Below are 68,989 nucleotides of genomic sequence, written 5' to 3'. Positions count from 1 at the left end.
TTTGCAACATTACATTTTAAAGTTATATTTAAAACTTTAAAAAAATATCATTTAATAAATAAACGCTTAACTAGTTTTTGGAATATTTTTAAATTTTAAACTCTTTTAATAAAAAAAAAAGAAGTTTAAAATAATAACTTCTTAATAACAATTATTTTTATGTAGTCAATTCGAAAGAACTTTCCTTTTGTTGAACGGGGTTGGAAAAGTCCGTTTCCTGCCTTTTATCTTCATTTCTTTTATATGCATAGATTAGTTGATATGATATTTTCTTTTGTTTCATTTGAGAGGTTTAATTTTTTTTTTAATTAAAAGAATTGAGCATATAATAAAGATTATTCATGGTGGATAATTAACTATTTAACAAACAAAAACTTTCTTAAACATAATTTAGTTGACTTTTTTCTCAAAACAATTAAAAAAAATACATAATTTTTTAGATACCAATTCCTCTAAACTCTTCAATATTTTGAGTACAATTATAAAGAGAGATTTAAATTACAAGTTGTTTAATTTATTAATATGTTGAATTTTTCATCCAAAAGTTTATTATCACTTTCACAAAGATAAAAAGAAAATCTAACTCCTTTTAATGGTACATTCAAACTATCATTTGTTTAAATATTGGATTGACTTGAAAGTAAATTTCTCGAAATCTTATGTAATCTTATCGTAAGTATTTTTTTTTTCAAATGTTCTAAAACTAATCCAAATTACAATTTAATTTTTCATTTGATTCAATTTACACTTAGACATTATCCAATTTTTCTATTTGAGAGACCATAAACTTATGAACACCACAAAAACACTCAAATATTTATACGGTGTAAAACGGTATCGAGAGATCCATAATCTCTTGTAGTGCAATCTCATAAATCAATAAAATTAAAATCTAATTATTAACGTAATTTAAAAGGATCCTTCAAAGTTAAATGAGTATTTAAATTAAATAAGGATATTAAATATGTAATCTTTGATTTTTGTTTTAATATGTAGCAATAGTAATAATAAAAAATATATATTGTAGTTTGAAGATTATCAAAATTGGAATGGGATGAGATCTTTTGTTAATAATAAGTATTTAGGGAGTATCATTAGAAAACTTATATGTATAAAGTTTTGAGTTTAAATCATCCTCAACTAGTTTATATAAAGTATAAAATTAAACATTAAATTGATTTTAATTGATAATCTAAATTTGAGAGTAGTTTTAAACATACTAAACTTTAAAAAGAGAAAATTTGTAAAAATTTAAGAATCAAATACATCGACGACACGTGCACATAAAATTTTACATGAACCTATAATAAATATGAACGGCTTGGTTTATAAGTTAAAGAATAAAATTAACAATCACCCAAACAAAAACTCAAACAGTCTTCAACAATAATATTAAGATCTAATTATACGTTACTCCTCACATTAACACCATGTACGGTTGAAAAGTAATCCATCAACATCAACAACAACAACAGTTAATTACTTTTGTTATTATTAGTGTTTGCATTGAAATTTATAATTAAATCTTGTAATCTAACTGAAGAAGAGAAAAAATGTTATCGACTATCTTTACTGCTATATTTAGTGTTACCGACTAGTGTTATAAATATTGTTAGCATCATGAATTTGTCACATTATGGGTATTGTTATTATTACGAAAGAATAGTAAAGGTTTAAAATTTATAAGAATGCATGGAATTAAAAGGCGTATTAAAATGGGAAAATTGAGGAAGAGAAAGGCGTTTGTGTTCAACAGAGGAAATGTAAAAGAATATAATAAGAGAAAAAGAGGAAGGTAGGAAGTTGTAAATATGGAAAAAGGGAATGAAATATAAAAGGCATTGTTTTTGGAGGTTAAAAAAAGGGAAAGAGAAAAGAAATTTAGGAATTACCAAAGAAGTACGGAGAAGGCAATAAATGAAAGGCAAAATAATTAGAAACAATAATAATAGTAATAGTAATAAAAGGGAACAGAAATAATTACCATAATAATAATAATAATAATGTCAATAAATGTAGAGGGAAATGGGCATTGGAAACAGTTGCCGGTGGAAAGCGTAGCTGTAAGAAATCTACCAATAACCCTTCAATGGGGATCACCCTATAACTGACACGTGTATCTCACCATCCCTCAAATTATTTCTTTACTATTAATCATTTATACACCTAAATTACCAAATTAGTCTCTTCGGTGGTTAATTTTCAAAAACTAAATCATTATTTATATATATATATATACGGGTTGGATTGAGGTTAAAAGTTTCAGTCCAATCTAACTCAATCCTATTTTTAAAATGTTTCAATTTTTTTACGTGTATTTATTAACACGACAGGTACAACAATTTTAAAACTTTACAAATACTAGAAATGGAAAAAAGAACAATACAACCCTACAGTCACTCATATATTTAATGGTTGAATTGAGAATATAATTCGTGTTAAACTAACTAACTAAAAATATGGATAAAATTGAAAACGTTCCTAACCTATTTACACCCCTAACATCAATGAGGTTTGAAATTTGAGTTTTACCTTAAGTTTCAAGATTTATTGTTTTTTAGATCATAAGAGCTAAATTTAAAGTATGATATTAAATTTGAGTTCAATGTAGTGTGACAATTTTTATACTTAAATGTCGTAAGGATAGAAGAATTGTTATTGTATGAGATTAGTGTATGCATGTATAAATTGATCGGAAGACTTATGTATATAAAAAACATTAGAGGACTAAATTTGTAATTTAACGAAGGTGTGGCGGACTTGAAGTGGAGTATTAAAAGGAGTTTAGTGGGGGAAGGTGGCGTCCGGAGGGGTAGGCTAAGAAAGGAGAATGGGAAAGCGGTGGTTTCTCCTCTTCCCTACTAAACTCATAATATTGTTCCATCAAAGTCGTTTTATGCATTTTTCTTGAGGATTCTCTTGTCGTTTTGAAGGGGACTAAACACGTCTATTTGTCTTTCTATTATATATATATATATATATATATATTGTAATTTTAGTTTTCAATTAAATGATTAGACTCTTTTTAGTTTAAATGATTTAATTGAAATTAACAAAATTCAAACTATATTCATTTCTTTCAATGAGTAATAGATTTCTTTTTTGTCTTTTTCAAAAATTGAATAATTGACATTCTATATTTAAACATTGTAGAAATAAATTAAATTTAGGAAAAAGTGAGAAAAACTAAATCCAAGCAATGACACTTGCTACTGCCCAATTAATACTTTGACTAATCAAATTTAGTCTTGCATGCTTGAAGAATATGAAAAACTTATAATTCTAGGATAACTCCATTCTCTCACCCATACAAAAGTTTATAGGATAAATTTACCCTTAAGTTATATACCATCGACCTAACTAAAATCAAGCTCAGATTTTTTATTTTGTAAGTCACGTTCTTCTTCTCTCCAACAAATTCACTACTGATATCATGTAAAAATGAAGTGGGTCTACTTCCAAAAGTAACATTTAACATTAACAAACATTGTTTAATTTACTTTTCATATATTTAAATGATATGTTATGGATGAAGAGATAAAAGTATTGTCTCATCTCAAATTCATTTTTTTAACTAAGAAAAAGAAAAAACTCAATTTTACCAATTTAAAGAACATTTATATAAAGACTTGGTTAAAAGTTTCTATTAGGACGATTTGTTTGAACTTTGTAAAAAAAAAAAATTTCTCATCACCGACACATAAAGGAAAGGTTTTTTCTATATGTAAACAATATTAATTTTCCTTCCGAGTTACTCCAACGTACGTCAAACTGTGTGCAGAAGGATTTCTGAAAACTTCAAAAATCAAAAGTATTAAAATATCAAATTCAATTTTGTTTTTTAAAAAAACCAACAAAATTATATTTCAATATCAACATTGCTAGATGTTCGTCACTTCATCACATCTATGATTGTGTTCTTTGTTCCTAAATATTTTGATTTAGAAATGGGATGCAAGTCAAATTGTAATATATTTGGTGTAGAACAGGTGTTAAATGGAGAGGAAATACGTTGGGTTGATGAGGTGGGACGGCGAGAAGTTCATGGAATGTTGAATTAAATAATACATAATTAAGAATATAAGATCATGGAATTAAAGAAGGAGGAAAATAGTTTAATGTTGGAGTCAAAGCTAATCAATTTTTAAATGTTATTTATTTAATAACATGAAGTGTAGACATGGTAACAAAATCAATTAAATCCAATTATTGACATGACTCACAAGCTTTAATCTATTAGCCATAAATAACCATATGGTTTTGATTAATTATTGTTGTTAATGTAGAACATAGGATTTGATTGGGATCATTTCCATCATACTTTATAATTAATTACCTACCCAGTTCACATCTTATTTATTTATTTATTCTTTTAATTGATGGACACAATAAACATATTTTAATTTCGACTAGAATAATAGATGTTGTGTATGTGTCATCCACCTAATTAATTAATTAATAAATAAAAGGAACTATTTTGGAACCCATCACTTTTGCTTTTAAATAAGCTATAAACAAAATATAAAAAACAAAAACAAAAAATTTGAAAAGCTCACCTAACGAACCTAAATTATATTTAATAAATAAGTTAAATTATAGGATTTTGAATATATTAACCAAAAAAAAAATGAAAATTAGAAGATCAATTAGCACAAAATTAAAAATTGGAAAATCTTTTTAACACATACTTATTTAAAAGTTTAAATACTATCCGTATAACTCCATTAGTATTAATAATGCGATGTACTACAATACGTTTAGAAAATATCGACATTATTTTAAGAGTATAATTTAATTTAATATCATTAACTAAAAGTAATATACACGTAAAGAGAAAAATATCAAATAATAATCGTATAAACATAATTTTAGGGCATATATTATATCCCACGAAGTTCCAAAAGTTTTAAATTATTAAATTTAGCACTTAGATAATAAATGTATGAAAAGTAATATGGGATATGATTGATGGGAAAGATGATCCATATATATCATATTCTTGAGATGATCATAGGGTTTATGCACTCTTGGCTTTTTGTCACATATTCAATTACTATCATATCATAGCAGCTTTCATTCTATAATAATCTCCTTCGATTTGTTTGCTCATATTTTTGCTTTGCATGTGACATGTCCATTATTTTTCATAACTAGGGCCTTGTAGTGTTGTTATCAACAATTGATTAATTTAAAAGTATTTGTTTCATAATATAATAATAGAAGTTTCATTTTCCAAAAATTATTGTAAGTAAACCTTTCTTGTTACATAAAATGTAGATTTTTCAAGAGAGAGAGAAAAAGGGCTCCAAAAACCCACATCTTAGATCTCTAAAATTGAACCTATATATTAGGAAGAATGTTTCACAATACCAAAATTAAAAAAGAAAAAGGATATCAATCAAATCCAAACAAAATTGATAGATTAGGATAAATAACATCACTGTTGAAAATATTTTATAAAAAATTTAAGATTTTATTTCAAATAACAATTCATAGCTACTAATATAGTTTGATAAGTGTTTATCAATAATGCTCTAATCTTTCCATCTATTTATGTTTTCATTGTGTTGAAGTTAGAAGATAGAAGAGAAGAATTAATTATATATCCTTAAATCTCGTTTGGTTCTTGAGATAACGTAAGATATAAGTAATTATGACAATTAAATTCTTGGTTTAATCTTCCCAGACGACTTTTGTCAAACTCAATTACTATATCAAAACAATATAGCATGAAAAACTCTTTTTTTTTTTCACAGTATACTTGTAGATTTGCATAGTATAAAATTTACACAACAAGATCAATAAATTAACTAGTACTCTAACATTTTATAAACTATGAAAAAATAATCATGCCACACAGTAAAGATTAATACATCTCAGGGGGATAGAATTTCTCATAATATATATGAATGGAATCATCAGAATGTACATTAAAAATCATATTGATATATTCAAAATCACTTGCAAACATACTTTTATTTTTTATTTATGCTAATTCAATCAATTTAATATTTAGTATCACAATTAAATACGATTCATGAACAACGACTGAAAAATCAACGGTAGTCTTTTTCCACTAGAAAAAAGTGTTTTTAACTATTTTAAGAAACAAACTCAAATGTGTTCTCAACAGAAGCTAGGCAGGAAGAGATAAAGAGGTTGGAGAATGAAAAAGAAATAAAAGAAAAGCATGAGAATGTGTGTAATGTCTACTACTTCTTTAAGAGCAAAGGACCAACGTTATCTCCAGTTGCTTTGTTGTGCTTAACATGGCTTCCATCACAAAGAGGAAATGTCCCTGACCTCCAACATCTGCACCCAAACCACATCTCATATATCTTTTAAAGAGGTTCCATTTCAGTCGTTATAGCAATCATGTTTAAAATACTAACAAATATAATACAATGCAGGTGATCAAAATTTATAATTCCTCCCATTTTGCAAAATTAAGCATGTGAGAATGAGGAATAAAAGGAAAAGAATGAGATCAAAAGAACCTGCAATAAGGAGTGAGAGGCTTGGAAAGTTCAGGAACGAGCACAGAGTCCACCACTTTGTCTTCACTCTTTCTGATTGCAGGGTTTATATGTTCGCCGCTGCTGCCACCTTCAGCTCTTACGACAACAGTACGACGTCGTCCATTGTCGTTGAAATTACGAGAGAGAAGATGGGGTCTTGTTGATAGGGAAGAAGAAGGTGAAGAAATGGGTAGAATGGATGCCATAGTATGCAAATAGTAAACTCAGATATGTGGTGAAGTATCGAAATGGAGGGAGGGGGTGATGAACGTGTGGAGACCATACGCTTTTAAACTACAATTGAAACCACATCCTAATTGGTGGATCTTCATTTGACACGTCTCCTTCCCTAAATTTCCTTCACAACACAACCCTATCCCTATTTTTTCTTTTACTATCATTTCTTTTCACACATGTGACTAAGAAATCCAACTTCCCACTTCCAAACTTGATAAAATAAACAAATAAATCAGTCTAGGGTTTAGGGTTTTGAGATTATCATCATCTTCCCCTTTCGCTCCAAGTCTCCATAAATAAGTGTCTAAAATAGATTTGGGATCCTTTGAATACATACTCATATCTTAGTTGTCAAAATTTTCAAAAAAGATTATCTTTGTAGTTTCACAATTTTTCATATATATACATGAGTTGGCTGTCGTGAGTCTTAAAAATGTATTTTTTTAGTCCTTAGGATTTAGTTAATAAGAATAACTCTTTTTTAGTTAATAAGAATATTGGGAAATAATTGATAAGTAATAGTAATTTGAAACAAATCAAAATATTTGAATATAGCAGTGCCCTTTATTGGACTTCATTACATATGCTTGGCCCAAAAGGCTTATAAATCCAAGGTTGGGCCCAAAAGACTTCAACGTCTTCCTATTGGATTTAATTGCTATAACATTAACTCAAAATTCATTTCAAAGTATAAGTATTGTATCAACGTAAAATCACTACAACTTAATACTTCCTTAAATTCTCATCCATGTGAACTAAATCATTATAAGTTGATAGTAATGTACTACAAAAACAATACTTTAAAAGAAATGAACGACGAATATATATTACATGCATTTGTTCACCCGTGAATTTGATATATGAATGATAAATTTCATATATTAGACGTTACTAAAATAAATGCTAAAATAAAAAAGTGGAATAAAAAGCAACAACATATGTACATATACGTACTAGATTAGATTTGCATATTTTAGATTTTCTTTCGGGTTTTTTTTGAAAGAACAAAAAGATTATTTACATTCCAATAATATTTTGTAAATTTTTCTATTTTTATAAATTCTTCTTTTATTCTTTTCTCATCTTAAAAATTGGCCATAAATTAAAATATAAAAACAATATACTTATTATATATATATAGATGACAATACCTTTAGCTCCAAGTAATTTAATTTAAGCAAAATAAAATATAAAAATTTCCCACTAAATTCACATGTGAATTGTAATTAATATTCCTATTATTTTTTTGTCCTTTATTATTAATAATTATTTAATTAAGTACTTATCTCAATAATTGATAATTGACAAGTATGAACCAAAATGTCTTTCACATTTTAAAAATATAATTTTTAGGTCCCATGATAATCATTTGTATTGAACATCGAAAAAAAAATTGAGAGGGAAAAGATTTATTAATTAAAAACTAAAAGGAAAGGTAAAAAAACTAGAAATCCAAATTCTTATCACTAACATAAAAAGTAACTATGGAAAATAAAGATCATAAAAAAAAGTTCTTGCAACGAATTTTCATGAATTTTTTTTATAATAAATAAAGTGTAATGGTTTAAAACGACGAAAGTATTTTAAACATAATAAAATATTTATTATCTATGAATTGATAGATATTGACAAACTATTGTTATCTACGAGTGTTTGTCAATATTTACTACTTTCTATTAAAACATGTAGATAATGACATTTTATTATATTTCTAAACGAGTTTCATATTGTTATGTTTGAAAACGATTCATGAAATAAATAGCTAAAAATATAATTTTAAAAAACGAGTAATTCCTAGTGGTTGAAATTCATTGCGAGAGCGTATCCCTACCAAAGTATATGAATTCGATCAATTAGGATTGGAATTTTTAAAAAATCAACTAATTTCGACCCAAATTAGTTCGATTGTAGTTGGATGGAATAAGATCATTTTTCTTTTTTTCCATTTTTAAAAAGATAATTTTATTAGATAACATTTATAGAAAAACTAATTAAATGTATAATAATTTTTTAAAAGAATTACAAATATATATAACATAATTTATATGTGATATACTTTTACTCATGACATAGTCTATCACTTGATATCTACTATTGATGTGTTCTATTACTGACACGAACTTCAAGAGAATTGAATCTAAATTTTATCATATTTACAAATTCGTTTATGTTGTATCGTATTGATCTAAGATATCTTAGATCAAATTGCTAATATTTCCTCAAAGTTTGTATAATAAAGGGCATTTTCGTACTTTTCAGCTCTCAATTTTTTCTTTTTATATTTTTCGAAGGGAAAACACGTTTTAGCCTTTTTTTTTTTTTTTTTAATCAATTATCCAATAATCATCATTATTATCAAATAATAAAAAATGTTCATATTAAATAATATATATAAAGAGGATTGTTCCCATAATCACATGTTTGATAAAGTTTTAAATTAAAAAGAAAAGTGTGAATCAATATAATATTCTATAGTTTTAGTTCCAAATGAATAACTCATGGATTTGACTATGGTTGCCTTTGCACTCAAAAAATACTTTTATGTGGCAAAATTGTTTTATTTTATTTCAAACAAACCTCCAAAAAAGTAGCTTTCTTTTATATATTTTCTATTCTATTATTTATTTATTTATTATTATTATTTGAAAAAAAAATAACATTTTCTATTTATGTTGGCAATTCTTAGATGTTCAAATTCAAAGTGTGTTGGTTCAATTGATTGATTGCATATTCATTCAATAGGGCAACCAAAAAACATGAAAGTAATTAATTGATTAGCATAGTTGAAAAGTTTATCTCAAAATCAATTCAATTTTTACTTTTACACTTTTTAATATATTTATCAAACTTTATTTGAAGTAAGAGAACATATTTTTAAAGCAATTTTAAAACACAGTGACAAATTTGTTTTCTAATTAGATCGAGGGTAAGTTTATAAAGTCTTAATTTAAGAAAAATGTGTGTTAGAGAGGGTTGGATTAAGAAATGTTTGTGAAATATTTAGTTTATTATACTTTTTTAAAATGGATGTTTCTTTCATAATTAGTATTAGCATGCACATATATGTATTACACAAACCTAAAAAAAATTGATTTGTTTTTACAACACTATAGTCAATCAAATCAAGATAAAGAGAGAGATATATACATTATATTATACTTCGAAACAACGAGGTTAAGAAAGTAAAAAAACTTCTCTATTCTCATCTTACGTTAATTACATTATGTTAAATTATTTTTAATTTAAATATATGGATGATCATGATAGTTCGAAAAATTGAACTATCCAACCAAAATCGACTGAAATCAAAGGTGATTGGTGAGAGATAAAGAGAGATTGAGTGAGTATCGATTTGGAAAAATTCAAATTGATAATCTTTTTATAAATTTTTTAAATTGCAAATCGACTTATTGATTAACCAACGAACGGTTCATACTCTTTACGTGGTTGTGATGAGTTGAAGATAGGTTAAAGTTAAGTGTGTATTTATAAGAAAGAAAGAAAGAGTTAATGAGTAAGAAATTAACGGAATGCATGCATGTCATAAATTTGTTAATTGATCGGAAAAGTTGAAAGTTTGAAGTAAAGAGAGACGTCAGCATGAGGAAATGGTAACGAAAGCAAAGAAAGAGTGACGCAATTCCCACGTGAGAAACATTTATTGATAAATAGTTTCTATGAAGAAAGAAAGAAAAGGACAAAATTAAAAGAAGGATTGGGGGCTTGGGGGTATTTTTCCAAAATGAAATCATGAAAATGAGAAGAGAGAGAGAGAGAGAGAGGTTCACTCCCACCTCCACTACTTCCCTTTGCTTTCCATTTGGTTGACTCAAATTTCTATACAAATTCATATATACAATTTGGATAGAGTTCTTTTTTTCTTTCTTTTTAACCTAAATCATATTAGTTTTATGTATTTAATGCTTTATCGAAGTGTTTAGATAGGTTAAAAGAGTAATAGATCAATACCTTTTGGAGTTTTTGAGTACAATATTAAAGTGGAAGATCAATTAGCAAGCAAAATAGCAAAAATGGAGCTGACTTGAAGAGATAGATGCAAGCACCACGATGCTCACCCTCAGTATGCTCTGCTTGACACCTTTTCGGCCAAAAGCATACATCAAGGTGAAACATGCAGTGCTCCTACATTATTATATTTCCATCCTGACACACAGTGCTGCTAGACGCACCGCTATGTTTCGACAAAATGCCAACTATTTTCTATAAAAATATCCTTCGTTTTTAGGGTTTAAGAGGATAATGGAATTTTGAGTTGGGAGTTGCTTCAGCTTACCCTTAGCATGCAGTTGGGGAAAGCATGTTTCGTTCTAATTCAACTTGGCATGTTTAGCTAATTAGGTCGTAAGAACCATTAGTCGTGGTTCCGATCTCAATTGAGCAAGGCATAAGAGCATTAGTCATTTAAGAGACTTCCGTGAGTATCATGGAATGAGCACTTTCCCGTAGTTCGACTCATACTTGCCCTCTTGTACTATTAATTAGTATATATAGGTTGTCAATTCGAGTGATAGTTACAAATATAACAATTAAATTCAAAGTACATATAAGCGACATTTTAGAAAATTATAAATATAACAAAATTTGTCATAATCTATCAGTGAAAGAAATAGTAAGTATATTGGTATATCATTGATCGATTTTACTATATTTTTATAATTTTTTTTAAATATTGTTATATATTATAAATCCTCAATTTTCCAAAAATGATTGGTTCAATAGTTATGTTTTTACCTCATGTCAGCCATATAGTTTCAAACATTAAAAAAGTAACTTTTTTTTTTATAAAATTAATTAAGAATTTAAAGAAAAAGTAAAAGGAAATACCAAATAATTTCAAAGAAAATAGATTGAATGAAATATAATATTTATTTTAAAAGCTTTTTCAACCAATTCATTAATATTTGATTTGTTTGGTATATTCATTTAATGTTTGAATTTATTTAATCATTTTAGGTCACATCACATATATTATTGTTTCAAACTTAGCAAATTAATCAGTAAACTTCTTATTGACTAAGCCATCGAAAAGAAATTCTTTTAAATTTTTCTTAATCAACTTTCATGTTCTCGTAATCTATCGAAAGAAAGAAAAGAAGAAGAGAGAATAGAAGGAGGGAGCGGGAGAAAGGGAGAAGGAAATGAAATCATAGTCTTTCAATGAATGAAATATAAGAAAGCGACCTCTTAGGCTCTTAGAAGAGTAGCCTTTGCGTGACCTTATTCCCATCCCTATTTTGTGACTCTCTCTTTTTTTCACTTTCTTTTTCTTTTTCTTTTTTTAAGACTCAAATTTATAATTATATATTTATAAATAAATAAATACATTAAATATTTACAAATATACCAAAATTATTTCACTACAATAATAATCTTTGTATTTAAAAATACAAAAAATATGAGATTTGTTTGTATTTATAAATATATATATATATATATAGGAAAAATAAATATTTTTATTAAATGTGTAACAAAAATTAGTTAGGGTTTGAGGAATAGGACAAAGCTACCATATTTTTTTTTCAAACTAACTGCATATTCTATGTGGAGTTTTTCTTTTTCCTATCAAACTACACAAACCTCCCTTATATTAATTGAGTGAATCAATTTTGTTTTTTCTCGCTTTAATGTGATAGAACTAAAAAAATTTATACATATGACTATGTTTATAGATATACAAGTTTAATCGATTACTTTTTTTTCTTTAAATAAGAAAATTTTTATAGATTTATAAAATATTGAGTTAAGTTAACAATTCAAAACTCAAAACAAAATTAACGTGAAAGTAATATTATTAGTAGGTAGGTAAGAGTACTTGTCTTCATCTAACAAAGGAAAAAAAGAGAAGAGATATAAACTTTTTAAAGGTTAAGTTACCATTAACCCTTCATTTTCCCAACTAATTAAAATTTACTTTTTTGATGTAAGAAGGAAATTAAGGGAGGTTGAGTTATTTAGGGTTCTTTTTGTTGTCTCTCTCACACACATGTATAGCACATGCCACAAAGACCAGGGTGGGGGGGTATATGAGAAAGTAAATCACTCCACTTTAGAGGTATATAAAGGTGGGTGAAGTGGGTGCTTTTTGGGGTCACACTTAGAACTTGAGAGAGTTTTTCAACTTAAGGCTCTCTCTATATACTTTTGGAGTTTGTAAAAGTGATGGGAAGGCAACCTTGTTGTGACAAACTTGGTGTCAAGAAAGGCCCATGGACTGCTGAAGAAGACAAGAAGCTTGTCACTTTCATCCTCACCTATGGCCATTGTTGTTGGAGGGCTGTTCCCAAGCTCGCCGGCCTCCGACGTTGTGGCAAAAGTTGTCGTCTTCGATGGACTAACTATCTTCGTCCTGACTTGAAACGTGGCCTCCTTGATGAAACTGAAGAACAACTCGTCATTGATCTCCATGCTCATCTTGGTAACAGGTAATTCTCCTATGGTTTAATTTGCTAGGTGTGTGGGCTTTTGTTGTGGGATCTTGGAGAGGAGAGGAAGGATAGAGTGTTTAGAAATATAGAGCGAGACACTAGTTAGTATAATAAGCTTTAGTTCTCGAAGAGATTGCATGTTTCTCGATATAATTACTCTCGAACCAACACTGCACTTCTTTGCTTAAATATCAAATAATTTCATTTATGTTCACAGTTTACTATCTTGTTCGTTTATTCGTTTCGTTTCTAAGGACTGTTTTTGTTGTTTTAGGTGGTCAAAGATTGCGGCGAGATTACCAGGAAGAACCGACAACGAAATAAAGAATCACTGGAACACCCACATCAAGAAGAAGCTAATAAAGATGGGGATAGATCCAGCAACACACCAACCTCTGAAAAAGCAACAAACAGAGAGCAGCAGCCAAGGAAGCTCAACTGATTCCTCAGTAGCCATAACTACTCCATTATCAGAAGCAAATAGCACTACAAAAGAACAGCCATTAAGCAGCCATATTTGGATGGAAGCTCTTGAAGATGAATCATGGTGGAATTTCCCAACATGGGGAAGTGAAATCTACAGTGATTTTGGATTATATTCTTCAGAGGATAGCTTGAATCGGTTGTTGGATTACTACAAAGAGCTTGGAGATGAGGATTTTGAGTTGAGTTCTTTGGGGGACTTTAACAAACATTTGGTGAGCATTGCAGAAAAAAACTGATGAAAATATTTCAACATTTCACTTGATCAGTTCATACTCATCTAATTAATCTAATTAAATCATAAAGATTATTGGGAAATTAAGAGATTGTTATTTGTTTAGAAAATGTTTAAGAACTTATTTAATTTCTTCTTCTTTTTCTTTTTTCTGAGATTTGGATTGATGTTAACAATATGGTTGGATATGTGTAAATGTAAATAGAAGAATCCTTCAATGAAATTAATGAATAATACAAAGGGCATTGATAATAATAGTGAAAAAAAAAAATGAAGAGTCAATTCAAATTTGATAAGACTATTCATTCAATAAATTAGGTGGTTTTTTCTTGTTTCTTGTTTTTCAATTCTTTATTTGATTTGATTTTGATGTTTAAATTTGTTTGGTATAACTTTCAACTTTACTATTTAATATGTCGTAGAACTTTAACGTTCGTGTTAGTGTGTTCTTAAATTTTTCTACGTTCAATTTTGTATCTAACATTTTTAATTATTTTTAATTTTTGAAAATTTTGATTAGATACAAAATTATAGTCAAAGAAATGAGAATTTAGAAGCATATTAGTTAGATATAAAGAAAGATTTCTAATTTATTTTCAATTTTAATTTTTGTGTATCAAAGTCTTATTCAACATTTTCAGTTTAAAAATCAGTGGTGGAATAATATTTAGTATATACAAAAATCAATATTATTTTTAGGAAAAAATACTCATTTCATTTATTAGTGTAAATCTTGTTTAATGGTATTTACATCACTTTCATTTAGAGAGTTTGATAGCAATTTTGTTTAGAAAAATTGCATTAGATGACAAAAAAATAGTTTATAACACTTATTTTTTGCATATTGTAAATTTGACAAATCAGATAGTAATCTGCTTTTAAATTTGCTATTTTTGCATTTTTTAAAATGTAAGTGACATAGGCTCTATTATCATAAATTATTTTACTATTTTTGCAGACTTTTCTAGATAAGTTTTTTATTTTAAAAACAATTAAAAAAAGAAATTGTGGTAGATTGAAAAAAATAAATAAATTATTTACAAAGTATAGCAAAAAAAATTAAAATGAGTGGTAGAAAAGTTATATGGATTTTGCTATATTATATAAATACTTTTAATATTTTGTTATTTTTCCAAATCTCTCCTCAAAATAACTTTTTAAATTATTTTTTAATAAAAAAATAGTATCATGTCGGCTTGAAATATGACACAATTAAACAAAAGAAAAATAGGAAAAACAAATGGTGTTACAAAACCATCTAAACTTAAACGTGAACCCTAAAATCAAACCTGTATTGAGAAGGTAAAATGGGGAGTGTGACATGAGTTGATGAGGGTGTACAGCGAGGTTATGAAATCTTAAATCCGTGTTATAATAGTTTGTGCCCCAAACAATAAGTGAGTTTAGATAACACTACAACCCATTATAAATCGGGCTCAAACAGCAAAAGAAAAATATTTATTTTTAATAATATATTAAAGACAAAATTATAAATTTAAATTCGGTCAAGTTATAAATCATCACATATTTTTGTTTAAAGATAGGTTAAATGCAAAATGAAAAGTAAAACAACTTTGAAACTTTTTAAAGTTGTAATTATGTTAACCCTACATCGACATTTTTATTCACCAATTATTATTATTATTATTTATGGAAGAGGTTGAGGGTTCACAAATTATATACTTTTGCTCGGGACATAATTTCCCCTAAATTGACAAGTTTGATTATATGTCAATTTCGTAAAGATGGAAAGAAGAAAGACTGAGAGAGTTGAACACATTGCATTATTTCAACCATGATGTGTGTGTGTGCTGTGTGTGTATATAAATAAACATACCTAAATTTACGTCATTGATTTGTTTAATTAAAAAATAAAATATGAAAGATAAAAAAATAAATAAAACAAAGAAATTGTTGAGTCTTTTGAAAAGACTGAATTTACCAAAGAAGCAAAATAAATATTTTTTCCATCGCTCTTTTTTTCTCCTACTTTGAGGTATCTTTAGATGTGGAATTAATTCATGAAATCTCAATCTTCGCAAGAGACTGAAACCAATAAAGACATATATATATATATATATATATATATATATATATATATATATATATATATATATTTATATATTTTGTGATACTTAATCCCAGAAATTGATTATCAACTGTCCATTGGATACAAAACAAAAATGTACCTAGTTCAATTTACTAACTGCTTCAAGAAAAATACACATGAAAACCACATGCCTCTCCAATTTAAACTAAGAAATATCAAATATATATCTACATTTACACAATTCTGAAAATGGAATAAGATCATTTTAATTTACATTCTTACAAAAGAGAGAGAGAGAGAGAGAGAGAGAGAAAGGAAAAACTATATAAATGTGTGGGCTCATGACAATAATAGTATAAAAAAAAGGGTTAAAAGCCTCACTAGAGCTGAGCTATATGCAATAAAACAAAATAAGTTAAAAAGTTTGTGGGAAGTTTTTCTTCGGTTCTTACCAATTGTTGGTTTGATGAAAATATAGCTTCAAGGAACGGATGGTTTTGATACATCTGGCGAATTTTGACTGCTCTTCACAACCAAATCGTAATTGATGGAAGCCAGTTGTGATAAATTCTACAAAACAATGAAGTTGCTGCATCATAAACATACACACACACATATATAATCAAATCATAGAATTAATTTTAATTTATACCCAAATTTCTTTTGGCTTTTGGTCCATTTTCAAGTTAGTACCTTTCAACTAACAAGACCTTATAAAAGTTTGTCATTTAGTTTGAGATATATAAAAAGGTAATGTGAAAATACAACGAATGATCAGTTTCTTGCTGCCTCAAAAGAAAGTTAACTTACAAAAGTAAATCAATATGTGAGAGCATAACTTAAAAAATGATAAATAGTTAAAAGAAAAAGAACTTGAAAGTCAAAACTAAAACTATAGTAAAGGAAAATTATTGAAACACAAAATTAAATTAAGCAGTCAAAGACAAGAGAAGCGAAGCATGTAAACGTTTAAAGGAATTCAAAGAAAGGTTTACGTGAAATTAAACAACTAGAATCACATAATATGCGAGGGGAAAAAAACCAAAGGGTTCACTACAGCAACTTGATGCACTTGGGTCTTTGACCCTTTTTTTTAATTGAAAAAAATATTGATTAAAAAAAAAAAAGCCTACAAAAACAATCGTCCAAATGGAGCCAAACAGGGACTAACCAAACAAACAAGAACCTATTGGATAAAAGAGGAAAATCATGAATTCAACAAACAAATAATTGGAAAGTGGAATTTTTATGGACGTGGAGTAAAAGAGAAATGAACTATTACAACAACTGAATTTCTGAAAAAACATTTGGATTCATTTGATTATTATTCTCTGCTATTTCTGGGCATTCTAAAAGATTTATTTATTCATCGTTTGTTTGTTTTTTTTAACAAAACATTCTAAAAGTTTATATTACCTTGTGAAGTGCACTTCCAATATTAGTGAGAATGTTGGTTTTTTTTTACAAAAACACAATTCTTCTCTTCACTAGTTTGAATGAAATATACCGTGCAAATATCTTTCATGTAAAAAAGAGAAGTTCTAGTCCAAGCACGCCTTACCTTGAAAGAGAAATTGCTGAACGAGTACTTCACAGAAAGGGCTGATGTACAGAAGTCAGTCAAACTACCACACTCGTCTCCCTGTATCACAATGACATTCCAATCAATCAAAATGACGGATATAATAATCTCAGGGTCCTAAGGGCTTTACATAGATTTAAAAGAGAAGAAAAAAAAGAGTGTGCATCCACTTTCAATTTAAATATTGCAATGCGTCGTAGATTTAAAGCTATTTGTCAGTACTTTGAGCATGCTATTGCAACACTTGATCAGACTAAAAGCTATAGTCACGTCATACAACAGACAGTATATCTTCCACCTTGAACATCCGCTTTTGTTTCAGTACCGATAGGGTAGTTCTAATTTGTGTTTACTTTAAATCAAATAGGACTGATGGAAAGAGGGAGAGAAGTATGATTAAGAGATTCATACGGCCATGAAATGTGTATCTTCTAATTTTTAACTGTTGATCCAGGGATTTCAAGTGGGCAAGTATCATTGGTCAAACATGACATTTTCACATCCATGCATATTTATTACACGATCCTGGTTTCTGCCGAACAAAGATGGGGATTTTTATCTTAGAACATGAGATCTATTGGTGATAGATAGCCTAAGCCATGCTATTACTCATATGCTTTATTGAGACGTTGTAGTAATTCTTATCTATGGTTCTTCCAATAGATAAATACTAGATAGAGGGCAACAGAAATTATTTCGTTTGTTGAGAGCATATATTCAGGGCAGGCAAACTATTATATGCAAACTTACGTCTTCATCTTGTAGGTTACTAAATGAACTACTGCTGCAAGTATCAGTCAAATCATGATCATCAAAATCACTTCCACCATTAAAATCCTCATCTTCTGGATTCCATATATAACGGCTCATGAAATAACTTGTATCCTGTGGCTCTGCTGATGGTATAAACATGGCCTGTAGTAAAAAATAAGAACTTCCTTTCAGGTTCATAAATTTAACAACCACTTGTTTGGTGCAAAAATGATGAATACCTTCTGCCTTTCAAGGGTTTCCCAGTTAACATCTTTGAAGAAAGGATGCTCTTTCACCTGACAGAAGAAAACGGTTCCAATCTGTCATTTCATTTCATAGATCATAATTATGTAGCAAAACAACTGTTTTTTTTCAAGAAATTGCACATTACCTCCCTGGCTCCAGTAGCTCCCAGTCTTTGAACTGCATTGTCAGTCAGCAATCTGAAAGATAGTGCATGAGCATTCATAGACAACATAATCTAGGCACTCTAATCGTTCTTGAAAACACACTTTCTTTCATCAATTTACAGAAAATGGTAGATAGATTGTGGTACTTGGTTCAAATAGAAGTTGATACTCTATGTTAATCACCTAAATCTTAATTAACAGCTACAATCAATCCCAAATTCAGGCTTGACACTACCATAACTGATTGTCCAATGTCAAAGACCTTGGATAAAAAAAACATGGTAAAAACCTCAGCTAAGTAATCCTAGGTCAATTCTGATATGATCCGTTGAGTCAAATCCACCTCATTAGCTAATAGTACAAAAACAATATGATGTAAGAAGTTTATGTACATATACATATATATTAGGGGATGAAATCGTATTGTGCCTGATTCAGGACCAAATCTTACTTGAACTTTGACTAGGGGTAAATCAGTTGAGTTTACTACATCTTGGCTCATATCTACTCCAACATGTCGACAAAAAAATAAATATTAACAAAAAAATAATTCATTGATTTTATTTAGTACAAAAGGGGTCCATAAATACGACTCAAATTAGTTTTGATATGAAATAAATAAATTGCATTTTATATCATGGTCAAAGGAGCAAGTTCAACCATTTTCTTGGAGGATCCTAAGATTTATTTGATCTAGTAAACTATCCTATGTCTGAATATGTGTAAAATCAAACCTCCTTAGATGGGATTATCTCCCTCAGGTTGTCCTTTTGTGCATGCTGAAGATCAGGTTCATGTTTTACTTACTTCACTGTCCACATTCATATCATTGCAGGAGAACCTTTTTCAATCAATTTAATATGAGCTGGGTTTTCGGTGAGGTTTAAAAGCCAATTATTCACCATCTCCTTTGTGGTGTGTCTCTTACCAGGAAAAGAAAGGTTGAATTAAGACTTCCAAAGAAATTCCTTCCGTATTTGGTTGGAAAGAAATCAAAAAATATTTTAAGATAAATTCCTAGATTGGGTTAGATATTTTTAATTCAACAAGATCAAAGCTTCCCGTTACCATTCCTTAAGTTTTTTATAACTACCATCAGAATGATATTTGTAATAATCGCCGGGATAACTCTTAATCTCTATCTTTAGCTTTCCCTCCTTTCTACACTTCGAAGACTTTGAATTCTGGAACTCTCTCTTAGGTTTTCATTCATTGATGAAAGTTTTTGTTTCTTGTTATAAAAATAAAAGCGCCAAAATCAAACAACCATTTGAGACGGCAAGGAAACTCGAAGTGGTAAATGTTGCTAAGTTTCTACGAATCTTACTTGTCAATCAAATCGTGGGCTTCATAACTCATCTCGTCAGGCACCCTGGGCCATGGTATGTCTCTGTTAATGATATTATCAAAAATTTGCTGCAATCAAATAATAACTCATTTGGTCAATCAAAGGTTGGGCAGTTATCCAATGTAAACCAATGAAACAAAAGCTACAAAGCCCTGTATTAAATTTTCACAACCCAATCGCACCGCGCATATATGCTATCAAATAGAGCACTTAATATTTTGTGTATTATTTCTGCTTCTCTTAGAAGCCCTGATTTAAATAGAAAAAAATATATATTAACTCAGAAAATAAATTACGCATTCAAAAAGATGATCAGCCTCATACAATGCATGCGCCGATCATTACATAGTTAAGAATACTAGTAGCAGATTCAACCTGTGGATTCTCTTCATTGAACGGCGGTATTCCTACAAGCATCTCAAAAAGAATTACTCCAACAGACCACCAATCCGCAGTTACACCTGCAGGAGACAAGTTGAAAAAATAATAACATAATAAGGCTTCGTTTAGAATAATTGACAATAGTTCTTGTAAGAAGGATACTACGCCCCTATTAGTTACAGACCATGTCCCATGCCCAGAAGTATCTCAGGAGCCAAATAATCTGGAGTACCGACTACTGACTGCTTTTGTCTGTGTTCTCTTTTTGGCAAAGATGCTGGTCCATTGTCTCCAAGTGAGTCAGGTCCACTGATTGATGGACCTGAGAAATCATCTGTACTATTGATAAGACCAATCTTGGAGAGCCCAAAGTCTGTCAACTGTAACAAAAAAGGAGAAGAGGTTTCTAAGAGGTAACAAGCAAAAACAATTGCTATGTTTCTCAAGAAGTTTAAAAGGAGTAAACGAATTTTTACAAAAATGCATGTACATGGAGGAGGGAGGTGAGGCATTCCAAAATGAACGCTTGAAAAGAGAATTTACTCAATATGTCACATCAAAACCAGTTTAAGTATCAGGCATTTCCTACCTTGACTACCAAACAAAAGAATTTATTCAAACATTCCACTTCCACATATGCCTGAAGATAATTGTTATGGCAGTGTTGTTCTTACTGCACACCCGTACATTACAGAAATAATATCCTTTTTCCTTTTTAGTTAATTTTCATCTACAATAGACTCCTGATCTTTCTCATTCCTTCACAATCTACAAAACCTATAGTAACATAACAAAAAAATTGTACATATAATACAAACACAAACCCAACAATATATTCCCAGAAACCAAAAAAATAAGGAAAAAAAAGAAGGAAAGTATTATAAAGAAGTATGAAATTAGACATTCTGTTTACTGTCAAATTTTTATCTACGCAGGCGATACTTCAGACCAACTTTTTTTGTTTTAATACTAAAAGTATATTAATTGGAGGAGTAGAATTAGAAAAGAAAGAGGGAGAAATGAGACCTTAACGCATCCAAAACCTGTAGGAGCTTACACAAAAAGTTAAGCTAATATCTTTAATAGAAAAAGGATAAATACGATACTACCAAGCGGAAGCCAAAAATAAAAATACTCCCACATATCGTCAAAGCTTCAATTGATCATTGTAAAAAATCCTACAATCCCTCTCATTCCACGGCACTCATATCTTTTGCCATTTTCTTAAAACATTCCTTCAGCTTAATTGAAGGACACATAGAGAAAATTTTGCAGCAGCTACAAGCTAGATTGCAGTTGAAAAACAGATGATTTTAATTCTCACGCCTTGATTATTTCTACAAAATGCACCACTTTGAAAGCACAGGTCTAGGGGAATCTTCTAAGTGACGTATCTACCGACATTCTAAGGACCAAAGACCTCTGTAACCTCGTCTTCAAAATGGCTGTAGCGAGAGATCTATTGGGAAGGTAACATAGGTTCTAGAGGAAATAATAAGAACAAACGAATGAAATGAAGCAAATAAGATATAATATTATTGATAACTGACCTAAGTGACCATTAAATAATTAACACTGCCATCTAAGAGGATCTTGTTATCCCTATGGACAGCTCCCCCAACGATTCATGTTGCCCACAAGGACAAACAGCAGATATAAATGTCAGAAATCGTGGCCTTGGCCTAAGGATTTACCCTAATTTCCTTTCCTTTCTTATCACAAGCTTTGTCTATTTATTGTCCCTTTTGTATCTTTTGTTCATATGAGAAATCAATAAGAAAGTCACACCGTGGTTTTTCTCTTGGTACTTAGGTTTCCTCAGTTTACGAATTGCCATCGTTTCACGCATTGCTGCCCTTTGATTCTTTACTAGAGCCGCACATTTGTGGTACCAGATCGATAAACTCCATAATAAATCAGGGTTTGAAGTTGGAAAATCTTCGGCACAATCCAAACCAACCGACTTGCCGATGTATTCCAAGAACTCGGTAACTTCACTCCCTACTTTGTCCTCAAATTATATAACTAGTTCTTTAGCACCATCTACAGGTGTATATCCAGGGGAGACGCTGAATGGAAATAACTACTTTTCTTAGTCTCAATCGGTAAAAATGTTTCTTGAGGGACGTCACACCAATTCAGTTTTCTGACAGGGGAGACTCTTCGGCCCCCACCCGGTGATGTCCAAGAACATCTCTAGAGAGAGGAGGACTCTTTTATTTGGTCCTTGTTGATTAATAGTATGAAACCACAAATTGGCAAGTCTGGCTTTATCACAACTGCGAAGAATCTATGGGACACTACTCAGAAACTCTATTTGAAGGGTCAGAACACCTCTATTTGAAGCAAGGAACTTTGCATGTAACCTCCTACTTCAATAAACTCGATCTACTCCAACAAGAGATAGACCTGTGCAGAGAGACAGTATGGGATACTCCGAATGATGGCATATAGTATGCAAAGGTACTAGGTCCTGCACAAAACACCCCATTTGTAACTAAGTTTCCTATGATTCTCCACAGTTTAGACCTTCATAGCCAACCTTGACTCTACCGTCATACCTAAAAATACCTAAAATTTGGAGAGGATAATTTTAAAACTATAACATAAACACAATTACTTGCCTAAGATTCAACTTCAATATATAAGAATTTAACTGCTGCTAGCCCTTCACACTCTTGCCATAAAAACTAAGAGCAGGGAAATAATGAAGTTACATAATATTAAAAGAGAAATTAAAACTAAAGCCTTCACACCTTAATGTGACCATCTTGACCGATCAATAAGTTATCTGGCTTTAAGTCTCTGTGAATCACATTTAAGGAGTGCAAATACTCCAAAGCTAGAACCTGAAAAGTATCAAGACATGCATTAACTAGTCGGTTTTCTGATGACGACGATAATCATGATGAGTAGTAGTAATGAATTTATTTTTAAAAAACTCGTTTCTCTACAAGCATGATATGACAGATTTCTAGTGTAGGAAAATGAAGGGGAGAAGAAAAAGTAGCAGCATTTTCTTACAATTTCAGCGATATAAATACGAGCCATATCTTCGTCTAAGCACCCTAGGTTTCTCAGTAAGGAATAAATATCACCACCATTTAAGTACTCCATGACCAGATACAGATTTTCCCTACATGTGAAAGAGTAGAAAAAGCGGACCTGTTCATGATCACATTCACAAAAATGAGAAATTAACATTCACATACAATTCTTCCTAAGAAAGAAATTAATTGTTGAACCAACTAACCACAAAAGGGTTGCGAACTGAGATAAGAATGTTGCGTTCAGCCAAAATACTTTCAACTGCATTCTTGCGAATCATATCAGCCTTCTTTAAAACCTGATTTATCATACAGACAGATTATTTACGTTAAAAGTACAACAAAAATAAGACCCTACATTTAATAAATTTGATATAGTTTTAACTGTGATTCTAAATCATTCTCCATTGACTTTAACTGCATAGTTACTTGGTTCAATATCTATTTCAACATGTGCAAAGAGACAAAAGAAACAAAAGAAAAAATGTATATGCTATCAGGTCGGATGTATGATCAAACATCAATACAATGTCTTAAAAGAAAAAAAAAAGGGTGATAGCATAGATAATTTCGTTACTGACTAGTATGGAAGCTGATCTTAAAAATATAACAGTTTATCTGTAGATAAGAAACATAATATATATATATATATATATATATTTATTTATATAACAGTTTGTAGACTCAAATAAATCATTTAACAAGATGATAACTTGAAACAATTACAAGTAGGTACAACAAAGTAGATACTGCAGTAAGAAATATCACGACTCCTTTGAGTTTACAGTTAACTATTTTCTAAGAAACAAATTATACGAGCGTACTGTATGTTTAACTTGTCACATATAAAATGCAAGTGAAGTCACGATAAGTAAAAATAGAACATGTTGAGCAGATTAAAAGAAACATCAGAAAAGCAATTTCAATGTCTATGAAAACCAATATTAAAAAACACAACTAAACAGACAGCTCAAACTATGCTCATAATAGCCTAGTCTGGCATTGTATGGAAACCATTATAGCACTAATATCAGCATGTAAATCATCACGTTAGCCATGTAAGTGTGATATTTGTGATATTTATTACAGAATTTTTGAATGAAGTTGTGTATATTCCTTTCTTCATTTGTGATCCATCTAAAAGTTGTTAGAACACTGACCTTTATTGCAAACAAGTCTCCAGTTGCTCTTTTTCTGGCAAGAAAAACTCGGCCATATGCCCCTCTACTAATTGGCTTAATTATTTCAAAATCTGCAATAGATGTACGATCTTTTGAGCATTTGTTGACAGGACTTGCACGCAAACTACGGACAGTATCATCTTCCACTGGACTCTCTTCATCAACCATGCCATGTGAAGATTCTAATTTATCATCTTCAATTTGCCCACAAAGATGTACATATTTTTCCCTGTAAATACAGAAATATCAGGATGTGGCCAGAGAAATAGATGTGAGTAATATTGATTACTAAAGGTAAAAAAATAAAAAATGCAGAGCAGTTCATACTAATGCAAGAATAAGATAAACAAGCCTACTGACAGATTTGTATTTTTCCACAAATAATGTCTTGTACAGCAATTGAAATTTAAAATAAGTAAGTCAACTCACTGCAATAGCTTCTCTATGCGCCTTCCAAAAGTCTCCACAACAAGGGCATCCACCTTCCTATCCTGGATTGCATATTTAAGGTCCTCTAATCGATCAAGCATAGACTCCAATGCACCATAACCAGAGTCGTTAACATTTGCAATGGAACGAACAATATCCAATAATTTGAAAATCTGTTATTTCATGTAGATGTTATTTGAGACATTTAACAGGAATGGGTTCTTGGAAAATTTACAAACTAAGAAAGACTAAAAGTAGTTCTGCATATTTCATGCAAAATTCCACATCAGTAAGGTGGAAGGATAATGAGGTAATGATAAGAAGTGGCATTCACTATGTATGCCAAACCACAGAACGTAATTTATAGCACAATCTTTGTATAGAGGTTAGAGATATACCATGCATTTATGGATTTTCAACATCCAATTAAACAAGTGATAGAAATCCCTCAACAGTACCTTGAAAGCTCAACAGAGTCAATGGACAAATAGGATATAGGGAAAACACTACCTGCTGATAATTTTCAAGTTCAGATATTGCTTTTCGCCCATGCAACAACAATTCAATCTGGCTGGATCTGGGGGTTAAAAGAGGTGATCTTGGTGTAAGAGTTCCAGCTGAAGTTGATTTCGTACTGTAATCTGGTGTGAAAATAAATTGCCGATTGAATGATGAATCAGGAAAAATATCCTGACTTTCTATAAAGGAGTTGCTGCCAGTAACAGGAAGGGAATCAAGCAGATCTTCAGAGTTTCGACATGACGAATTTACTCCTCTGGATGACAGCTCAACAAAAACCTCTTCTTGCATACTTGATGTAGAAACCTTAATGGTATCAAAATTTCCGCAGGAAGTATCACTACTTCTTGGTGTACTTTTAGGCGTCCAAGACTCTAGTATCTTTTCAAGAGCTGTAGCAACCCGGTCGAGGCGCTCATTCACTGTTAAACCTTTCAAATCACACCTATCAGCAATTGTACATATTCGAGAATGTTCCTCAACATGAATGGTCGGAATCTCAACCTCACAAATCCGACAAATCATTAAATTTTCAAAAGTGGCATTTTGATGATAACCCCATATTCCCCAAGATAGTTTTTGTTCTTTAGGAGGTGCTTCCAAATGCGCAACATGATTAGATGGGGTATCTAATTGGTTGTTGCTCCCAGTTTTAGCTTCATTTTCATGCAACAGTTCAAGTTTATCCCTGGAAGGTGTTCCAGTAGAGTCAGCGTCTTTCCGGTTCTTCTCAGCAGCTGACGGTAGCTTTTTCCAGGATGCCATCCTCATACTTGTAGATGAATCAACACTTAAAGCAGAGCCCAGCTCAACATTTCCAGCACTATTGATAAAATTTTGACCTAAATCTTGCTTCACAATGTGACTGGCTTGATCCTTAGCAACCAAATTTAGCTGCTGCCGAATTTCTTCTTTCACAATCAATGGATCACCAAAGTTAAGTTGTTCGAGCTGCCTAATTTTCTCTGGATAAATTCCTAGATCACTGAGTTGATGAAAACCCAGAATGTGGTCATCTTCATAACCACTCTCCTTTCGGAACTGAATCAGCCGAGTACATCGTGTCAGGATGAAGAGTATACGGGTGTGGGCTTGCTTAAGAACCCCTAATGACAGCTCCTGCCGCCGGTCATCTAGACTTTGGACAATCCCTTCTCCTTCCGCCCAGAAATCTGCAGGTGATATTGTTGCACATTTCCGGGACATCACCAGTAAGTCCTCTAAACCCTTTCTTAGTTCAGGCTGAGAGTGGTCTGTCTTGTCAAGTAAATCTACGAGATCTCCAGCAAAAATGCCCAGTTCGTTATTAACATCATCCTTCAATCTGTCAAATTTTTCTCTGATAGCCACCATGATTTCCTGAAAATTAAAGCAAGCAAGAAGTAAGCTCATTCAACATAGCTGGAGAGACAGAACAGCCATTAGCACAAAGGAGAACTAGAAGGAAGAACATACTTCCAAATGTCCAAGTGCTCGAGGTTTCCAAAGTGGAAAAGGGCGAACTCCCTTGGAATTGAGCTCGTGAGAGAAGCTTTTGATATCCGGGGTTCTCTTCCTTCTTCCACTAGTAACACGCAATATGGCACGAAACCGTGGAGACTGAATTTCCTTTCCAAAGGCTACATGATTACCCTACACAATAACAGCCATTGATGAAGTACAAGTTCCGTTCCTAATCTATTTCATGATTCGTACGGATTTTATGACGCCCAAAATCACATACAGATACAATAAGAGAGAAACAGAACCAAACGTATATCGTTACCTCAAAATCATGATTCACAGATGGCGGATGTCTGAACGATTTCGATTGACTCCACAGAACTCTTTTCCCTAACGAAATAATAATAAATTTCACAAAACAAATAGTCATCCACGGATTAAACAATCGCAGTCCTCAAACTTACATATCCACGCACCAAAACAGAGCCTAAAGAAGAAACAAAACATACATATATTAATCAACCTACATTCTACATTCGACATACCTAGTTCAGTGGAGGAAACTTTTGGCTCAGAATTGGTCCCCTCGGTGACATTATTTCTGGAATTATCTCCCAAATTGGAAGGCGTGCCAACAGCAGAGGTCCGTAGCGGCAAAGGAGCAGACCTCGTCCGAATGTGATTCAATCCAAGAGATGATGCCATAATGATGCAGGAATCGTCAGGTTGAAGAGGAAATTCCTCGGTAAGGTCATGTTCAAGATCGGAATCGGAATCGGCATCGGAATCGGAATCGGAGTCTCCAGCGTTGGATTTGGAATCGCGGCGAACAGGGATGGGAGGGATCTTGCGGAGCTTTCCGGCGGAGGGAGAGGGATCATGATCGGAGGGAAATGATTCGGACATAGAGGAGGAGAGAATGGGGGAGTTTTCCGGTGACGGTTTGTTGAGGATTGAGAAAATAGGGAAATGGGAGAGGAGAGTGATCGAGTGTGTGTGAGAGAGAGAGGAAATTTCGCGGGAAGGAGAAGGCGTGGGATTGTGACACGTGGAATAGTATAAAGCAATTCGGTTAAGATTTTGTGACCTTTTTTCTATTGTTATTATTAGTTTTTTTAAATAAAAAAAAAAAAACAGAAATTGATTTTCAGTTTAAACGTGCTTCCCGCTAAGTGACGGAAACCCGCGTGTGGTTGTATTCTTTGTTGCCTTCCTTTCTTCACCCATTTATCCAAAATAAAACCCAATAGGATCAAATATTATACAAATCCAAATATAATTATTCTATAACTTTAGTGTTTATTTTATGGTATATATTAGATCTGATGCACACAACCAATTCAAATCCATCCAATTATTTGTTTTGATTATTCGGTATAAAATTGAATTATCGATTTTCATTTAAAAAAACTTTTGCTCGGATCGGTTTTTATTAAAAAAAAACCAACCAAAACTAAACCCAATCGGATATAAGTACACCTTTATGAATAAACTCTAAGATCTTGCTATTTTATTTTAGAAAATACTAAATATATATATATCAAATTTTAATGGAAGATGTTAAAAAATGGTAAAATATTAAAAATATTTATAAAATATACTAGAGCTAAAATTTGGCTACATTCTTTTGTTCTGTGTTATTTATAAAAAATAAATTTATAAAGAAATAAACCTAATTTTAATTTTAAAATAGCCAAAAGAGTCCACTCAAAATAAAAGTATAAATAACAGTAAAATTTTAGAAGGAAAAAAAAGTATCAAAGAGGGTCTATCAATTATAGGATACTAATAATTATAAAATTTGGTTGTATTAATAAATATTTTTAACGGTTTTACTATTTAAAATAAAATTGTTTGTTTATCAATTTAACAAAGAATTAAGTTTTTGTTTTTATAATTACATATATTTTGCCACATGGCATCATTAAATCGTACCACGTGGCTGGCTGGAAAAGCACCAGATTTGTTCGTAAGAAAAAAGAATGAATCCGCGCCACAATTTTCAACGGAAAAATCCCAACAAGCCTTCACCTTCCTTCCACAAACACTCGCACAATCCGCATCTTCTTCTTCTCCATTTCCATGTCCATCTTCAATTTTTCCCCTTCTTGTTTTTCCTGCTTCTCTCCTCCACCTCCTCCCCGTCGTCGTTCTTCTCATTTTCCTGTCACAACTCATTCTTCTCCAAACCCCATCACCGGACCCCTCGCTGTTCTTTGGTTCAAACATGACCTTAGAATCCACGATCACCCTGCGCTCCATGCCGCCTCCTCCCAATTCTCCTCTCTTATCCCTCTTTACATCTTCGATTCCCGCATTCTTTCACGTAACCTCTCTCTCTAACTATGGATTTATTAAATAGCAATGTAGATACTGTTTGAATGTCTTGAATCTGTTGCGGCCTAGAGATGTCATTGTTTTGTATTGTGTAACATTCTCTCTAATAGAAGTGTTTAGTGTGACTTCTAGCTATTGTACCACGTAAATTGTGCTGATTCTCTCTTCTTCTTTTTTTTTTTTTATGTATGACAAATTCGTATCAGATACAAATGTCATCACATGATGAGTCAAGTTTAATGTATATGTAGGGTTTTCTGATCAAATGCTTGAGATTCTTCTTCTTGCATTGGAATCCCTCAGGCATTCTCTCAGGGATCGGGGTTTGGATTTGTTGATCAAGTTTGGAGATGCGGAATCTATACTTCGTGAGCTTGTTGTTCAGGTGAGATGACGGTCCATTTTTCTAGGGTTCATAATCGTGATTTGGGGCTTAATTTAAGGATGATTTCTCAAGAACCATTTGTGTAATTTGTGTTTTTATTTTTTGAATTCAATTTCAAGGTTTTGAACAGGTTAAAGCTACCCATGTTTTTGCTGAGGAAGAAGTTGAGCATGAGTTGTGTTTGTTGATGGATGATGTATCTCAGACCTTGTCCACTTTGATTCGGAGTCCTGATCTAACAATTTGGAGGACGCCATTTTATGATATAAAGGTCTTTCCATTTTTCTCCAATCATCTCCTTTGCTGCTTTTCACTTGTTGATCTTTATCCATTAGTGCTGTATTTATCAGAGCGTTGAGTCTTTGCCTGAATCATACGATGAGTTTAGGAAGCTTCAACTTCCTGTAACTTGTCCACTTTCTTCTCCAACATTACCTTGCTTGGAAATGGAATTGGACTGGGGTACGTTTTTTTTATTTATTTTGGAGAACGAGAATAGCATTCATGATAAAGAATCTTTCATTTGTATGATAAGTTGTTATAAAATCATTAGGTACCATGCCCACATTTGATGCCTTGAAGGAATTTATGAATAGTACTCGATTGAATGAACCGAGTGATGAATGGTATTCAATCAAGAATACAACAGCTGAAACTATGGTTCGGGCAAAATTTTCGAAGAGAGGAAACAATGAAAACAATCCCAGTTCGAGAGAATCCAGGACAGAGAGAATGGGGAATTCAATTTTTTCTACACAAAGAGGAAAGAACTTCATGATGGGAGGTACAGAAGGTGTGTTGAATGCTTTAGCTGCGTACATAAGATACAACGAGGGAACGTCTCGAGATGATTGGCAAGCGTAGGTGTTCGTATTTCTCTCTTTTTCCTATCCACTATCTATCTAGGAAAGAAGGTTGAAAAAAGAAGACAGAGAAATTAAGCTCAGATTCTTATCTAAGTGCTAAGGGATTTGCAACCATTTTATTTCTTTCCTTTCTCTTATTGATATCTTTTGTTGGCCCATCTTTCCACGACAATTGATTCAAATCTGTAAATTTGCAAACCTTATTTATCACAGCTGAGAACTAAAGCACAGAGCATTCTTGTTCTTGTTCTGTTCTCATTTCCATTTTATAATGAAAAAGAAAATCTTGAAGCATCCATGTTTATTTTAACTAAATAGCCCACTGAGATCTACGTTTTATGCAGATTACATGAAATGGTACGCAATTCTGAAAGTCGAGATGGAGCTTCCTTTATCAAACTCTTTGGTCCTGCCATTCATCTGGGAATAATTTCTAAAAGGAAAGCGCATTATGAGGCCATCAAGTATGAAAAGGAAAGAAATGCTGGGTTTCTATCTCCTTTTGGATACTCTGCACGCAGTGTTGCTGCAGCAGTTGATGCTGTTCTTTCCTCAGAGGTACCTCATTTTGTTCAAAATTTCTATATGTACTTCTGTTTGATTGGTTGGTTCTAAAAATTGGCCTAACCGAATGAAGTTTTACATCTATAGATGAATTAGAATATAAAAGTATCGTTAGTTTCTCATTTGATTTTCACAACACAGTGGTATTGGCTTATGGGTCTGAAGAGCAAAGGAAGACGATTGGGAAGTTATTCTTATCGGAATTGGAGATGGAATGGCTTTCTTGTTCAGGTTGGTTTCATGAAATGAGAAAAGAAGATAAAAGCTTTTGAGAATTCAGTATCTTTGTTATCCTTTGAACTTTTGATTGCTTGCGACTTTGTGCTTGTCAATGGTTCTTAAAGAAAAAAAAAGTTGTTTGGTTGGTCTATTCTCTGCAAAGCTCTGACGATATATGCAATGTCCACATCCCTCAAGAAAGGCCCCTTTTTCAGTATACAGTTGTTGGATGTGACGGCCCTGCCACTCTTTTGGTCCATGGTTTTGGTGCTTTTTTGGAACATTACCGAGACAATATACATGGCATTGCTGAAGGTGGAAAGCAAGTTTGGGCTGTAACAATGTTGGGATTTGGGAGGTCAGAAAAGCCAAACATAGTGTATAGTGAAGAAATGTGGGCTGAATTTGTTAGAGATTTTATTGTTGAAGTTGTGGGAAGACCAGTGCATCTTGTTGGAAATTCAATTGGTGGTATGTATAAACCTACTGGATTTGTTTTTCAAACTCTCAAAACTTCTTTCTTATAACACTATCGAGGAAGTTTGCTTGCTTGCTTTTCAGGTTATATTGTTGCCATTGTCGCTTGTCTTTGGCCCGCTTTGGTCAAATCCATTGTCCTCATCAATAGTGCTGGCAGTGTAATTCCAGGATATCTTTATTTGCCATTGAAAAAGGTGTTTTTTTAATATTACTATTTTCATTTTTGCCAATTAACATTCACTAGTTATGTGCATTAGTATGTTAATGCGATTGTGTATCAAGGCCACATAGGCAGGTGAGTGGATATTACAACATAAATTGGAGCCTTATTGCTCGATTTTTCTTACAAGAAACATAAATTATTCTTTACAGAGTTCTGAAGCCCATTTTTCTTGTTAGGTAGAATCATCTTTAATTAATATATTAGAAACCTAGACTTTGATTTGAAGTCGTCTCAATTTGAAATATTTCAAACTTAGCTATGCTAGCTCTAGCTTTATTCTCATTTTATATTTTCTAGTTTGAGAGTAGAAGATAGAGTTTGAATGGTACAAAATCTTTGAAAGAATGTTCTTGTACGCAATTGGAATCAGAGAGAAAATTGTGTAATTGTAATAATTTTTACTTTTAATTTCATGGACCATAGTTTTTTTTTCTCCCGTCTTGGAGCTTTCCACATAAATTCCTATGCATTCATAGTTTTGCTGTTTTCTTTTAATTTCTCAGTTTTTTTTATTCCATGATGACGTTGGGGGCTTTTCCAACAGAATTAATAATTGCAATGAGTTAATTAGTTATTTCTTAGAACAATAGGTTCTAAAATAGGCATTTTGAAAGTTGTAAATGAAAATAAAAGAAAAGGTGTCAACAATAGCAAAGGTAACCTAAATAATAGCAGATAAAGCTCTAGTCTAAATAATAGTAAAATTTTCCCATAAAGAAGTATGTTGCAGCATGAACTAGATCTACTGGAATAAGCTTGTATGTATTATCAATCTCGAATTCATATATTTGATTCTCACTCCTAAAAAAAATCATGATGCATATTATATTTACTAAGTTACATATTTGTCAAACCCGATTCCTAACTTTCACTTATTGTTGTATTGAAATATAGGATAGACAGGTTTCTATTGCTGCATGGTTGGGCGCTCGACTCCTTCTATCTTATTTAAGAGTGAAAACCAAGGACATACTGAAGAATTGCTATCCTACTGTATGTGAACTCATTCTCCAATCTTTTACTATTTCCTTGTATTTTATTATATATATATATTAAATCATCGATTCACCCAAAAGCTTAAGCTGATGGTTGAAAGCAAATTTAATTATATATTACCAACAATATATATGTTATAGAACTTAAAGAAGTTTCCAACATTACTTTGCTGTGCAGAGAACGGATAGAGCTGACGATTGGCTTATCAATGAGATGCTAAGAGCTGTATCCTTTTCGCTAAGTTTTTGTTTTTATGTATAGAAATTATATCAGTTTTACTTTTCATTACATGTTATATAAGTTTTGGCATCAAATATCACCTTAACAGATTATAAAAAGTCCAAGGATCCTGGTGGCCTGGTGCTTCTAGAAAGTATTTTCAGCTTTGATCTTACGGTTCCACTGAATTATCTGTTGGAAGGATTGGAGGGAAGGGTTCTTATTATCCAGGTAAGACAATGGCTTTTACCCTATTACTTTTGCAATTTTTCTTACAAATTTAAAAATAACTATATTCAGTTCCAAAATAGAAAACAATTCAATAGAGAAGGAAAACCCTACCCATAAAATTTGTAATTTGTATTTCACAGGGAATGAAAGATCCTATCTACAACTCCAAGTCTCTACTGGGGATGCTTAAAGATCATTGTGTTCGGGTTACAATCAAGGAATTGGATGCTGGTATGTGGAGAAAATCAGTTTGATGAATAGAGACGAAGAATATATGTTTTAATATTCACGTTTTCCCCATTCCAACTTTGATTTCTTATATATTATCACCTTTTTCAGGGCATTGCCCACATGATGAGCTACCAGAAGAAGTGAACTCTATACTGTGTGAATGGATAGTGGGAATAGAAAGTACATAGGAGGACTATAGGAGTCATGGAAGTTCTTTCCCCTTTTTTCGAGCGGTTTTTTTACTTATATTAATGTTCTCTCATGACATGTAATTTATTTGTAGTTTGCTAGACATAAATTATGTAATAGAAGAATTCGAGATTTGTTTCAAATTCATTTAGTTATTTTGTAAATGTCAAAGTCAAAATTAAAGTAAATCTTGACAACTAATAAAACATAAGAGTGTGGTGAGTGAGGGCATGTGCACAAGATCAATCAAAGTAAAATCTAGAACTAGTCATTATATTGATCAAAACCTTAAATTATATAGTAAATCAATTTAAGCCATAAGTTGGAATTTCATTTTAAAATCAAAATATATTTCCAATAAAATGTCTTCAAAAACAAAAACGACTGAAAATGGCAAAATGATAACATTCGATGGAAATAGAATAAAAGAAGAGCAAAATGGCAAAATGCGTAATACAAATCGAAGCATTGGCTATCAAAATAAATCTAACTATTAAAGTAATAATCTAAGCCAACACATTAAACCAAATGGATATGAAAAGACCATCCACATTAAACATAAGGGATATAAAAGCAGAATACAGATCATCGAATTATATTCTAACTTTTCATCTAAGTAAAAAAAAACTCCAAAACGAAATGACAGGAGACAAAAATTTTGCTCTCGAAATTAGTTATGAACTTCAAAATTATGACAAAAATGGATAACGCATTAACCTTAACATTTGAGATTGAAACAGGGCAGGCACACAGAGTACATAGAACTCTAGATAACTACGAAGTGGATTTAAGAACTTCAGAAATATGGGACACATCAATCGGCAATTGTGACTTCAACCTCAACACCAGGTTCGATGGTGATCGAGGTGATCTGCTTAACAACGTCAGCAGAGCTAAAGAGGTCGATGACTCGCTTGTGGACACGAAGTTCAAATCTGTCCCATGTGTTGGTACCTGGAACATAAAGTAATAAGATCCTTAACCAATTTTCTGATGAATATTAATGTGAATATGAATAATAAACTAAAAATTCTGTAGGGAAACTCGTCACAGTACGAATCCAAAGACAATTTTCTATACTTGAAGAGTCAAACAATGATTCAGTTTTGACCCTACTTTGATAATAAAGACGAATTCATGGAGCAGAATCACCAAAGCTACCCATCCAAAGTTAAGTATGAATAGCAATGAACCGGTCTAAGAGTTGTACACACGGAGGAGGGATACGAAGATAACAGGATTAAAAACACTAAGACACTAGGTGTGAAGATCAACATATCATCAATGATATTTGACATGATGCATGATGCATGAATATTTGACTAGAAACACCAATGATATTCGCAGATGCCTGCAAATATATAAATACAAATGGATGATGGGGAAAGAGAGATATGGGGGAAAAATCAGTTGAGGGATTGATCCAGGGTAGCAATTACTAACAATCAGATGGAGGATTCCATAACCAGGTTTGCAGTTAATCTTAAAATAAGGCATTGATTCAAAAGTACCTTCACCGCAGGGAGATTTCCTTGTGGTGATGTTCAGGACTTTAGTTGGCATCCTCACAGGTCCTTTGACCCTCAGTCTCTTATCTTTGGCACCCCGAACCAAATCAGCACAAACTGTTGGTTTAAAAAACAAAGTAAACCATAAGAATTGAACTGAAGGCACCAACAAATAAATGTTCAATTATTTGTAGAAACACAGAAATTAAGGGCAAGAAAAATTGTTGTTGTGTAAAGTCAAAGCCCCCCATGGATGCTCTAAGTTCATTTCAGCAATAACTAACAAGTTAAAAATCGAGAAGAACATGAACAGTGAAAAAGCCAACGATTTACAAACGACAACAGCAGTCACAAAGCAAGTGAGGAAGAATCAATACATTTCAGAAACAATTTACAAAAGAAAAAAGCAAAACCAAGAGACAAACAACATATGAGTTCAAATGCAATATTAGCTCTAAAAAAATCCAATTTGCTTCAAAAGAGAGATATAAGGAGATACCCTTTTCAAGGTTCTTCACATTCTTGGAGGAAAGAGTGATCCTAATCTTGTGGATCTGCTCTTGTGCGTCCTCCAAACCAGGCTTCGTAGGCTTCATTGCTGCATACGCCATGTTTGCTTACTTACTACCTGAAAACAAAAAATCCAACACTAAGAGAATCAGATGCAAGAAGAATACGGGAAACACCACACCATGAAAAGGGGGAAGGAAGTGGTGGAGAAGATTACCGGAGCGAAGGGCGGCTACGGCTGAGCAGCTAGGTTTTTATGGAAGATTATAAGAGGAGGGTAGGGTTTTTGTATTAATATTGGACTTAGAGGCCCGAATGCTAAATCGGGCCAAAATCCCTTTGTATTTTTCTCTCTTTTTTTTTTCTTTCTTGTGTATGAAAATTAAATTAGAAGGGATTTTTCTTTTTCCTTTCTGTGAAAAATAAATAACATTACTTTATATTAAATATCCCTCTTAAAAATATTTTCTTTGTTAAATTAACACGTCTCAATTTTAATTTTATTATTATATATCAATATCCAATTTTCAATTTTACTTGTTAATTCATATTTCCTATTTCATTTATATTATTTTCTTATTAACAATTTTATATATATAGTATATATAAAATCTTAGAAACTTTTTCCTTTTTTTTTTTTGTTTTAGGTTAAATTCGTCTTTAATTTTTTTTTGTAATATAATAATTATGGAAGACTTATTTTATTCCCACTTATGCAAATTGTGAAAAGTTGGAGTAAATGTTTTTTCATTTACATTTTATAAATTAATTAAAAGTTAAATATCTTCCATTAATTCTAATTAACGATACAATTTTAATAAGGAAAAGTTGAAAAGTTTTGTTAACATTTTTAGAAAGGGCTTCATTTATTTATTTTTTTCTACCAACATTATTTTTTATTAGTATATTGTTGAAATTAGTTTTTATTTCCTCACAGTTTTTTTTTCAAAAGTTGAGTATTTAGTATGTGAATATGAAAACTCCTTTGAAAAATACTGAATATACATAATTAAAGTGACAGTAAATATGCAAATATACAGTTAATTCATTGACACCCCTAACTCGGCTAGCTAGCTATGCATACTAAGGAAAAATAAACCCTTATTTATTACTTATTTTATTCTTGATTTTAAATAACGTAGGAAATAGAAGATGATGGAGAAGCTAACATTTTTAATTTTTATGAATATATATTTCTTTTTCAATTTAATACATTTTTTTTTCTAATTTCATTATAAGGTTTTTCATTCATATTTTGATGGAAATTTTGTTATTTAAATACAAAAAACAATGTAACTAATTGCTAAATTAAATTAATTGTTTTTAGTTGTATTAAAATAATGGTTAAATCCTATGATACTCTACATTTTACTTTTATAATGTTTAATTAATTTATTTATTATTCTCTTCCCATCTAAAAAAACTCACTTTATTAATTAATTCTCTTATTAAAACTTATATTTTTCTTATTCATTTTTTTCATCTTTCTCTAAACCTTTTATCTCACAAATATTCACATTCCTTCTCTCTATCTCTCAACCTTTCAATTTCTTCCCCTTTAAAATCTTTTAATATAAGTCACAAAAAAAAAAAAAAAAAAAAAAAAAACTAACATGTGAGAAAAAAATCAAACGATCATTCTTATATTTTTTTTTTTTGTTGTATTTATTTATTTATATATATAAATATATTTGCATTGGTGTGTATATTCCTTCCTAGATGTTTAAGTCATATAATCTTAACAGTTTTTCTTCCATATGCTAATGATCTAAAACTTGAAATCGCAAAAACTTTTAAACGACGTATTAATGATTTTTGTCCTCCAAAAAGCATTTTTTTATCTTATTTTAAGTTTAATAGTATTATTTAATATTTATATGATAGAAGTTAATAGTTTTGTTATTTTGTAATTTATTTTAAAATGTTGTTATATGGTTGATAGATAATTTGGATTGGTTGGGTTAGGAGTATATAATTACTATATGATTACACAAATTTGAATAAGGAATGTAAAGATGATCTAAGTTCTAACCATTTCCTTTTAATTGAGTGAAAAAGAGAAAAGGTTGGATAATCCAAAGGGACATTGAAAGAAAGAGTGTTAGGGTTTTAAACACAGAGGTAGTGAAGAAGAAGAATTAAGGAATTAGGGTTTTAGACAGAATGACAATGGGACTAAGGCCTTACACCCAGAGAACTGGCAATGGCTTGGGATCGCCTTCTTTCGACGTTGATCAAGGCGAGGTTCTCATGCACGTATTGCCGGCTGTCGGCATCGTATTCGATAATCGGCCTCCCGAGTTCCCCGGCACTCTCTACATCTCCTCCAGGTATCTTCCGCTTCATTTCGTTCCATACTCTCTGTTTTAGTGTAAGAAAATTTCGAGAATTAGGACCCCTTTTGTGTGGGGAGCTTCTATTTTATTGTTTTTTTTTTTAAATAAAAAAGAAGTTGATATTTTGTTAAGCGAGTGGAGAGGGTGTGTTGTGCTCTTCTTTTATAAACGAAGGCCGTTTCTGAATCTTTGGATGAATAGTGTGCTGAATTTGGTAATGAAATGATCGATTGTGGGAATTTGGTGCGAGTATGAGAAAGAAAATGGTTGTGGGTTGAGTTAAGAGGATTGGGAGTACTCTTGAGCTAAAGGAGATTAAGACAAAGGGGGAAATTAAGAATGAACACTGAAAAATTCCTAGAAGGGAAAATGCCGTGGGAAGTGTTGATTGCAGTCGAAACAGGGGGGAAAGAGGTACATTCCTTTGATGTCATTGTTTTTTAAGGCTCAAAAAAGTACGATTTCTTATCTATCTTGTTTGATGTGTTTCCATTCTCGGTGAGAGGTCTTCATTTTCTACATGTGCCTTTTCCTGAACAGTCGACATGATAGTGTCTTCTTTTTCAATGATTTGTTGGTTATCTCTTTAGATTTAATGTTAGAGTTTGCAGGTGGTTACTGTGTAGGCTTGCAATTGGGAAATTAGGATAGAAAGGACATCTGCAAATGTAGAGTGTGCCGGGACTTCTAAGTTCTCTTTAAGCTCTTTTGTAGTCACGATATACCTTTTTTAAGTTAATGCCAATTAAATGGATTTTTTGTCATAATACTTAATTGTAGGTGTGGGAGGTTATTAGGTTTAATGTATCTTTTGTGTTTCCCTTCCTTCGTTAGCTTTTGTAACCATCAGCTCCGCGTTGTCTAATTCTTTTATGGTTGTAAGCCCTTCTTGATGTTAGTTTTGGGATTCGCTTTCTGGGATTGTTTGAGTTTGGTCTAATTCTTTTTGGGTTAGAGTCCCATATTAACGCTAGTTTTGAGATTCTTTGTTTGGGTTGTTTTTTGTATGTTCTTGGACGTACTTCATTTTCGTCAGTATGAAAGCTCAGTTTCTAACTATATATATGTATTAATTGTCTATTTTTTAATTGAACACGTCCTACAAAAAAAGAAAAAAAAAACTAATTGACCAACTTGCTGACTCATTGAGAACCTGATCATGTTTGTAGGCAAGTGGTTTGGTTGAGTGATGTGATCATGGCAAAAGGTTATGCAGTTGATTTTCTGTCCATGTCATTGCATGCAGTTTCAACAGACCCAGAGGCCTATACATCTCCTTGTTTGTATGTTCAGGTATTTACTTGTGCAGTTTTACATTATTCTCATTAATGTTGTATCGTTAAACAGATTCATTAGCAAAAAAGAGTAAGGATTGAGAGATGTGAATTCAAATTACTTGCTGTCTTATCCATAAAAAAGTTCCAGACATAGTAGAGGTAGGGTTGATGAGGAACAGTTGTAGATATCAAGGAGATAAGTTTCACGAGGGTGATGTGACCATGAAGATGCAAGATCCAAACTCGAATTTGAATCAGTATAATCAGCTTTTACAATCCAGTTGTTGAGGCAGATAGGGGTTTCTTCATTTTGCTGTATTAATGGAAACCAATGAGGTGGGATTGTGGCAGTTTTCTTGGAGGAATAAGTTTGGGACTTGGGGTTAGTTTGCCTTTGTGATTCATGGGTAGAACAGTATGTTTAGTGTGCTGTTGGGATTCAAGTTGGAATTGGATAGATGAAAAAAAGAAATATCTATTTTTTCATTAGTGTACCTGATTTTTCTTTGGAGAAACTATTGGATCCTTCACACTTTGAGGACAAGGTGTGTTTTAATGGTTGGTTAATCTGAGCCCATCGGGCTTCAGGAAAATGTTACAGGCAGTTTAGTAATCAACTAAAAAGTTTGTTAGTAGGGGCCAAAAGGTGGTCACAATTGGATAGGTGGGTGAGGAGCATGAAAGCAAGCAATATCTATTTGTTTGGGCTTGGACATTCAGGAGAGGTGTATATACTTAGATTAGGAAGCAAGGCTCCAAGTCAAAATATCTTCTGTATGGTAGAAGGAGACTTAGATAACCTTCTATAATTAGCTAGTCATAACTTGGTACCATAGTTTAGCAAGGTCGGCTTATTAATTATAGGAGTGTGGGACTTGGTCTCCCTTGAAAAGTGGAGACTGGAAACTTTGTTTATAGTTTGTAACTATAAGTGTGGGAGAACACTAACTTGTGAAAGCATCCCATTCTTCGCAAACTCACTCTCTCTTGTGTAAACTAAACGAGGTAGAACACGATGGCAAAGCATTCATCCATTCCACCCTCAAGTGTCGGACACATCCGAGGTCATGCAGTCACAATAGTTCCTTTCTTAGCCTCCCTGAATAGGAACTAGGAGCCACCTTTCCTTGGTATAGACCAGCCTGAACAACATTACAAGGAATTTATAGGCATCATATCTGGTTGCACATGTACTCTACCCCCGTCCCCGTCTATGATCTCACATGCAAGCAACTAGCGTCAATATATCAAACAAATCAATCTCATTTGGGATCAGGCTCTTGTTCTTGACAATCACTTTTTTTAAGGCGTGTAATCTACGCACATTCACATAGATCCACCCCATGTCCTATGAGATAGAATTGGGGCCTTGTGGAGCTTTGGACGCCTTGGTCAATCCAACATCTGTCCAAATGCTGTCGAAGTTCAACCAACTCCCATGGAGACACAAGATATTGTACTTTGGATGGGGGCTCGACCCCAAGTTCAAGATCTATCTTATGGTCGATGTTGTTGAAACCGAAGGGAGAAAGAGTTTTAGATAACTTTAGAGGCATTACATCATCATTATCCCGAAGAACTCTGGCCACAACTTTGGGCACTTCCACAAACTTAACTAGATTAATCTCATTCAAGGTGGCAAGGTGGGACTAGGAAACGTTTCTACATAGATTTTTCTTTTAAAAATTTTGGACGTTAAATTTCCATGTTTGTATACTTTGAAGGACTATTATACACATATATTTTTAAAAGATAACTAAAGATCACATGCCCTAAAACCCGTCTATGACCTACTTTTTCAGAAATGAACATGTCACCATGTTCATAACATGTTAAATCTATGCCCCATGTACGTGCCCATGCTTCTTATGATGCATGTTTATCATACTTGCTTGTATACATTCCAACTTTTTGAGAAATCCATGAGAAACATTTGATAAAAAATAGTTGTTTCCTATCTAGCAGTGTAATTAAAGCTTGCATAAAATTCTTGCTCAACTATCTGCTTGTAGGCACTGTTTTTTTCTGGTCCTTTATATTTTTTTAATAACATTTGCCAAAAGCTTTTATTTCGCCTGCATTTCCTTTGCTGATTGTGTTTGAAGATTGATACCGGGGATGATGAAGAGTTAGAGAATTCAGATTCAGAATGTCATGGTGAAGAGTCTGAGAATTTTGACTTAGCTGCAGTTAGAGAGATGAGGCTTGTACCTTCGAATCCTAACGAATGTATGTCTCTCCTCTTTTTTGATTGATTGTGAAATGTTATTGGAGTGTAGAATAATCTTTACTTTTTTATTATTATTTTTTTGCTATAGTAGAAACTCTGTTCGAGATATTCTGTCAGTGTGCTGAGCTTAATCCTGAACCAACTGGAGGTTAGTTCACTTTCATAATTGACCTCGGTTTCTATTTTCATACAACTAGTTGGTTTTTTTGGTATGAACTACCTGCTTCCTTCAGATGAAGAAGAAGAAGAGCACAACTGGTTTTTTGGTGCCGATCAGTTGGAACAGATGCCAGGTATGTAATCAATTAGATTGTGTGATTCTTCTGAAGAACCACTTGTTACAGATGATATAAAATTCATCTTCTGTAATATTTAGGACTTTCAGTAGCAGGAGATGACGAAGAACAATTCTCCTCTATTCCACCAAGTTCGATCGGCCACTCAAATGGAGATCATGATCAACTAGCTCGCACAGTGCTTCAGGTATGTTCATAAACGCATATCCCATCTACTAAAGTCTTCATTAGCAAACTCAATGAACATATTTTTTATTTTTGTTTTTGGCCTTTTTTCTTTCTATTGGTTTTCTGAGTGCTTTTGTTGCGTAATGTTTAGCTTCAAATCAATGATCGACGTTTTGAGGACGCAGATGAGATGGAACCTGAAAACAATGGTAAGCATTGTTAGAGCTTGTACCTTAAGAATCAGACTGTTCTGTTGTAAAACTAAACCCCTGCTGTATATGCAATTTTTGCGATCCGCATCAGTCAGATTAAATTTTAGGCACTTAGTTTTCCTTTGTAGTTTCTACTGCCTTGCTTAATTGACTTGCTAGAATTTGGATTCTTAAATCATCATACTAAAGTGAGTTTGGATTTATGCTGTGTTTGGTTTTCCATATTTTAAAGAGTAGTTTGATAACTTGTTTTGTATCTTCACTTTCTGAAATGGTTATAAATTGTAGGGTTGTAAGTGAATTAAGAAAAAGATGTTCATGTTTAATCTTCTCTTTCCCCTCTTCTTTTGTACCATTATAAATTACCCGTCTTTCCTTAGTTTGTAACCCTAAGTGTTGCTTGTAACGTATATTTCCTTGGTACATATTTCTTAAAAAAAAAAAGAAAAAAAAGTTAAAAATCAACGTTTATCATCTAAAATTTCACCTAAGTAATACTTAGGGGATGTTTAAGGTAAGAGGCGGTAAATACTGTAACAAATAATAAAAGAAAAATGGTAGACGTAGCAAATTGTAAATATTAGCAAATGGAGGTTTTGATGTAGTGTTAAAACTATAGTTAACTTTAGAGATTGTAGAAATGTTTGGTGAACGTTTGGGGCAAGAATTATACTAAGACTATATTTGTTGCAGTAAATAATATTATTTTGTAGTATTTACTATAAAATAGAATAATCTACCTCCAAATAAAAAATTATGATTATGGTTTCGATTCCACCTTCCTCAAATCTATCTCTACCATCCATTCATCTTTTATTTACCATGAACACACTAATTTCAGTAACTTTAATTTATGCACCATTCAACAATTGGTCTAAATTATTAAAGGGTTAACTTAGATTACTAACCTAACCCGCAAAAATCTTAGAAAAACATATCTCAATGTGACACGAGAATACTTCTTTGAAAATTTCAACAACCATCTAAGTTTGAAATGCAAATGGATGAAATTAAACTTAGGATCAAAATGGACCTAAATTGACAAGTTTTGGTTTAACAATTATTTTCTGTTCCATTTTTATGATGGTATTTATACAAGAACTCCTATATGTTTTCTTTTTTGACGCATTTTTTAGATTTAAGGGTAAGTTATTTTATATCGAGAGTTCGAACCATCTTACATAGACTAATTTCATGGAACAATGTTTGAGAATTAACTCATAAGTAGGTGGTTATTATGATTTAAACTCATGACCTATTAACTATTATTGAAATTATACCTCCTTTTTAATGGTTAATTCTTGGTTTCATTTAAAAAGAATAGATGCATTATGCTCCTAATTTTTTAAAATGTATATTTTCAATCTCTTGATTTTTAAAAATAGATTCAAAATTAGAAGTATTTTTTATTCTCTTTTTTTAAAAAAATATATTATTAATAATATTTAAATTTTAAAAATAAGTTTTTATAAAATATAACAAACCGACAAAATATTTCTAAACAATTTTAAAAACGAAAAATGGTCACTTGCATGCGTAATATATTTGTGTACTAAGATCATTTAGATTTGACTATGCATGATTTTTTTTCAAAATTCTTTAATACACAATCGTTTAGATTTGACTATACATCGCTTATGATATATTTTTTTAAATTCTTTAGTACAATGTCTTTTTCATTATTTGTTACACCATTGTTTAGATTAAAAATATATAAGAAGAAAATAAGAAAGACTATAGAAAAGAAAAAGATGGAAAAACAACAAACCTCGAACGTTAAAGAAAGAAAAAAGTGTGTTCATGACATTTTTTTTTAATTTTGTTAAACGGATAAAGTTAACCAGATATTTTTAAAATTAGCAAAATAAATTAAAATATTTAAGAGCTATTAACAAAATTTTAGATTGTATCAATGATAGACTTCTATCGCCATAAAATATCAATAACTATGAGTGATATAATTTGCTATAGTTCGTAAATATTTTATAAAATTTGCTATTTTTGAAAATTATGGTCTAAAAATTATTTTCCTAAATTTGAATAGGAGAAGATAAATTTAATAGGTATATATATATTAAAAAAAAAAGTAAAAAGAAATAAAGAAATAAGTTAGTTAATTGTTTATGTTTTGAAAATGAAAATTGGAAAAAAGGTTTTGAGTTAAACCCTCTGTTCCATAAGTGTCCAAATTTTATAAAACCTAATCTCACTTCCTTCCTTCCGCCCTCGCACTTCACCATCTTTCTCCCGTCGCCGTCGCCGCCTCCGCCTCCATCTCAGTTTCATTCTTCTCAAAGGTTAGTTCGAAGTATGGTTTCCAAATATTCTACCAAGTTGTTGACTATTTGTGTCGCCTCATTTTGTAAATCTCACCAATTTCAGAAAGCTGAAATTGCTATTAAAGATGCCATTCGTTTAGGAGTTGTTCCCGACATACTAACTTACAATATTTTGATTAATGGGTATTGCCAATTTAGCGACATGGATGCTGCTTATTCTGTCTTTCATAAAATGAGGGACGCTGGCATTACTCCAAATGTGTTTATTTATACTTCTTTGATGGCTGCTGCATCCAGAAATTCTTCATTAGAACAATGCCTTAATCTGTTTCATGAAATGCTTCAATTAGGTATCACTCCTGATGTATGGAGTTACACCACTTTGACCCACTGTTTCCTTAAAGTAGGAAAGCCAGATGAAGCTAATAGCATTTTTTTGGATTTTATACTTAAAGACCACTCCCCTAATCCTGCTACGTTTGATGTGATGATTTTCGGCTTTTGCAGTTGTGGATATACAAGTAATGCTATTACGTTGTTTAGAAATTTGCAGAGCCATGGACTTGTTCCTAAATTTGTTACATATGACATTCTTCTTACTGGACTTTGCAAGGCGGCTAGGTTGAATGTCTCTGTAAGTATGTTCAACGAGGCTATGAGTATGTTCAATGAGGCCATCGATTCAGGTTTTGAGCCCGATTCTACTACATACATTGCGTTGATGAAATGTTGCTTCAAATTTAGAGAGTATCAACATGGATTCGAGATATTCTTTGAAATGAAAAACAAGGGCCTTGCTTTTAATGGTTTTGGTTACTACACTGCTATTGGTGCTTTACTTCGGTTAGGTAGGCTTGAAGAGGCAAAATTTTTTATGGTAGAGATGATAAAGAATGGAGTGGTATTTAATTTAGTTTTTTATAACACAGTTGTTAATTTGTACTGTAAACATGGTAAATTGGAGGCTGCACATAAGATGTTGGATAAGATAGAGTCACGGGGATTACAATGCAACGATTACACACATGCTATAATCACTGATGGGTTATGTAAGGTTGGCAATTTTGAGGGGGCTCGACGACATTTGAATTATATCTATCCAACAGGTTTTACTAATTCAAACGTGGTAGCCTCGAGTTGTCTAATTGATAGGTTATGTAAGGCTGGACAAATTGACCAAGCAATGCAACTGTTTGAATTAATGGAAACAAAGGATCCTTATGTCTACACCTCTCTGATGCACAATCTTTGCAAGGCAAGGAGATTCCTTTGTGCATCAAAGTTATTGCTTGACTGCTTAAGAAGTGGCATCAGTGTTTTTCGGTCCACACAATGTGCAGTTATCTTCGGTCTTTGTTCTTTTGGATTTACAAGTGAAGCAAGGAAGCTCAAACCTTTCATTCATTTATCATAAATAGAGATTTCAATAGGAGGAGGTAGCCGCAACAAAGAAATGTTTATTTCCAATGGAAAGCAGAAGGAATCCAAGCGACATGAAACAAGGTAGATACCAAATATCTCTCTTATACATGGAACAAGCACAGGGAACAAAATTATTGAGTGTCACTTTTCTACGGTTAGTCATTTTTCTCGTGCCCCCTTTCGTGATTGATCATAGGGATATTCTTTGTAATTTAACGTTTTCCCTTACTGTCTAGCCTCGCACGGAAAAGGGATCAATTTTTTCTTTAAAAAGAATATTTTAAAATATTTCTGTAATATATATCTATACTATGTATATAAAGTGGCTATATGAACAATTTCCCTCCCCCCTAATTTCTCCCTTTTATAGTTCATTTTGTTGCTTACTATTTGGTTTTATAGTAAGCGTCTTATTAGTTTTTTTGTTTTGTTTTATAATTAATTATGGTTTTTTTAATAAATAACTATTAAACATTTCAACCCACGTTTACGTCCTTCTTGGTTCCACTTGCCATGAATTTTTCTTTTATTCGTTTTCTTTTGTATATCAGTAATCGTTTCCAATATTTTAGGACACCATTGATTGTGAATTTTTTTTAAAGATGTATTAATTAGAAGTTAAAAGTGACTGATTTTTCCAAAAAAGAATAAAAATAATCTTCTACACCAAAATGCATATTTAGGATCTCTATAATTAGAGATTTCAATAGGAGGAGGTTGTGCCAGCACAGAAATGCTTATTTACAATGGGAAGCAGAAAGAGTCCAGACGACATGAAACAAGGTACATACTGAATATCTCTCTCACATTCTTACCATTGTTGTTGAGTGCAATGATTTTTTTTTTGATTTTTTTTTTTTTTTTTTTTTGTGATGTTTAAAATTTTATTATAACATATAGATTTCAAAGTATTTCTCTCTAATCTTGTTTTAATTTAGTTTATATTGTTTGTACTTTGAATAACAAATTCAGTTCTTGTAATTTAGAGATGGTTTATAAATTTCAGTTTCCTTAATTTTACAAATTTAGTTCTGACCCATGTTTACCACAAATTGACATAAGAGAAGTTTGTGTAAACATTGGTTCAATTGCTTTTATTTCTTCATACAACTCCCTTGGAACTAAGGGAGAAGATATTCTTCATGTGTTAAAAAAGAAGAATGTTATTCTAAGAAAAATAAATTAAAAGTTTATTCTTTAAGAAAAAAGAAAACAAAAGAAAATGAAATGTTCAACCAGTAGGCCATGGTAGGATAGTGTTAATTCAATTTCACTTTTCCGTTTTGCCATCATAGAAAATGTAAACGTTTTTGGAATAAATATTCGTGTCTTTTCATATGATTACAATTCATAATTTTCTTGACTTGCAACAGAAGCAGGGGCAAAACAGAAGTATTATAAAAATATGACATGTTCGCAGCACGGTTTTGCCAAAGAAAAAGTATTAACCCAGGTTCCCTCCTTTTGCCATTTCCACGAATTATTTCTTATTTTTAGAATAGAATATATAATTGTTTTGGTCTATGGGTGAATATTTGTACTAAGCCCATACTCTTGAAAGAAGGATTGACATAAACTTTATCAATTTAATTCTCCTATCAGGAACTTGGGGAAGAAAACCAACTTCTTTGCAGTTTAGATTGAGATCATCCACTCTAGTGATAAAAGGGTTTTGATATTCTCAAAATCGTTCCTACAAAATAGGATTTATATATATATATATATAAGTAAAACAATACATACACTCAAAGGTACGTTTAAATTATTCCTAGTTTTCTACTTCTGAAGCTTTCGATAAACTTTGTTTGTTACTGAGTTGTGACTTGAGCACTGCAGTGTAGGTGGCTTACTACTCTACTTCACAGACGTGCAAGATTCATTTCTTTTGCAAAGCCATTATTTAATTTTTCCCTTTGTAGTATTACAAATTTATCTTGGTATGCCAAATTCCAACATCATGTGAGAATTAATCTTTGATTTATGGATATTCAAAACATGGATGTGATAAAAATGGCCAACAAAGTTAAGAGTTAGGATTACATTGAAGAAACAAAGACAAATATTGTATTTTCCGCAACCAAGAACATGGTACAATAGACTCTTTCAATCCAAGCGAGTTAATTGAAGCATTGATCTTGAAAGAAGTACTAAAAGGATTACGTTAGAAGAGTAGCAAGCGAGTACATGGAAAACCCCAACGAGATAGAGACTAAAGACATCATAACTCTTCACCCCTACGAGAGATTGGAGTAATCTTTGAATCTCCAACTCAAGAGAGAGTGTCGAGAAAGAAGGTGGAAAAGAGAATCTCAGATAATGATACTAAACCATATAAAAAAACCCACTTGTAACTGTTCGAACTTAATCAATGATGGTCCAATTAATGACTTGATAGATTCTCTGTGTATTAATTTGTGAAATGTTTGTTACTTCATAATTAGTTTCTTCTCATCGAACTGCACGTAACTTAGCACCTCAACAGCGCAAAGATTTCCTCTACTTTACGAGCCCAATTTTTAGTCTCTCCTATTTATTACAAATTTGAAATTTCAACATCAAATTTCGTGATAATTTGCATCGTTTCATTTAAATTTCACAGAATGCAAAAAAAAGTAGTTAGAACCACAAATTTCTTTGTGAAAAAAACAATTACTTTTTGAGTTTTTATTTAGCTTTGTTGGGTATCTTTTGGGATAGAAAAAGAAAAGAGGACCCAAACAAAAAGTTGGGCTTATAAAGTTTCACAAATTTCATTTTTTATATAAATTATTGGATTGGAACATACAAAAACACATGCAAGCAATGTAGGGTCCATAAGGCTTTTGTCAAAAGTATATTAAAGAGGGTTTGTCCCAAAACTTTTTTTTTAATATATATATGAGGTATCTATATTTTATTACTGTTTACATTTTTTTATGACTAACACTTCACTGGGTGTTAGATCTCTAATTATAGACAATAATTTAGTGTGGCGTTGGCTTAAAGAGCTCAAAAATTATACTAAACATACAAGAATAGTCAAAACGTAACAACTTCTAGCCCTTCTCTGTCATTATTTGCATGATTATTTGAATGAGTGACAATGTCACATGAAATCAAACGTAGAGGAAGAATAGTCAAAACGTAACAACTTTTCTAGCCATTATTTGCACGGTAATTATTTGAATGAGACAAGTAATTGGCAATGTCACATGAAATCAAGCGTCGAAGAATAATAGTTAAAACATAACAACTTCTAACTCTCTTGTTAGTGTTCAAAAGGTTTCTTCCACAATAGATAAACATAAAAGAAACTTAATTATAATAAGAATTCTAAATATCACACTGCAAATAAAGCTAGAGAATTAGATTTAGAAGCAAACAAAAACCAAGGAGACTAAAGTAAAGGCATGAAATCATGAGGCTTTCTAGAGATGAAATAGATGTTAAAAAAAAAGAGAGAGAGAAATCAATTTTACAAACTTTTTTTATAACTGATATGTCCCTTTTACATAACATAACCTCTTTTCTTTTAACTTTCCTTTTGGGTGGATGCATGGGTTGGCATTTTCAAAGTTACTTTTTTTGTGGTTAGTGCATTTTTCCATGTCAACAGATGCCTTTGCCTTTCAATCTTAATCTTGATGTGGACTTTTATTACTTTAACAAAAATCTCACTCCTTTCATACCAGATAATCTATTGAAAATATCACCAAATTATAATCTCCATTCGATTTTGTCACATCGTTTCATCTTTTATTTTATCGAGTTAAATCCCTTTTCTATATCACTCGTGTTCTAAATCATCACTAAACAGTTTAGTAAGTATCGCATTATCATTTTAATAAAAAATAATTACAAATACATTAATTAGATATAGCAAAATTTATGTCTAACTCTCAACGTTGTTGTTTACCTTGGTCTTAAACATTAACTCTAAAAATAAACGTACACTATTTTATAACATCAAAATTTTTAGATAATATTTATAAATTTAACCCTAATAACATTGATAAAGGATGGTTTGTAAGCAGAGATAAAAGAAAATGTGATTGGATTATTGATTGATTTAAAATATTGTTTTAGTTGAATGAAAAGGAATTACTTAATAAAATAAGAATAAGAATAGCAAAGGATATTGACAAATAGAAAAGACAAGAAGAAGAGAAGATGAAGAAGAGGAGGAAGCTATACATGTGAAGAGGAAGTGTTCCAATTCCATAAAGATTTGTTTTTGGGTTTTTGGGTTTTTGGGATTTTTCTTTGCATGGGATTTTGGAAAAGTCTAAGTGAAGAAAAAGAAAGAAAGAAAAAAGGGCATTTGTAATGATAATAAAATAGAACAAATTAAACTTTTCAAAAAGGTATCCCCAACACTTTTCATTGCCCATTTGGTTAGAGTCATATGCATCTCTATCCCATGCCTTCAAAAGTACCATTCCCTTTCACTTCCTAAAATTTTCAACAATCTGATATCAACGTTTCAACTTCAAGTTATCCATTAATTTTCTATTTTATAATTTCCATGTAATTTTAATATTCTTTTATGATATTTAAGTAGCTAGGGGTAATTGTGTTATTTAATTACTATGATGCATTACGGTTTTATATTGTTTAGAAGTTGAGTTTTACATTAATCGAATTTAGGCTCTTTATGCTTCTTTCTAGTTTATTTAGTCACGAAAACTTCGAATTCACGTGGGAGATTGTTTGAATGTTAGGACAAGAGACTTGTTATTGTTTCGAGATATTTGATCTCAAGACAATCTATGTCTAACACAATTCTTAGAGTTGAAATCATATCGATTTGGAAGTTTAAGTGATTGTGATAGAATTAGGTAGACTCCGACATTCCAAGGGTTCTTGATTCCAATTGCTTGGGTTTTCGTATCATAATGGGTAAGAATTCTTTTAATTTTGCGTTGGATTTAAAATTTTAAGTTTTTCTATAGGTTTTATTTGGTTTTGTGTCAAATAGGTATGCAAATACTAATAGAGTGTCTAATATCTTGTTTTTAATTTTATATAAAGTTTAAAGCTTTTTAATTTTTGATTGAATTTTATTGTTATTTCTTAATATATTTTGTTTATTGTTTGTATCGTTTTGAATCATGGTACTAATCATCATAACGTTTGTAAGAATTCTCGCAGTGTCATATATATTAAAATAAACTATAAAATGATTGAAATCGTTAACATTAATATAATTGAGGGTGAAAAAAAGTCAAAAACAAAAAAATCGTTGACGATTATTAGTCGTCAACTAAGTGAAACGTTTTTAAATAGTTGATGACTAGAAAACATAAATAACATGTTGACCAAGGTTTATCTCTAAATCGATAATTCGATATCATAGTAAGTTCTTTTAACTTTGAATCTATTTTTATTCTTTTTTTAACCATATACTTCTAGATCTAATTATTTAACATTCTTGTTAATTTTATCAATTTAATATCTATACCACAAAAGCACTTAGAATTAGACTAAAATCAACTCGAATGTAATTGAATGATACTCTAAACAAAAAGATAATAGACATATGGTAGAAATCTTTTAATTTGTATATTTTTTTTGGGTAAGATATATAGAAAGTGGTATGATTTTGATGAGAAAAAAATAAAGAAAGTGAATTTATACAAACAATATCATAAACAATTTGAATAAATTTTAGGTGTATCATCATCATCATCATGTTCATTTCAAAATTCTTCCAAAAAGAAAGAAAAGAAAACTTCTAAAGTGAAGCGACTATAATCTAAAGTTCATGTGGATTCAATGGTGGAATATCCCAAACAACAGAAAGTAAGAGTATGGAAAATTAAATGTTTAATTATGTTGAAGTTTTCCAAAATTAAAATTAATTGAATCATTTTATTTTCTAAAATATTCATATATTTCATAATAATTTATTATAAATAATGACAAATTTGAAAAAATATAGCAAAATTCGTACCTCAGGAATGAAATTTGAAATTTATGAACTAAAATATAATAAATATTTAAAAATGACTTTAATAATCAGACTCGATTTTATTTTGCTATATTTTGTAAATAATTTTTTTGTCTTATCTATAACAATTATTCTAATAAAATAACTACAAATATAATATTATTAAAAATAATTTTAGAATTAAAATTTAAAAATGATAACATGTGCTAAATATGATTTGAGTGACTTTATAAAGAAAGACATGTTATTCTTTCTCTTAAATTTAGATTTAAAATTAACGAGTCATTATAACTACGCAATCAAATCATAAAATTGATGGTTACAAGTATATAGTTGAATCTCGAATTTCAATTAGTGGAAGAAATAAGCACCTAAGTTGAATAATATAATGTATTGTGGTCCTATAATTTCTTGGCTTTTCTACAAAGAGAGGGAGAAAAATAAATAATATGTGTTTCCAAAAGAAAAAAAGAAAAAAAGGGATGAATTAACAAAGGTGTATTGTTTTTGTTATTTGCAATATGAATAAAGACATGAACCAATTTGATACCACATTTGTCTCATTCATTATGACTTCACAAAATGCCACCATCCAAAAACAAAATCCTTCATTCATCACAAACTTAATTTTGTTTTCTAGAATATTCATTTTTGTAAACTTCCATCATCGTAATTTTGATTCTTTCCATATTTGATTTGCATTATTATTGGGTCACATCTCTTATTCCCCACTATCCTCTTTCTTTTAATGTATTCCCAATGCTCACCCTAATACCCAATACTTATAATTACGATTGTACCGTCAAACTTTAATGGTAAAAATCAAATTTATAAATTTATATAAGGGTAGAATTTTCTTAAATAAAGATTTATTGGTATTTCAAAACCCCAAAATTCTTAATACATAGAACGTATAGATTATTGTAGTGTAATTATTTAAGTTTTAGAGTCCAATTTTTAACATTTATTTTCATTATTACTTTTTAATTATTTTTTTTTTAAAAAAATCTTTAAATTAATTGGATTTTGAAAACACTTTTGAAAAGTATACAAAATAATAATAATAAGTAATATTTATAAGCATAGAGAAGAAAACGTAAAAAAGTATGAGTAAAAAGTAAAGGTATTATAAATTTAATTTTCAAAAGGTAAAAAAAAAAAGTAGAAAATGAAATGGTCATAAAAAGAAGCCAAAACGACATAACTTTAATTTTAAACTTCACTTATTTTTCCTTTTATTTACAACAATCTCCAAATATAATTTATTATTCTAAAGATCATCAAAGTACAATAAGAAATCAAACTTTGTATTCTTTTAATCAACAACATTTACATCTTAACCCATTCCACACACTCAAATTAATATTCTAATTCTATTAAAAATTAAACTTAAAATTACTGTAAATTATGAAGTAATTTTAATTATATATATATATATATAGTAGGAGAATTAGTTAATTTAAGAAAAGAATGGAGGAAGGGGGAGAAATGGAGAAAGGTGGCTGGAGGAATAAATATCACAATAATTTCCATATAACTACTCTGACCTCCACATTAAATATATATAAATAAATAAATACCAATTCCAAATATATATATATATAAAAAAAAAGAGATCATGCGAATAAGGTGTAAGTGAACAACGACAAAAGCCTGCATTGTGGAGTGTCAGTTACTGACACTTTCCATTTACTTAAATTCTTTTATTTCTTTATTTTCCCCCATTTTTACAACTGTTTCCCACTCCATCAATAAACTCTTATTTATTTCTTTCTTTCTTTCTATATTTCCATTTCCCCCCTTTTCAAATTCTTTCTCCATTCGTCCACGTGCCCACCCCTTTCTTCCTACGCTGCACAACTCCTTTTTGGCTCCATTTGAATTTTGAAATCGGGCCCGCCGCCCTCTGTCATGGCGGGCTTTGTACATACAAATAACGCTCCGCCACCTCGAAAGATATATATATATATATATATATAGCCTGCTCACCTTCTAGGCTGTCTAATCTGCTCCGTTGGATGGTCCCAGTTCCACCAAACGAAGGAGTTTTGACGAACGGGATTTGTTTTTCGGCAGTGATTCCGTGGTTTACTTTTGTGTACTCGATACGTCTCTTGTGTTTCGCCGAATTGGTGTAACTCAATATAACGGTAACAAATTTGAATCGTCTTTTTTTCTTTTTTTACCTTATAAAAACAGAAAATTATTATAAATGTTAAATCCTTTAAATTATTTTAAAAATACATACAAATAAATATATCAGATTGTTTCATTAATAGATATGTAGTATAAATAAATAATTTGATATATATTATAAATATATTTTATTTATTAAATTCTTATTATTTTATTTATTTATTTTAGAATTGCAAGTTTTGAAAAGACAGTATCAGTTTAGAAAACACAGAATACACTGTTCTCAAATTTTGAATTTAAATTAGAAACAACAGTGATTTTAGATATGGTAAAAATATATATATTTTCTATAAGATTCTTACAAATTTGAATCAGAAGTTATGTGATCTTTATATTATTTGCTCTCATTTTAAAATAGGTATTTATAATTTTCAGCCATAGACCTATAACCTTAGGGAAAATGGTTCTTTTTTTTTCTTTTCTTTTAATGTTTCAATTAAATTGACTGATAATTTTATTTGTCACATTCTTTCATATTAATTCTATTAAACAAACACTAACATGAAAATATGGAATATTGTCTTGAAAAAAAAAATACATTGATGTTAAGTTATAGTTTATTTTTTAAGTTTAAATTAAACATTGTCTTGATTTTCGTAACTGTCCTCCTTATATTTTTACAATATTTATTTTGATTCCTCAAATCTTTATTTTTGTTTACTTTTATATTTCTCTGTAAAAAAAAAATTAGCACAAACACTCAGTTAGTTAATTTGTAATTTTGCAATACATATTTCATTATATACAAGAGCTCCAACTTCTCTCAACTTTATGCTCTTTATATAATATACATTAAAAACTAAAATTGTAATATATCAATAGCCATTGTAAAATTATCATCCAACACCGTCTAACAATCCTGTCAACAAAATTTATGAATCTGTCACTTGATGAAAAATATCTTTTTCTTAGATTTAAATACGAGATAGTTGTAAATATAGTAATTAGGTTCAAAATAATTTAATATATAACAACACTTTTTAGAAATTGTAAATCTATCAAAATCTATCATTAATAAACCATGTAGCAAATATTGGATAAATCATAAGAGTTATCAACGATAAAAGTTTATCACCGATAGACTTTGCTATATTTACAATTTAACTTATGTACAATTACAAACGCATGAAAATGTTCAAAATTTCCACTTATTCAAAATATTTTATTGTGATTGCATTTTAAACATTTTACTATATGACTTTTTTCTTAAAATATCTTTTGAGTGCAAATTAGGGTAGGGAAATTTAATCAGGAAATTATTGTCCCCATGTACGTACAAATGTTAGTGGAGTTAAACTTTTGTTACGTACAAATGTTAGTGGAGTTAAACTTTTGTTGATTATTGTACTGTACAATTAATATGGCATTAATTTAGGATATTGTTCATCTATCTTTACTATAACGAAACACTATACTAAATGTGTCTTTATCCACTTACCTCGTCAATACATATTTACATGAACAAGTATTTATGGTCACTCGTACTATTCTTTGGATGTTGGGTTTTAAATAGACTAAAGTTTTTATTCAATGATAATTACTAAAATATTTTTCTATGTATAAGTTTTAAAAAATTACTTTAGATTACATTTTATTTTAATGTCTTAAACATCTAAACTTCAAACATGTCTGACAATTTTTACTTCTTCGATGAACTCGTTCGAAAAATGGTAACTAAAATTATTTTGGGTAAAATATATTTTTCCCTTGATTGATCAATTCAAAAGAGTGGATTTTTAATTATTACATTTTGGAATTTAATTCAGACTGTGAATTTTAAAATCTTTCAATTTCGCAATTGAGATTGAGTTTGATATTAAATTAGGAGTTTCATTATCTCTTTGCTAAGTTTATATATGTTGAGTTTGTCAAAGCCGACTAGACACATTCTCCTTTTTATTTGCTTTTGGTTCAAGAATCCACCCACACAATCATAAATTTTGTATTTTTTTCATTTTTTGACGATTATAACGAGTTCATACATACGTTCTTAATTAGTGGTTTTTTTTATATATAATTAGAAGCTGAATTGGCGAAAATCAAATGAAAAATACCATTTTGCTAACAAAATTGAAATTTTAAGATGAAAATGAATAAAAGGGCTTTTATTTTCGGTAAAAAAGAAAGGTGAAATAATTAACATTTAATAGTATTTTATTACAAATTGGGTGAAATTAAAAAAGTAAAATATATTCTTTTCATAGAAATATGAATTTAAAATGCAGCTTTTCAATATATATCTTTTCGAAGTTTTAAAATTTTAGTTTACAAAATATTCTTTTTGAGAAATGGACCAACATCTTTTGTTTCATTTTCATTTCTATTTTCCAAAAAAACAATAATCTCTCTTTTTCTATTTTGAATCCCCAACGGAATTATAGTTATTATTGACATTTGTCTATTCAAAAAAATTCCAAACTCTCTTTTCCCCCAACACTTTTTAGATTCCAAATTCTTAAATAACACCACAAAAAATTTCAAAATAAAACAACAATTTTGAACCAAATTTACCTTGAATTTATCCTATATTTTCATTTCATCAAATTATGTATTGAATTTGGATAAATTTGATAAGTTTCCCTTGAATTCAAATAATTATATCAACTCAAAAGTTGTCAATAAAAAAAATATTCTTATTTATAATATGTATAAAAAAATCTTCAAATATTAAATGAGATTAGTTTGGTTGAAGTTGAGCTAAAGATCTTTATTATTTGTTAAAATAAGTAGGTGAATTTACCAAATATTGAACATAATACTAACATAGCATTCAATTTAATCAACTTGAGAGTTTAAAATAATTACAAAATATTTCAACAATTTTATAATAAGATAATAACACTTTGTTGTTTTAAAATTTCCATTTTGCATTTTGGTTGTGGGTAAGATATCATGATAAATAATTACAATGAATGCATTTGTTTGCAGTAAATATTTATTTGCCCACCAAAACACATTAACTTCTAATTTCTGTGATCAATTCTAATCATGAAGATTTAGACCTTTGTCTTTTGACTTCTCTAAAAAAAGAATGCTCATAATTACATTTTCTTCAAAACACAGAGCCTATGATACTAATTATTAGCATTATCTCATACATTTATTTAATAAACAACATGCTCTTACTCTATTATTCACAACTTTTTCTTTTTCATTATTTAACAAAAGATAAAAAAAATTGAAATAAAATGTAAATACATTAACTAGTTGAAATTAGTTGATTAATGGTGAATATATGTAAACATGCATAAACATAAGTGTTATTTGCAACGTTTTCAATAAAACACTAAGTAAGTTATATAGAAATTACGAATTTAGTTATTATATAGTTTCGATAAAATTCGAATTTGATAATGTTTTCGTAAAAATAGTTCAATTAATACTATTTGTTGGGATTTTATTAAATTATGATGATAAATTTGAGAGACTAAATTGTTTTACCTAAACTTAACTTCTAAGTTACCTTAATCACGAGATTACAATCATAAAATAAACACTCATATCTTTGTCTAATATTTAGACAACATTATTATTTGGAGTTTATAATTATGGATAAAAGAAGACTCTTGTTGGTTTGATCATTCTTTATTTGTCCAAAAAAGAAAAGTAGTAATAATAATAATATTGAGGATAACATAATCACATCAATCATGAATCGTCAAAAGTCAATATTATATAGCGAGTAGAACAAACGTATATTTATCCTTCATTGGTTCGACTTTGATTATTAAATATTAATCTTTAAAATAATGACAAGCCTCTAAATATATTTTGGAAATGTTCGGGATAAGTGAGTTATTATAGTTTAGTTTAAATAGTTTGCGTTTGAGATGAAATTATGGATAATTGTGATTGATGGTTATTTTAGAAAATAAAAAATTATAAATATAGAAAAAATATCGCTAGTACACTTGTATCGCTAATAGACTCACATGATCTATGAATGATATATATTTATAATATGATAATTAAGTATATGGTTATAGGATAACAACAAATGAATATGGTTTCCAATGTTATACAATAAACTTTTGGGTTGGATCTTGGACTTATGTATGAGTTGGGTTTGTGGTATCTAACCATCTTGTAAAAAATAAAGAAAAAGAACACTTCAATAAAAATAAATAAGAAAAAATCAAATAGAAATGAAGTTTTGTTGTTGGAGTTGGAGTTGAAGTTATATTGTAAAAGAGATTTAAATCACAAAATAAATATTTATATGATGAGTAAAAGAAAAAAGAAGAAGAAAAAGACATAGACATACCCCTACCAAAACAAGAAAAAGAAATATCATAGGGTCACATAGGTGTCTCACAAATTTACATCACAATAAATAAATTGAATAAATAAAATCAAAAGTTGTGCAAATTCAGCAATTTTATGGCCAATAAAAATATTATCATCATCCCCCATCAGAGAAAACAGCCTTTAATCTCCCAAGAATCTACCCCTTTTCAGCACCATTTCCCTCCCATTTCTCCAACTTAATGAAAACCCCATTCTTCTTTTTCTTCTTCTTCTTCATTCCTCTGTAACTCCATATCTAGAATACTAAAAAAAAAAAACACCCTACTTTCATCAATGGCGGCCCCCATTTCCTTCTTTCTCATTTCCTTTCTCATTTTCATCTCTAACCCACTTGGGATTCTTGGCAATGAAGAGCTTCAAGCTCTTATGGATTTGAAGGCGGCTTTGGACCCTGATAATCAGTATCTTGCTTCATGGACTGCTAATGGGGATCCCTGTTCTTCTTTTGAAGGGATTGGGTGTAATGAGAAGGGACAAGTGACTAACATGTCTTTGCAGGGGAAAGGGCTAAGTGGGAAGCTTTCCCCTGCCATTGCTGGGCTTAAGCATTTGACTGGCCTTTACTTGCATTACAACTCCTTGTTTGGAGACATTCCTAAAGAGATTGCTAACTTGACTCTGCTTTCTGATTTGTATTTGAATGTTAATAATTTTTCTGGGGAGATTCCTTCTGAGATTGGAAACATGGAAAGCTTGCAAGGTTTGCTTTGCCTCACCTTCAGCTTTTGTTTCTCATGTGGGTTCTTTTTTTTTTTTTCTTTTCTGGGGGGGGACTGCTGTTTTGTTTAATAAAGTTCTTATGAAGCTTTGAAATGGAGATTCACAGCTTTTGCTTTTACATGCATGAGTTGTGGGTGCCATTAGAAGTTCAGGGGGATGATTCTTTTTCTCGTTTCCCCTGTTCTTTTTTTGCACATGGGTCATGGTATTAAATTCAGTTTTTTTCTTTCGTAAATGTGTTTGTTTTTCTTTGATCTAGAGTGTTACAGTCCCTTTTGAACTCAAGAGGTTTTGATGTTTCTTGAATTTAATGGGAAGCTTGTGATTTCTTTGATTTGGGTTTCACTCTGTTTTTCTCATGTATGCGTTGTTTTGTTCTTCATTTTCAGTTTTGCAGCTTTGTTATAATCAGCTCAGTGGAAGCATACCTACACAACTTTCATCTTTGAAAAAGCTCACTGTTATTGCTCTCCAAACTAATCAGTTAACTGGTGCAATCCCTGCAAGCTTGGGACGTTTGGACTTGTTAGTGAGAGTAGACTTGAGCTCCAATCATCTCTTTGGTTCCGTTCCTTCAAGACTCGCCGATGCGCCTTCGCTTGAAGTTCTTGATGTTCGAAATAATACCCTCTCTGGCAATGTACCTCCTGGTACCAATTGATCTTTAAACCATTTTATCATGAAGATGTACTTCTTATTTTTTGTGTTCTGTTCATTTTTTTTTTTTTACATGAAGCTAACTAGAATATTGTTTTGCTTTTGTGCTTGATCTGATGAAGCTTTGAAGAGACTAAATGAAGGATTCTTGTATGAGAACAACTTGGGATTGTGTGGTGTTGGGTTTCCTTCCTTGAAAGATTGTGCTGGTTCAAGTCATGTTAATCAAAACCAACCTGAGCCCTTTGCTGGATCAGCTGGCTCGATGCCTACACGAGACATTCCCGAAACTGCAAATGTTCAGTTGCCTTGCAACCATACTCGCTGCCCGAGTTCGTCCAAATCTCGAAATGCTTCAATAGTTGGTGTAGTTGTTGTAACTATTGCACTTTCAGCTATTGGGATCTTAACGTTCACACAATACCGTCGTCGAAAACAGAAGCTTGGATCGTCGTTCGACATTTGTGATCACCGTCTCAGCACTGATCAAGCCAAAGCAACATACAGGAAGAATGGATCTCCTCTTGTCAGCCTCGAGTATGCCAATGGATGGGATCCGTTGGCTGATGGTCAAGGCTTGAGCATTTTCGCACAAGAGGTTTTTCAGAGTTTCAGGTTCAATTTAGAAGAGGTGGAGACAGCTACACAATATTTCTCAGAGGTGAACTTGTTAGGGAAGAGCAACTTTTCTGCTACATATAAAGGGATTTTGAGGGATGGGTCAGTTGTTGCTGTTAAAAGCATTTGTAAAACTAGCTGCAAGTCAGAGGAAGCTGAGTTTTTGAAAGGATTGAACCTCTTAACTTCATTAAGGCATGAAAACTTGGTGAGACTTAGAGGATTCTGCTGCTCAAGAGGCAGAGGAGAATGTTTTCTGATCTATGATTTTGTTCCAAATGGGAACTTGTTGAGATACCTTGATGTCAAGGATGGTGATGGTCAGGTTCTTGAATGGTCTACTAGAGTCTCCATCATAAGGGGCATTGCCAAAGGTTTGTTCTCTTATCCGAAACTGTCAAAAGTCATCTTCATATCGAGGAACTCGTTTGATAGTGTTTTTGGTTTTATGAATGTTTGATCTTGTACATTACTATTTGAAATCAAGCTGAATGTGTTGTTCTATAACCAGGTGTGGCATATCTGCACAAGAACGAAGCAAACAAGCCTGCCCTTGTACACCAAAACATTTCAGCCGAGAAGGTCCTTATCGACCAACGATTCAATCCGTTACTCTCCGATTCTGGCTTACAGAAGCTTCTTACAAACGACATTGTCTTCTCCGAACTCAAAGCCAGTGCCGCTCGAGGCTACCTAGCTCCCGAATACACAACGACCGGTCGGTTCACAGAAAGAAGTGACGTTTATGCATTTGGTGTGCTGGTGTTCCAAATCCTCTCAGGGACAAGAAAGATCACCAGCTCATTGCGTGGTGCTGCCGAAGCATGCCGCTACACGGAGCTCCTTGACTCAAAACTCCACGGTCGTTTCTTCGAATACGAAGCAGCCAAGCTCTGCAGAATTGCATTGCTTTGCACGCACGAATCGCAGAGCGAGAGGCCGTCAATGGAAGCTATAGTTCAGGAGCTTGTGACTTGCAGCAGCTGTCTATGACAGATGGTATGATACAAAAGGAAACAGAAAGAAGGTTGTGGTAATTTTGAAGGTGTGAATGAATGGCTGGCTGGCTAACTTTGCTCATTGATGTCTCTAACTCCTTTTTTATTTTTCTTCTCATTTAGTGAATAGTTTTGTGTATGAACTATTTGAAATGTCCTTTTCCCAAGGACTAAACTTTGGCTGTCACCACCTTGCTGCTGCTGCTGCCTCTTTTAATTGCTAACATTTTTTTGACTAAGACAGTGAGGAACTGTCCCCTAATTTTTAGAATCTTGTGAAAGTTGTTCTTATGCTCTTGTCAAAGGAAGCAAGGGGTTTTTAGACATTTTACTATTTCTCTCCTTTTCCTTTATTGTTTTCTTTTGGTGTTTTAAATTACTTCCTTAATAGATTGAACCTAAAAAATTGAATTCAAATGAATGTTATTGTTTCAAAAGCATCTTCATCTTTTAATGTATATTTTGTCCTCTTTTTTCTTTTTAACTTACAACAATTTTTGTTTGGATCAACTCAAAAAATTCGAGTTGTTTAGATCGATTATCCAAACAATATGAAATAGTAGTCTCCGACTCAACCCTTTAGTTGGGTTAGTTATTTTTTTAATTACATTTTTATAGTTAAACATTAAATTATAATAAAAGAAAATGTAATCTAGATCCAACCTAATCTAAAAGAGACAAAAAAATTCAACTTAACCAACACTTAGAATTTAGATGGAGTAGTATAGATTATTCATATTTTTGAGTTGGTTGAACATCACTATATCTTCAAATAAATTGCAATGTCTTGTGGGGTAGCTCTTCATGTAATTTTTGGGCTAGTTTTATTAATCTCTAGACTATGTTGTTTGAAAAGGATGGTAGGATTCTTTTGGATTGCATGATTGGTTCTTTATCAATTTGTTTAGTTTATGATATCTATTTTTATTAAAAGACTAAAATTCAAAATTTTTAAAATTCACATTTCTGAAACCATAAACAAATCCTTTTGGGTATTTTTGTTATCTTATTTTATCTTTTATGATTTAACCTAAAATAAGTAATTGAATACTCATTTTTTTCTTTCTTTTGAAACCTTCATAATTTTGAACACATTATAATGTATAAATTCCAAAAATTGTGACAATATACTGTTATTTTATTAGAAAAGTATTTAGATTGAAAAATCAAATATATTAAGTTGGATTTCTTGAAGTATTGAAACTGTCTTGGTTGAGTATGTTCACTCATTGAATAAAAATAAATGTGGCTGCTGGGATTCGAGCCCAGGTCTCCACGGCCACAACGTGGAATTCTCACCACTAAACTACAGCCACATTGATGGCTAAGTGGTAACTTTTATGATTATTTCTTTAATTTTAGTCTCAATACTCTCAATAATTAATCATTAAATATAATTCTCACCGCTAATTCATAGATTGTGATATGTTCTTATATTTATAAATCAATAATTACGTATACTTAGACTTGATCAAAGAAAAAGAAAACAAAATAAGAATCGAAGTCCTTTCATGACATCGTAATTCCATATTTACCAAATCATTTTCGTTCTTAACATTCTCACAATCACAACCGCTAATTCTCCAAACCCTCAATTCTCTGCAAAATCATCGCCCAGTAATGGAGGCTCATCCGCCATATCCTACACCTTACACATCCCAATCGCCTAAGTCGGTCCTCTCAACTCTCTTTTTATACCGTAAAAAGCCATGGACCGTTTGCTACAAGATTTCAGAGAGCGATGGGGAATGCCAATTGTTTGTTTTGTGCATGTGTTCAACAATCCAACGTTGGAGTTGTGGAGAAATGGGGTCGGTTCCTGATGTTGGCTCAACCTGGTTTCCGTTTCCTTAATCCCTTGGCCGGAGAATGCCTCGCCGGAATTCTCTCCACCAGGATCCGATCGCTTGATGTTCGTGTCGAGACCAAGACTAAGGTTTAGATTATTCCTTTATGATTATCTGTTTTTTTTCTTTCTTTTTTTCTTTTAATGATTTTGTTTGTGATTGGCTGATTTTGGAGGTTTTTTTTTTATAGTTCTTCGAAACTGTGGAGTTTAGTTCTGTATATGTATAAGCTTATAACCGACTCTCTGTTCTAGCTTGTTATTGAATTCCAATTTGATTTAGTGATTAGTGATCTTGTTGAAATCTGATTTGAGTTCTGGAAGTTCACGAGTTATGAAATGGTGCAATTTTATTGATGGTTGGAAGATTCAACAGATTAAAGGATGAGGAGATAACTAGTTGTGATTGGATCAATGATTTGGGGAGATTTGAACAATGATCATGTGATGAAGAACTATATGGTGGAATTGAATTTCTACAGTTTTTTTTTTTTATAATTGATATTACTTGAGGATACATTAACAAATCTATCTGTTTTTTCATTTACATCTAAGACAATCTGATATTAGCATCATTTCTTTTAATTCTAAAACGCTGCCGGAATGTAAGTAAGAATTTTCTTAATTTATGCAGGATAATGTGTTTGTACAATTGCTTTGCTCAATACAGTATCGGGTTGTCAAAGAAAATGCTGATGATGCGTTTTACGAATTGCAAAACCCAGAAGAACAGATACAAGCTTATGTATTCGATGGTAGGTGTCTGAATTCTTTTATAATCAATCTGCTTTCACACGCAATACTTTTTTCTGATGGGTAATGCTCTCCTTGAATGATTAGTCTTATTGTAATTTCAGTTGTTCGAGCTCTTGTTCCAAGAATGAATTTGGATGAACTCTTCGAACAGAAGGGTGATGTTGCTAAGGCTGTATTGGAGGAACTTGAGAAGGTAACTCAAGTAATTACATTTTGGATTAAATTGTAGGTGGAATGTAACACTGAACAGATACATTATCCACAAATGACAAATACAGTTGTTAAGGATCGACAAATAAAGATGAATGAAAAACGTAAAACAAAAGAGAATTAATACATAAATTTAGGTGGTAACTAACATGTGTTAGTTACCTCTGTGAGCAGAGGCAGAATAATTTATTGTTAAAGAGAATAATTCAGATTACAAATCAGATGAGGCTTTAGTTTTAGAGAGTTTATCTTACACATTTTTCTAAGCATCATATATTAAATTTAAGGCATTTCAACACCAAGTTTACAAAACCTATTCCTTTGTACAATCCATAGAAGACTTTATAAATTCGAATGTTCCAAGCATATATCAAGATCGTGGTTCAATTTGCTTACTCCCTTGTACTAGAGACACGACCAAGAGTTTGTAGTATAATAACACATGCTCTTACGTTTGTTTTTTTACTTTTATTTTTATTTTTAAGAACATTGTAGTTAGAGTATGCAGTGGATTGAAAATCAACCGAAGTGGTGAATAGCTCATGATTACCATTAATTCAATTATTTGAAGTTCAAATGTGTTTGCTCCTTGAGCTGAATTGCTTGATGATCATGAGATTGTACTTTGACTTGATGGATTAGGTGATGAAGACATATGGATACAGCATAGAGCATATTTTGATGGTTGACATAATACCTGACCCTGCTGTGCGCAAGGCTATGAATGAGATTAATGCAGGTAAATGTTTTATTCATGGAGCAATTTCTCAAATACAAGAGACATTTTTCAAAATACTCCTTGATTTTGCAATTTTAGAGTATAGACAAGGAAGATTAAGTCAACTCTAACATCCCTAAGTAATTTTTGAAAGTTGTCCACCCCGATTGTGCTATTTCTACGAGTGGTTTGAATTCTTTTTTCTTTTAATCAATTTTGTTTTGACAATTTATTCAATTTGTACTTTATGGCTTGTAAAATCGTTTCTACTCCCTGAGTTCTAATTTCTCATACAATAATATGGTCCATCCTTCGAACAGCTCAAAGGCTTCAGCTTGCGAGTGTATACAAAGGAGAAGCAGAGAAAGTTCTCCAGATAAAGAAGGCCGAGGCGGAAGCGGAAGCGAAGTACCTAGGTGGGGTTGGTGTTGCAAGACAGAGGCAGGCAATCACAGATGGTTTGAGACAGAACATCTTGGAATTCTCTCATAAGGTGGAAGGTACCTCAGCCAAGGAAGTCATGGATTTAATTATGATCACTCAGTACTTTGACACCATTAAAGACCTCGGAAACTCTTCGAAGAACACAACGGTGTTTATACCTCATGGACCAGGTCATGTTCGGGATATTAGCAATCAAATACGTGACGGATTGATGGAGGCTGCCAGTGCGGAGTTGAAAGCAGAATAAATTACCTAAAACTCTACAGAAAACCACTAGTAAGGTAACCAAAACACTTCCATTATCTGTTAGTGTAGAGCTAGAGTAACCATCTTCTTTCATTTTTCATCTAATGGATCAAAATATAGGTTCTTAAACTCCTATACCACTGCTAGTATCCACATTAACTATCATCTATTTTTATTAGTTTGGCTGGATCTCGAATTGAATAATTTTTTCAAAAGATATATATATACATACACACATATGTTTCTCTTAGAAAGAATGGTTTTTTTTTTAATGCTTTTCTTTTAGGACTGTTTATTGCAGATATTATGGAACGAATGATAATTTTTTAAATATAATGTAAAATTTGAAACATATTTCAAAAATAGGATGTTGCAAAACTATTTTTAAAAATAGGCGAGTTGAGGTGAAATCCACTTTCATGAAGTGCATCCCACATCTTCTCTTTTTTTTTTTATTATTTTTATATATATACTACATTGTATCCCACATTTTTTATTTTCTCATTATTTATATATGTGGGTTTCACACATTTCATTTTTTCTCATTATTTATATATATATACTCACATATAATAATATATATATTAAACATTCAAATTCTAAAATATATTTCTTTATTAAATTAATTTATTAATTAATTTTTTTATTTAAATATTTAAATATCTCAATTTTCAATTTTTCTTATTAAATTAATTTTTTCTGATTTAATTTAATTATTACTTAATCGAAATTATACATTTTCTTCCAATTTTCAATAATTTTTAAAAAATTCAAATATTAACGAATTATGTTATTAAAAAATATATTAAATAAATGAAAATAGTAATAATAATAATCAGAAGAAGTTGAAGTTACTCAAAATAATAATAATAATAATAATAATAAATCAAATGCACATTACTAATTGAATAAAAAAAAGCTAATATATATATATATATATATATATATATATATATATATATATATATATATTAAATATCTCAATCTTCAATTTTTCTTATTAATTCATCTTTTCTAATTTAATTATTTCTTAACCAAAACTATATATGTTTTTCTGGTTTTCTGTTTAAAAAAATACATATAATAACAAAATATGTTATTAAAAAATATATTAAACAAAATAATAATAATAATCAAAGGAAGTTGAAGCTTACTCTACAAATAATAATAATAACAAATTTGCAATCGGAAATTATTCGTTAAGTTTTTAATTTGTTACGGAACCAATTCTTGTTTTTTTTTGTCATAAACTTGACTTTTTTTATTCAATTACCCATGTGCGTTGGTGGCTACAAATGTTATTATTATTATTATTTTTGAGTAATTTCAACTTCTCTCAATTATTATTATTACTACTTTTATTTGTTTAATATATTTTTAATAACATGTTTTTGTTAATATATGAGTCTTTTTTAAAAAAATTTAAAATTGGAAAAAAAGATATGTATAATTGTGATTAAGAAATAATTAAATTAAATTAGAAAAATTAATTTAATAAGAAATGTTGAAGATTGTGATATTAAATATAAATAAAGAAAAAAATAAAAAAATAAATTAATTTAATAAAGAAATATATTTTTAGAATTTAAATGTATTATATGTGGGTATATATATATAAGTAATGAGAAAAAGTGAAATGTGTGAGATCCACGTATATAAATAATTAGAAAATAAAAAAAATGTGGAGCCAAATGTAGTATATGTATAAAAATAAGGAAAAATAGAAGAGGTGGAGTCCAATTCATCGAAGTCGTGTACCATACACGACTTCACTTCAACTCATCTATTTTTAAAAATAATCTTACAACAACCTATTTTTGAAATATGTTTCAAATTTTACATTATATTTAACGAATGTTTGGTATTCGTCTCAACAACCTGGATTTGGTATTCTAACTCATATGACTTTTCTATCACAAATTGTTGTGCTGAATTTTAATCGTGACAATTTTTTTTCCCTTGGAATAAATTCAAGGTATCGTTCTCATCTCACACTATTTTTCTAAATCAAAATCAATCAAAACTTGCTTAAATGTACTATCTATATATATACATATCTGTATATCCTTTACCAAGGTTTGATTTAAAATATGAGTGGAAATTTCGAAGAACTTTATGAAAATTGTGGCCTACTTGACTTATAGTTGAATACTTTTCTTCCACAATTTTCGTAAGTTAAAAGTAAATATGGTTTTCATCTTCGAATTCATTATTTTCATAAATGAAAGTTTTTAATTGAGAAAAAAAAATCTGAAATTTGTGAAAAGTTGTAGCGTGTCCTAAAGATCATCGTTTGTTCAAACAAAATCAAAAAGTTGAAAATTTTCGAAATCTAGAAATATTCTCGGAATTTTAAATTTTGGTTGAAATGTGTGTGAAAACCACTAATTTTGAATATGAAAATTTTAAACTAAGAAATGAGATGTTTGTCTCACGTTTGGCTAATGACATTATAATATATTGTTTGTTTATCCTTTGCAAAAAAGTACTTTTTGAAACTACACTACCCTTCTCCACAAAACTTTAAAAAATCTTATAACATCAGTTTTTTTTAACACATTTTTATTGTTGGGAGATGCTCATTATTTAATAAAAGTAAAAACGATGAGTCCTCATCATTAGTTTTACTTTTACTTAACTATCATATATATTTACAAAATCAAGTATATAAATACATTTTGGTTGTGTAAATAATTTGTTAATTTTTTTTAAAATCCTAATTTTAACTTGAAAAGAGAGGGACCTTGAACTCTACGTATATTAATTAACACATTATTTCAAACTTTACTCCATAAAATATCATGAAACATGATACGTATTTATATATATAAAGGAATCAATTTAGACATTTATTAAGACTACATTTGAAATTTATCCATAAATTGATCAGTTCTTACATATGAGCAGATATTTTTTCAAATGTCATAGAAAAAATGCATTAAATTATGTCAAATAATAAGTCTATGGGATTAATAAAATGTGTTAATTTATAATACCAATTCAAGGTAGTTGAAGGTTAAGATATAGTTATGGAATCAACTCATAAATTCAAATGTGTAGTTGCCCTAACTCTCTAAAGATTGAAGGACTTTGTGTACAAATT

The 68,989-nt window shown here is 30.9% G+C and overlaps 9 protein-coding genes and 1 non-coding gene across 21 annotated transcripts; 6 read left to right on the top strand and 4 right to left on the bottom strand.

Moving 5' to 3' along the window:
- Positions 1-6,011: 6,011 nt before the first annotated feature.
- LOC101209941 (CDGSH iron-sulfur domain-containing protein NEET) lies at positions 6,012-6,812 on the bottom strand. Its single transcript, XM_004143665.3, has 2 exons — positions 6,498-6,812; positions 6,012-6,312 (listed from the first exon to the last, which is right to left on the bottom strand). Exons 1-2 carry the CDS (start codon positions 6,722-6,724, stop codon positions 6,213-6,215), a joined length of 327 nt encoding a protein of 108 aa, XP_004143713.1. The 5' UTR covers positions 6,725-6,812; the 3' UTR covers positions 6,012-6,212.
- A 6,030-nt stretch (positions 6,813-12,842) lies between these two features.
- LOC101210191 (protein ODORANT1) lies at positions 12,843-14,215 on the top strand. The gene is made up of 2 exons (XM_004143666.3): positions 12,843-13,198; positions 13,476-14,215. The coding sequence occupies exons 1-2, from the start codon at positions 12,936-12,938 to the stop codon at positions 13,921-13,923; spliced, it is 711 nt and encodes a 236-aa protein (XP_004143714.1). The 5' UTR covers positions 12,843-12,935; the 3' UTR covers positions 13,924-14,215.
- Positions 14,216-16,140: 1,925 nt separating this feature from the next.
- On the bottom strand, positions 16,141-28,096 carry LOC101210442 (probable serine/threonine protein kinase IRE). Its single transcript, XM_004143667.3, has 17 exons — positions 27,608-28,096; positions 27,385-27,452; positions 27,075-27,251; positions 25,611-26,978; positions 25,101-25,273; positions 24,651-24,900; positions 23,697-23,789; positions 23,468-23,608; positions 23,200-23,292; positions 20,628-20,823; positions 20,438-20,523; positions 20,042-20,130; positions 18,696-18,747; positions 18,544-18,600; positions 18,302-18,466; positions 17,531-17,611; positions 16,141-16,539 (listed from the first exon to the last, which is right to left on the bottom strand). The coding sequence occupies exons 1-17, from the start codon at positions 27,966-27,968 to the stop codon at positions 16,450-16,452; spliced, it is 3,540 nt and encodes a 1,179-aa protein (XP_004143715.1). The 5' UTR covers positions 27,969-28,096; the 3' UTR covers positions 16,141-16,449.
- Positions 28,097-29,062: 966 nt separating this feature from the next.
- Positions 29,063-34,166, top strand: LOC101210685. 2 transcript variants are annotated; one of them, XM_031886033.1, is made up of 14 exons: positions 29,063-29,388; positions 29,651-29,784; positions 29,915-30,055; positions 30,120-30,246; positions 30,338-30,644; positions 30,995-31,208; positions 31,356-31,445; positions 31,649-31,904; positions 31,995-32,107; positions 33,031-33,129; positions 33,310-33,357; positions 33,472-33,582; positions 33,723-33,813; positions 33,922-34,166. In XM_031886033.1, the coding sequence occupies exons 1-14, from the start codon at positions 29,145-29,147 to the stop codon at positions 33,999-34,001; spliced, it is 2,055 nt and encodes a 684-aa protein (XP_031741893.1). In that variant the 5' UTR covers positions 29,063-29,144; the 3' UTR covers positions 34,002-34,166. The 2 variants fall into 2 exon arrangements, with proteins under 2 accessions (XP_031741893.1, XP_004143716.1); XM_004143668.3 differs by having other exon boundaries at positions 29,064-29,388; positions 30,135-30,246.
- A 343-nt stretch (positions 34,167-34,509) lies between these two features.
- On the bottom strand, positions 34,510-36,394 carry LOC101213765 (40S ribosomal protein S20-2). Its single transcript, XM_004143602.3, has 4 exons — positions 36,238-36,394; positions 36,010-36,138; positions 35,514-35,627; positions 34,510-34,956 (listed from the first exon to the last, which is right to left on the bottom strand). Exons 2-4 carry the CDS (start codon positions 36,119-36,121, stop codon positions 34,817-34,819), a joined length of 366 nt encoding a protein of 121 aa, XP_004143650.1. The 5' UTR covers positions 36,122-36,138; positions 36,238-36,394; the 3' UTR covers positions 34,510-34,816.
- A 1,619-nt stretch (positions 36,395-38,013) lies between these two features.
- LOC101214010 (chloride conductance regulatory protein ICln) lies at positions 38,014-42,865 on the top strand. 2 transcript variants are annotated; one of them, XM_011656580.2, is made up of 7 exons: positions 38,014-38,350; positions 39,526-39,649; positions 41,739-41,862; positions 41,952-42,011; positions 42,097-42,156; positions 42,249-42,346; positions 42,479-42,865. In XM_011656580.2, exons 1-7 carry the CDS (start codon positions 38,184-38,186, stop codon positions 42,548-42,550), a joined length of 705 nt encoding a protein of 234 aa, XP_011654882.1. In that variant the 5' UTR covers positions 38,014-38,183; the 3' UTR covers positions 42,551-42,865. The 2 variants fall into 2 exon arrangements, with proteins under 2 accessions (XP_011654882.1, XP_004143651.1); XM_004143603.3 differs by having other exon boundaries at positions 38,015-38,350; positions 42,240-42,346.
- A 1,817-nt stretch (positions 42,866-44,682) lies between these two features.
- On the top strand, positions 44,683-48,647 carry LOC101210929 (putative pentatricopeptide repeat-containing protein At4g17915). 9 transcript variants are annotated; one of them, XR_004216978.1, is made up of 4 exons: positions 44,683-44,836; positions 45,326-47,023; positions 47,614-47,693; positions 47,843-48,647. XR_004216978.1 is itself a non-coding variant. In XM_011656579.2 (4 exons), the coding sequence occupies exon 1, from the start codon at positions 44,850-44,852 to the stop codon at positions 46,230-46,232; it is 1,383 nt and encodes a 460-aa protein (XP_011654881.1). In that variant the 5' UTR covers positions 44,707-44,849; the 3' UTR covers positions 46,233-46,321; positions 46,951-47,023; positions 47,614-47,693; positions 47,843-48,647. The 9 variants fall into 9 exon arrangements, 8 of the variants coding, with proteins under 8 accessions (XP_011654881.1, XP_004143717.1, XP_031742088.1 ...); XM_011656579.2 differs by having other exon boundaries at positions 44,707-46,321; positions 46,951-47,023; XM_004143669.3 differs by having other exon boundaries at positions 44,707-46,321; positions 46,924-47,023.
- A 10,104-nt stretch (positions 48,648-58,751) lies between these two features.
- LOC101214490 (LRR receptor kinase SERK2) lies at positions 58,752-62,008 on the top strand. Of its 2 annotated transcripts, none has more exons than XM_031885944.1 (4): positions 58,752-59,409; positions 59,783-60,043; positions 60,173-61,042; positions 61,180-62,008. In XM_031885944.1, exons 1-4 carry the CDS (start codon positions 58,947-58,949, stop codon positions 61,659-61,661), a joined length of 2,076 nt encoding a protein of 691 aa, XP_031741804.1. In that variant the 5' UTR covers positions 58,752-58,946; the 3' UTR covers positions 61,662-62,008. The 2 variants fall into 2 exon arrangements, with proteins under 2 accessions (XP_031741804.1, XP_004143652.2); XM_004143604.3 differs by having other exon boundaries at positions 58,753-59,373.
- A 902-nt stretch (positions 62,009-62,910) lies between these two features.
- On the bottom strand, positions 62,911-62,982 carry TRNAH-GUG. Its single transcript has one exon. It is a non-coding gene; the product is annotated as a tRNA-His (tRNA).
- A 190-nt stretch (positions 62,983-63,172) lies between these two features.
- Positions 63,173-66,123, top strand: LOC101214732 (hypersensitive-induced response protein 4). The gene is made up of 5 exons (XM_004143605.3): positions 63,173-63,602; positions 64,147-64,267; positions 64,370-64,461; positions 65,121-65,217; positions 65,517-66,123. The coding sequence occupies exons 1-5, from the start codon at positions 63,408-63,410 to the stop codon at positions 65,885-65,887; spliced, it is 876 nt and encodes a 291-aa protein (XP_004143653.1). The 5' UTR covers positions 63,173-63,407; the 3' UTR covers positions 65,888-66,123.
- Positions 66,124-68,989: the final 2,866 nt, after the last annotated feature.

Source organism: Cucumis sativus, chromosome 5 (assembly GCF_000004075.3).
Source record: "Cucumis sativus cultivar 9930 chromosome 5, Cucumber_9930_V3, whole genome shotgun sequence".
Lineage (NCBI taxonomy): Eukaryota > Viridiplantae > Streptophyta > Magnoliopsida > Cucurbitales > Cucurbitaceae > Cucumis > Cucumis sativus.
This window is presented reverse-complemented; position numbering and strand designations above follow the sequence as displayed.

What these genes read in the sequence shown, in the direction of transcription:
- LOC101209941 (XM_004143665.3), bottom strand. Translation starts at nt 6,724, where the DNA reads ATGGCATCCATTCTACCCATTTCTTCACCTTCTTCTTCCCTATCAACA. An exon ending in CCTCTCACTCCTTATTGCAG is followed by an intron (nt 6,313 to 6,497) that starts GTTCTTTTGATC and finishes GTTTGGGTGCAG; the next exon opens with ATGTTGGAGGTCAGGGACAT.
- LOC101210191 (XM_004143666.3), top strand. Translation starts at nt 12,936, where the DNA reads ATGGGAAGGCAACCTTGTTGTGACAAACTTGGTGTCAAGAAAGGCCCA. An exon ending in CATGCTCATCTTGGTAACAG is followed by an intron (nt 13,199 to 13,475) that starts GTAATTCTCCTA and finishes TTGTTGTTTTAG; the next exon opens with GTGGTCAAAGATTGCGGCGA.
- LOC101210442 (XM_004143667.3), bottom strand. Translation starts at nt 27,968, where the DNA reads ATGTCCGAATCATTTCCCTCCGATCATGATCCCTCTCCCTCCGCCGGA. An exon ending in GTATTTATATCGCTGAAATT is followed by an intron (nt 23,293 to 23,467) that starts GTAAGAAAATGC and finishes GATACTTTTCAG; the next exon opens with GTTCTAGCTTTGGAGTATTT. An exon ending in TCAGCAATTTCTCTTTCAAG is followed by an intron (nt 16,540 to 17,530) that starts GTAAGGCGTGCT and finishes ATTGTTTTGTAG; the next exon opens with AATTTATCACAACTGGCTTC.
- LOC101210685 (XM_031886033.1), top strand. Translation starts at nt 29,145, where the DNA reads ATGTCCATCTTCAATTTTTCCCCTTCTTGTTTTTCCTGCTTCTCTCCT. An exon ending in TTCGTGAGCTTGTTGTTCAG is followed by an intron (nt 29,785 to 29,914) that starts GTGAGATGACGG and finishes GGTTTTGAACAG; the next exon opens with GTTAAAGCTACCCATGTTTT. An exon ending in TGTTGGAAATTCAATTGGTG is followed by an intron (nt 31,905 to 31,994) that starts GTATGTATAAAC and finishes CTTGCTTTTCAG; the next exon opens with GTTATATTGTTGCCATTGTC.
- LOC101213765 (XM_004143602.3), bottom strand. Translation starts at nt 36,121, where the DNA reads ATGGCGTATGCAGCAATGAAGCCTACGAAGCCTGGTTTGGAGGACGCA. An exon ending in TGTGAAGAACCTTGAAAAGG is followed by an intron (nt 35,628 to 36,009) that starts GTATCTCCTTAT and finishes TTAAACCAACAG; the next exon opens with TTTGTGCTGATTTGGTTCGG. An exon ending in GAAATCTCCCTGCGGTGAAG is followed by an intron (nt 34,957 to 35,513) that starts GTACTTTTGAAT and finishes TTTATGTTCCAG; the next exon opens with GTACCAACACATGGGACAGA.
- LOC101214010 (XM_004143603.3), top strand. Translation starts at nt 38,184, where the DNA reads ATGACAATGGGACTAAGGCCTTACACCCAGAGAACTGGCAATGGCTTG. An exon ending in TAATCCTGAACCAACTGGAG is followed by an intron (nt 42,012 to 42,096) that starts GTTAGTTCACTT and finishes TGCTTCCTTCAG; the next exon opens with ATGAAGAAGAAGAAGAGCAC. An exon ending in TCAGTTGGAACAGATGCCAG is followed by an intron (nt 42,157 to 42,239) that starts GTATGTAATCAA and finishes TGTAATATTTAG; the next exon opens with GACTTTCAGTAGCAGGAGAT.
- LOC101210929 (XM_011656579.2), top strand. Translation starts at nt 44,850, where the DNA reads ATGGTTTCCAAATATTCTACCAAGTTGTTGACTATTTGTGTCGCCTCA.
- LOC101214490 (XM_031885944.1), top strand. Translation starts at nt 58,947, where the DNA reads ATGGCGGCCCCCATTTCCTTCTTTCTCATTTCCTTTCTCATTTTCATC. An exon ending in CTTCAGCTTTTGTTTCTCAT is followed by an intron (nt 59,410 to 59,782) that starts GTGGGTTCTTTT and finishes CTTCATTTTCAG; the next exon opens with TTTTGCAGCTTTGTTATAAT. An exon ending in CATAAGGGGCATTGCCAAAG is followed by an intron (nt 61,043 to 61,179) that starts GTTTGTTCTCTT and finishes TTCTATAACCAG; the next exon opens with GTGTGGCATATCTGCACAAG.
- LOC101214732 (XM_004143605.3), top strand. Translation starts at nt 63,408, where the DNA reads ATGGGGAATGCCAATTGTTTGTTTTGTGCATGTGTTCAACAATCCAAC. An exon ending in ACAAGCTTATGTATTCGATG is followed by an intron (nt 64,268 to 64,369) that starts GTAGGTGTCTGA and finishes TTGTAATTTCAG; the next exon opens with TTGTTCGAGCTCTTGTTCCA. An exon ending in TATTGGAGGAACTTGAGAAG is followed by an intron (nt 64,462 to 65,120) that starts GTAACTCAAGTA and finishes TTGATGGATTAG; the next exon opens with GTGATGAAGACATATGGATA.